The following is a 65,730-nucleotide window of genomic DNA, read 5'->3' on the forward strand; positions in this document are numbered from 1 at the left end:
AGTCACAACAATAGTGATGGCCTTAAGTGCGCCTCTTTTAACAGGACTGAAGCATATTTAATGCATTTGCCCTGCGGAGATGTTGCTGATGGACACCTATGCAAATTGCAGGTCTATTAACTATTATGTGTCCCTAAATACACACTTATTTTCTAAGCTCACCCACATATAGACACAATAAAATACGGCTTTATCAGATCAGATGTTTTGCCTGCACATATTGCTATACAGCTCGTGTTGTGGCTGGGCTGCAGTCAGGACTGAGGTCTCCACTTTCGAGCACTCCCACCTATGATCCCCTGAAGGGCTCTTGAATATTTCGCATCATTACAAGCATTATAAACCTCATTCACACTTAAATCCCAATATAAACTTTGTGATATAATTCAGGTCTTGATTGTCAAGAGGCTAGGCAGCCCTGCACTAGCTATTACTTTAGTTAAATACTGTAATAACAGCATTCTTTCTATTGCAAGCTGTTGAGTGGGAGTTTATGTAGCAATTGCGTGAGTAGGTAGAATGTGCACAAATGAAAATGAAGTAGATAAGCTGTAATATCAAGTGTGGGTGACATGCCTCCTTTATACACCCTTGCAGCTTGCCCACGCAGAATGTACTCACGAAACAAGGCTGAAGCTTACAGATCTTACAGGAACACGGGTTTTCCTGAATGGATCCATTTAGGATGCTTTTTATTTCAGGATGTGGGGTATGTTTGTTGTTGTTGTTGTTGTTGTTGTTGTTTTTTATTTTGTTTCCTAATATCTTCTAGTGTACTATCCAAAATATTTTTCATTTCAACATGAATGAAACTGCCTGAAATGGAATATTTTTTTCTAATGAAACATCTTTTTCTTCATCATGAAGAAAAAAAGAAAAACATATGAATTAGAATCTTAACTAAATAACAGCAGAAATAAAAGGTTAAAATCTGTTTGAGTTTGTTGAGAATTGGAACAAACATTAAAGAACACATTTATTTTTATAAGGGAATATATTTCAACTTCATTTCAGGTTACAGGAGTGTCCCATTCATAGCTAAAACCAGAAAACCCAGCCAGAAATGTGGCAAAACTCACGTACAGATTGATGAGAAGTCAGGCACTGTAGTCAAATTTCTTCCTCAGACAGTTTTTTCTATGATATAAAATACAACATATAAATGCCTGCATTACATACTTGATCCAATGTCACCAAGGCATTTGAACAAGTTGTTTAATAACTCATTCTTTCACATAAATAATTGCAAGATATTTTAACTACTTTATATATTTATATGTATTTGAGGTCAGTATTTACTATCCCCTAGCTGAGCTTTCCTATCTTAAGCCCTCTTAGCACAAATTCAACTGAATTCAACCACAGTTGAGGGAATTAGAGGGCAGTGGAAATCATCTCCAGTATCTCTCCACAGACACAAATGCTGCACAATCCTTATGCCCAAGGAAATGGGGGGACAACCCTTTATGGCCAGAGCAGATATGTATTTGTCACAGAATCACAAGGAAAGGACTAACAGGGATCTCAATAGGTGATCAGGTTCATCCCTTTGCCCGAGGCACTGATTCTGTGTCCTCATAGATGTTTGTCTACCTCAGTCTAAAAATAATCCAGAGGTAAAAATTACCCCTCTACACTACAAGCTGATTATTATTTTGTTATGACTCTTCTGTGAAGCAAACAGGGGTTTCAGAAGATGGGAGCTGGGGAGGGATATGAAAGATGTTGAGTTAAAGCATCTTAGCATTGCATTAAAATTAGAAGCAATCACAGCTGCACATGCATTTTCCTCATTGTAATTTCAGATGTTTAGTTCATGCCACGTGAAAAAAAAATATATGAGCTCTTTGAGAGTATATAAAATGAAGTAATCTTTGCACTAAAACAATAAGAAAGCATACTTTAAAATATAATGCTAAAAAAAGCAATGCTATCACCTGAAAAAAGTCTGAAAAAAAGGGAAGAAATTAAGTATATATTTGAATAAGAAAGTGAATCCAAACCATTGTGCTTCCTTAATTGGACTGATTTAAAACCATTTTTTCTGTCCTGTGTCTCTTTCAGTCCCTACTTCCTTTAAGAAAAAGTACTGAAGTTCTCCTTGAATTAAGGTGTTGCATTTCTTCTGTGTTAATTTTTAGATTTTCAGTGATAAGCCACACTTCATACCTAATCAAAGCCAGGATTTTTGAGGCCTCACTGACTAGTAAGGTATTAAGTTGCTGATTTACATTATAGTGATTTTATTCCTGATGAAGTTTTCTGGTAACTCAGATTATATTTACGGCTGTAATATCCACTAATAAAAACTATTTAAAAATTTAAAAAATAACTCAATACATTTGTAAAACAGGAGTTTCCCATGAAAGAAGTACCATTTTTTTGCACAGTCATGTTTCAGAATAGAGCCTGAATTTAGTAGATATGCTGCAATGTATCAGACTAGAAAACATTTATTTTACTTCATTCACTGTACCAAAGATCTTTCCAACATCAAAGCAGATTCAAGAGAGCAGCATCCCTGATTCTTATTCACATTTGAGGACATTTTATATTTCTCTGGCAGTGTGAATACACTTGAAAATCTGCCTACTATCCGTATATCTCCAGGGCTTCTTTGTAACATTAGAGAAGGGTGTGCAAGAGGAATTCTACAAAAAGATGGAGTATGTATATATAAATTTTATGTAACTACTTTCATTTTTAAAATACATATTGTATTTTCACATGTATTGTTCATTGCTTTGCCCACACTACAAACAGGCCTGTGCTCAGCCACTGAAGCTCAAATAACTTGAATTTTAAAAAGTCCTTTTCATATTTTTTTTTCCCTGGGGATATTTTATAGTAAGGGTTGCTAAGTGATTTCCAGTAAGATATTCATGGATAAGGAGTCTGAGCCACAGACATCAACTAGCATGAGCTAAGGTGGTGTTTCCAGTCTTTGATGTCATTCTGTCTCTCCTGTTGCAGGAAGATATATAAAAGGCAACAATCACTGGCCAGGAGTATTTTCATCACTGATTTCCAGCTTTGTCTTTGAGAAAGTTATGGGATCTTGGCCAATCCAACATATTCTTGCACATTGTTATAAATCATATTTGGTAAAGTAACATGCATATTCCCAAAATTTTTTTCTTGATTCAACAGGAAGAATAATTAAGTAAATATCTGCAAAGTTCATTTGACAAAGTGCACCAGATCTTGATATGTTGTTGAACCTTTCCATCTGCTTAGCTTTTTTAACCATCCTGAACTCTCTATTAGAATTGAAGGAGTCTATTATGTTTTTTAGTTCAATCAAGAACTTAATAATCTGGTAGCTCATATGGTAGCTAACTTAGGCCACTGTGTGGCATTTCAGTTTTTCATTATACCTGCAAATATATATATTTTTCAATATTTTAATATTTCTGTACCCAGATGTATACAACTTTTTAAGGCACTGTTCAATTAGCTGCTATCTGTAGAAGCACATCATTTAGGAAGGGCTGATTTTGACATTCACAAACTTCCTGAATCTATTTTTCAAGCGCCTGGAAATGTGTTTATCATTATATGTATTCAGTAAGGTGTTTTTTCCAATACTAAAAAGTGGGAAAAATTCAAGGACAATGTGGCTTCTTCTTCAAATATAATATTCTTTTGGTTGAGTAATTATGACATAATTAATTCCCAGAAGCAATGCTGAAGTTTAATCTGAGGATTAAATTAACGATTCTGCTTCCTAAACTTCACAACTCTGAGGCAGATATCAAGAGTGCCATCTCTTTTCACCTCCACAGCACTATTTTTTTTCCAGATGATCAGGTAAACTGATTACAGCAGTCAAGAAATCCAGAGGTAGAGCCATCTCCAAATCAAGGAAGTGTTACTACAGAACAGATTGTCAAAAGGCTTATTATGACACTGCTGAAGTGGATGGATCCGTATCCTCTGTCGTCACAGTTCATGACAGTTTAAACTCCATTTGTGACCTCTGTACGAAAGAGATGCATTAAGGTTGGTGGCAGCCTGGGCTGCAGTGACCACACCCTGGTTGAGTTCGTGATCTCGAGGGATGTGGGCCTGGCAAAGAGTGGTGTCAGGACCCTGAACTTCGGAAGAGCAAACTTTAAGCTGTTCAGTGGACTGTTGGCCAAGATCCCCTGGGATGCTGTCTTTAAAAATAAAGACATTGAGGAGAGCTGGCTTCTCTTCAAGGATGCCTTCCTGAGAGCACAAGAGCTCTCTATTCTTCTGAATAAGAAAGCAGGCAGAGGAGGTAGGAAACTGGCTTGGCTTGGCAGTAGCCTGCTGGGCAAGCTGAGGGCAAAGAAAGGTGCGTACAAGCTCTGGAAACAAGGGCATGTCACCTGGGAAGAATAAAGGGATGCTGTCTGGACTTGCAGACGTGAGATCAGGAAGAGCCAAGGCGCAGGCAGAATTGAACTTGGCAAGGTACATGAAAAACAATAGGAAGACATTCTACAGGTACACTGGCCAGAAGAGACAGGCCAAAGCGAGTGTAACTCCTTTGGTAAATGTAAAGGAGAACTTGCTTCAACAGACGAAGAGAAGGCTGATGTACTGAATGAGTTCTTTGCCTCGGTCTTCACTGGCAGCCAGGATTCTAATATTTCTCATAGGGATGCAGGTGGAGCCCTGCATCCCTAAACCTCTAGGTGGGGACTGGGGTGGTAAATCCCCAACACTGTAAGGGCAGAGCAGGTCTGAGACTGCCTCATGAGACTGAATGTATACAAGTCTATGGGGCCGGATGGCGTGCATCCCAGGGTTCTGAAGGAGCCGGCCAAGGTGGTTGCCGAGCCGCTCTCCATCATAATTGAAAAGTTGTGGCTGTCAGGTGAGGTCCCAGATGACTGGAGGAAGGGTCACATCACTCCCATTTACAAGAAAGGGAGCAAGGAGGACCCGGGAAACTACAGGCTGGTGAGTCTCACCTCTGTGCCTGGGAAGATCATGGAACAGATCATCCTGGATGACATGCTTGATCACATGAGGAATGAGCATGTGATCTGAGACAGCCAGCACGGCTTCACCAAGGGAAGGACATGCTTGACCAATCTGGTGGCCTTCTATGATGGAATGACAGCATTGGTGGACAAGGGAAAGGCGACCGATGTCATTTACCTGGACTTGAGCAAGGCCTTTGACATGGTCCCCCACTGCATCCTCATCTCCAAATTGGAGGGATGTGGATTTGATGGGCAGGCCACTCAATGGATAAGAAACTGGTTGAAAGGCCACAGACAGAGGGTAGTCATCAATGGCTCTGTCCAGGTGGAGGCTGGTAATGAGTTTGGCATCCCCCAGGGTCTGTCTTGGGACTGGTGCTCTTTAACATCTTTATCAGTGACATCAATGATGGAATCAAGTGCACCCTCAGCAAGTTTGCTGACAACACCAAGCTGAGTGGTGCGGTTGACACAGTGGAAGGAAGGGATGCCATTCAGAGGGACCTCAACAAGCTGGAAAGGTGGGCCCAGGTGAACCTAATGAGGTTCAGCACAGGAAAGTGCAGAGTTTTGCACTTGGGCTGGAGGAATCCCAGGCATCCATACAGACTGGAGGGAGTGGTCTTTGAGAGCAGCCCTGCAGAGAAGGACCTAGGGGTCTTGATGGATGAAAAGCTTAACATGAGCCAGCAGTGTGCTCTTGCAGCTCGGAAAGCAAATGGTATCCTGGGCTCCTGCAGAAAGGGGTGGCCAGCAGGGACAGGGAGGTGATTGTCCACCTCTGCACTGCTCTTGTGAGGCCCCATCTGGAGTACTGTGTCCAGGTCTGTACAGTACAAAAAAGACAGGGAGCTGTTGGAGAGGGTCCAAATACAAATTCTGGGATTCCAACATTGGGCAAGGGTCTGACTGCTGTGAGACAGTTTTTTGTCTTGGTGTACTTAGGTGTCAGACAGAGACAAGAGAGATCATAACCTACCTCTTTACTGGAAGGCTGAAAATTCTTCTAGCTCTAAAAACACCATAGTGCAAATCTATGTATGGACAGTGTACCTTGAAGAGCTTCAGTTGCTTTGCTAAGGAGAATACCCAGTGCTGGAATAATCTGCCTAGTTCTTAACACAGTAGTATCTTTGATACAGAATACTCAGGGTTCAGAACTGTCTCATGCCAGCAATGGTCCTTGTTTTCTGGTCTAAAACAGACAGGGAGAAGTTTGTTAATCCCTAAGGAATAAAATAATTCTAGATGAATACGACAGAAATATCTATATGTTCTTATATACTCTATTATTACCTGTAATTGTTAGGTAAAGAAAGAGTGGTAAATAGTGCACTCCCTAGTGATTTGGTCACATTATTACAGATTTCATCTTGAATTAACGTCCTCTTTCAGGTGCTTCCCTAGGCCTTGTAACTGCCTGTGTCTCCTTTGACTCAATCCCACAGCTGAGATCATTCTTATTTTCTGGCTATCTGATACTGGTTCTCCACATAACTCCAAACCTAACAATTGAAATTGCAAAGAAAATACCATTGTTTCTTGTATCTTTTCCTACTCCCATCATCCTCAGGCTGCCACATTCCCGAAGGTATAGAAGGCCAAGTTGAATAGAGCCCTGGGCAACCTGATCTAGTGCCTGATTTAGTGTTGGCAACCTGCCTATAGCAGAGGGGTTAGAACTATATGAACTTTGAGGTCCCTTCCAACCCAAGCCTTTCTACGATTCAGGTAGGAAGGAAATTACAGTTTTACCACTTGTATATATAATATACAATGAATCAGTGAGTGAAAAAAATGAATGAAAAAAATGTCTTTTTTAATATCCTGACTCAAGTTAAAAACATTAAAATACCTCTTCTTATGTTCTTACTCATTTTCTTTCTATTCCTTAAAGTGCATTTTGGAGAGTACTCTTAAAAATACAGGGTATTTGCTGAGAAGCATCTACATTTAAGTGCAGCAGTCATTACAATTCACTACAACATCACGAGGTGTAGAGAAATTGATAGATAGACTACTTAGTTAACATAAGTTTCAGAAGTTCTGCTTTATAATAATATAGACCGAAGATCCATAAAAATATCTTTTGTCTGTTATACCCCGTAGGGTTGTCAGAACAGTATCTTTTCTTCTGAGTTATTCACTAAACATTATTCATCATTCTGCTACATTTGCAGCTGTGAGTAGTCAATAAGAAAAAAAGTAAAAGAGTAGATTTTTATTTTCTTCGTTTTCCTGCCTCAGTTATGTGATTCAGTGTCGCGATGCCTCAATGAAAAAGCACCTGCTGACCATCACAAATGTGGCCAGCCTGGGAAGCTGCTTAAAATCACAGACTTCCTCAAGATTCAAGTTCCTTTTGCCTCCTGGTCAGAAATTACCTGGGTCATTAAAGTAAAAGTGGGAGATTTCACATCTGTGGGTCAAGACCATCTTTGAAACTAATAGGATTGCCATTTACCCAAGTGCTCTAAGTTGTAGAGCTGATATTAAAGTAATACTTTGTAAACAGCCTAATCAAAATTATAGCAAATAATTAAGTCCTCTATTAACACCACCCAGGTGTGGAAATAATCTTATTAATCATCAGGGTGAGAACAATGCCTGTAAATAATATTGCATAACAGTTACCATAGAGTAGAGCCTTTTTTTTTTCACCAATATTTGTATTTTTTAAAATGTATTTAAGTATATCTAGTTACAGACTGAACTTCTGGGTTTTGTTACTTTTCTAAAAAGAGTTCCATAAGCTCATCCTACTTCACAATAAAGTTTTAGAGTAGCAACATCAATGTTAAAAGTAAAAGTACTTTTTCATTGGTTTGAATAAATAAACAAATTGTATAGGGATAGCGTATCAAGACTATGTATATTTTTATTGATTTTACTTGTTTGGAGGATGCTTGAATTATTTGGCTTGTTTAAAGTAAACTTAGATGTAGATATATACTGTGATATTTTTTCTCAGTTTTTGAACTGAAGATCTCTTAACATTTCATGTTTCAATGTTAGTTCAGCATAAATTCTTATTAAAAAGTCTTTTGCTTTAAAGTTCACTCAGCACATTTTCTCATTCTGGAACTGACTTCACTCCCTCTCACATCAGGGTCTGAAAGCTCAAATTAGGTTGAAAAGGAGATAAATATTTATAGAGGTGGGTAGAAGAGGACACAAATAGCAAGGTAAATAGTGAGTATGTGCCTTACATGGTGTATCTGCACCAATTTGCACCAACTAATGTATGTGCCAATAGAGGGAAAATTTCGTTGTGTTTATTTATGAAAGAGAGCAGCTAATTTTGCAATAGCTGGACTAAGATTGGTTATTTGTGACATCGCTTTAGCAAATCTTAATGCCATTTCAACTTAATTCTTCTTTGTATAAAATACTTGTAAAAGATAAAAAGCTAAGGTCATAAGAGTCTTACACACATAACATATAAAACAGACTTCTTAGGGCACATAAGTAAGGATGCATGTGTGACATCCTTTGACACCTTAATTATTAACATATATCAGCTGGAGAGCCGTATGACTGATGTGTCTCCCTCCAGGTAATAGTGGGAGTTGCATCATCCATTGGAGTAATCTGTTGATATTCCACAAGACTAGATTTATTTTAATGCAAGGTTACCATTTCAGATTATACTCCTCCTACAGGCTAATGAATATTTTCTTTTCCTTATATTACAAAAAATTATTCCCAGTCATTTGAAAGGGACAATAATTACCTTGTGTTAAAGATCTGACACGTAGAACTGATAGCCTGCCTTGTGTTTAAAGCTGCTGAAAGCAAGATGATTACTCTGAGCGTAAATGGGGACTTTGTGGGAAGTTAGAGACAGTTTCTGATAAAAAATATAATCTGGGTAAACCAACTGAGCATCTGGTAGATTGAATATTCCTGTCCTGTTGACGTGCTAGTATAACTGGGTAAAGGGTAAAGAAGTGCCTCAGGCATTTCCCAGTAATGCCAAAGTATATATATGTGTGTATATATACATATCAGGTTTGGAGTATACAGTGTCTTTTCATCTCCATTGTTGTATGGCAAAAGACAACAAAAGAGTTGTTAACATTTTGAAAAAAAAAAAAAACAAAAAAACTAGGTGTCATGAGAATGATCTGAGATGTATAGAAGCAATGACTACACAGAATTGTAGTCTCCTGGTCTCATAATATCCACCCTATTATCATCCACACAAATTATTTTCTACCATTTCCAAATTCCAAGTAGACCTATGCAACATTCAGTGGAAATCCTGTGAGAAACTGAAATACAGTGTAGAATCATAAGATTACAGTGCAGAGACCCTGAGAGATTATCTTACCCGTCTCGGCTCTAAAGAAAGTTCAGCTACTTCTGCTTATCCCTGACTGACAGATATGTTACCTTCTAAATGAAAAGGTGGGCAGCCTTCTGTCTAGAGAGAACAGAGCTCAGTCCCATAACTTCGCCCCTATAAGATGCAAAGTCTACCACTAAAACCCATTTTCTGGGAATGCTTCCTTCCAATTTCTTGTCTTTCATAATTTCTTGCTTGCAGCATCTTTAGTTCTTCAGGCACCTTCTGCATCTTCCCTGGCAAAATCTTACCTGTCTAAATATATTTACCTTATAATAGTAAAAAGTGCACAGCTATGATTGTTCTTCAGCCTTCACTTCTGTGACAGGTTCACAGATTTTTCTAATAATTGAATTTCAATATATCTCTAATTTCCTAATTAATTGCAAAGCCATAAGTGGGCGTCATATAAAGAGAGGTTTTGCTTTCTTCTCTTTGAACATTATGTCTAAAATCCTCTGACACATGATATATTTTTATTTTCCTTAAGATTTTGGTAGAAACTGAGAAAAGTTATTTGTGTTTTTAGTTTATTTCTAAAATCCGTTCCTCTGGCCGCATGCACATGCATAAGAAACATTTAGTTTCTTTAATAAAGTAAAGAATCTCAGATGCAGATTCCCAGTTTTCACTGGCCTGAAATGTCATTGATTCTTCATTTTCAATGCAGTATTGCAGACACATTTTGGTGTTTGAAACAGCATGCAATTTGCTATGTCGTGTTCTAACTGATGATGTGTCATACTTGCTCTCAGTGCACCACTGTGTTCTGCAACTCTTGGTCACAATGCCTCATACAGTGTTCAGTTCTTGATACATGTGGTAGAGCAGGAACAGGCCTTCAGGCAGCTGCATTAAGTGGCATGACACTGGTCTCAGTCTTTGCATTCCTGGAAAGTAACAATTGTTCTGGAAGATCAGTGGCATTACCCTCTAGAAAAGGGACTTCCTACACCCTTAAAGAGTGTAGATCTCGAGATGTATTTCGAAATGACTATGATTACATTTTTTTGGTCACCTTGAGATCCTATCCACTTCTCAGTTAAGGTTCTTGATAAAGAGCAACCACTGAGCTTATCTTACAGCTTGGCTAAAAATCCTATTGAATAGCCACGCTGTAGAGACATTTATTCTCCAACACATAATTTGTTTGCGTAAGTATGAAAACTCTGTTCCCTCAGTTTTCATATACTGAATCTAAATTGCATCTTTTACTGTTTTTTGATGAAATGCGAGCCCAGAACTTTTATTTAATCTTCTACAAATTCACACCCTCACTGGTCACACTATGATTTTTCTTTAGCAGTTATGGTCAGGAGTAAGACTAACTTACTTTTGTAACTTTGTAATTTGTATTCAAAATATATTTTAAGTTCTGTAATCATAACTTTGAAACAATATTGTCACAACATGAGGTTTTCAAACACAGCTCCACTTTATTTTGCCTTCCTGCTTGACCACTGTTTTGATTTGTAAAATCTCTCCTCTTCGTAATATAATGAATAGAAATATTTGTTATCGTCTTTTTTTCTTCCCAGCAAATGATGTGGAAAATTATTTGCTCAGTAAAAGCAAAAACTGACAATTTACTGAGTACAGATAGGAGACACTTTGTTTGCCAGATGAATGGACCACATCATAGTTTTGAACAAAAAAACCCAACCAGAAAAAAAGCAACAGGAATATTTTTCATTGTAAAAATCTTGTTCGTTTGCTTTTTTAACATTTGTCAGAAAGTTTGATCTCATTGATGATAATTTCTCTTCAGAGATATGTAAAACGAGTTGTGGTTTCTCAGGCGTTTCCTTTTTGTACTTTATAAATACCTCTCTGTGGAGATACCTACAAGAGATAAGAGGCTGCCTGTTGTTTCCTGATTCCTCAATGCTGCTTCAAAGCTCTATGCTTCTAGTTCCTGATGTCCTATGACCACCCTCAGCAGGAAGCACAATGAACCTGAAGTGATGACATTGTCTTACTTGACCCAAGCAACAGGAGGAATGCTTGATTCCTGAGAGTCATATTGAGGTGAGAGAAAAATCTATAGCTAGTCCAGAATGGCTGTTTCTTCAACCGCTCACAATACTAATACTGTACACTAGCTAGTTAAACTCTGAATTTTAGCCAAGCCATGTAAAAACTTTTGGGAATTTCTCAGAATTTTATCTTATGGAGAGTTTAAGTGCTACTGTGGTTAATTATGCACAAAGGTAACACCGTAACTTCATCTTCTCTTACTCTCAAATATTATTTAGTTCAACCTCCTTTTAAAATATATCTATTTCTAGTTACCAACCAAACTAAGTACTCTGCTCCTAATTCTATTTTCAGAAATCTCTTTTGTTTGTTCCAGACATTTGAAGGTCTCAGAATAATGGTTCACAGTCTTTTGGATTCCAGTAACTAATTCAAGCAGGAGATACAGGACATAAGTCAATAACCAACCCCAGGTGGTTCACAAGGTGACATCTTGAGAAAGACAAGTTGTCCAAAACATAGTTTGCATGTCCAAATTAGACTTGATCTGGTGCAACAACTTTTTCTCAAATTCTCCTAATGGTTAATCTCCCTGAACTTCCATTTGTGATATAAAAACATAGAGCTGAAAAGAATAAATGGGGACAAACCAAGCCTCTAGAAGCCTGAGGTATAGCCAGGTGGCTATTGAAGATGCCCACAGAATATTTATTCCACTTGCAATGACACATGGTGCTTCCACATCACCAGTGATAAGAATTTTAATAAGAGGTCAAGAGCCATAGTAATTAAGTGTCACAGATGGAAAACAGGACAGATTAAGGGAGTTGTCTATGACAGAGATACTTGCAACAAGAAGAATTTGGTACAGAAAACTCCCAGATGATAACATAATTCCTGCCCAGTGCTAAGAACAGATGGGAAAAACCTGTTGTCCCTGCAAAACTGACTTAGGGAAAAGGTCACTACTGACTATAAATCTGGCACACATTATGAGCACATAATCAGGACACACCATAAATACATCTTGGCAATATTAATGTCAATAGAAACATGAAGATCTTTTGTCCTGCAAGCCCAGGGTTAGGAAAGAAGTTGAAAAAAGCCTCCTGTCCTCCTCTAAAGATAAACACCAGAAGCAGTAGCACATAGAATCAATGTAATGCTTGGATTATATTATACAAATGTAAATCAAGGTGAGGTACCTTTGGAGATAATAGTACTGCAATATGCAAAAACTTACATTTCTCTCTAAGGACTTTCACCATGATCATTCAAAAAATTTTACAAAGTCACTTTTAAAACCCTTTGTTTTTCACAGTCAGTAATCTATTTAGAACGTTATTTCAGACCTTGGTCTTCAGATATACTCTTAGGTCACTTCTATTTAGTACCAAGACAACCATTTGAAATTGTGCCAGTATTGTCTTTTTACAACTATTCACATTTACTCTGCCTGCAGTTGTGGTTAATTCCCTGTTCCCCTTTCCCCTTGCTTATTAGGTTAAAAAGGACACGTACTTTAAGCAGATTAAATTCAATTCCTCACCCCTTCCTTCTGTTTTGATCTCATCATCTCTGGTAACAACCAACATACTGCAACTGGTTGCAACATTCCCTTCATCCTACATGCCACTGCTATATTCTTATTGTCACTGTCTATATAACTTGGGGCAGATATTGACACAGCTTGTTCTGTATTTTATTAGAATACTTTTCTTGAAAGCAAAATGAAATCTCATCTGATCCCTTCCCAGCAACTCCTCTAGTGCATATATAATCCTATTTGACAATTGTGTGTCCTACCCTACTTCTCCTTCTTTTTCTTCTTCAAAGTCTGTTTTATCCCCTTGTAAAAACCTGAGTAGTAGCTAAAATCATGGGACTGAGAATCCAGTCATGCAAAGCACTAGGTAAAGACAAAATGGTCTTCACCTACTCCAGAGAGGAAGCAAAGGCTTTCTCAGAGAAAGCAATAGGGGGAGTAATAATGGCGACATATCTTTTAGTAAGCCGAAGTATGTATTATATATTAATTTTCTAAGTTAGGCCAAAAAACAACATTAAAGGAAGAAAGCCAAAGGAAATGGCTGTAAAGAAGTGTGGATGTTGTGAACTCAACTCTAGCTGCTAGAATTGACTAGTGGGTGTAACACTACACTGGCTTAGATAAGCACAGAGTTGTAAGAATAAGTTCAGGTTAGATCTGATCACCAAGGCAGAATATGGAGTTTTAGCTGTATCTACCTTCTTACCTTCTTTGCCTTTAACACAGTTTGGTCTCAGTAGTAAGATTATAAAGGGTGGGTGTATCTCCGAGGCACTAACGCCTGGTGCGAAGTATGTGTTTACTGTGACACTCCCACCTAGAGCTGCAATGAGATCTTCACTTTGCACCCTAACGTCTTGAAGTTAGGCAATGTTTGCCCCTAAGACACTGACCTCCTGTATACGTTTCATAATAACACACTGTCTAAACTTTCAGTATAAAGATTCCTATCTGCCCAGTAAATTTTGGAACATAATTAGGGAAATATATTTCTTCATGCATTTGACATCTTTTTATTTCTTCTCTGTATTGTGATCAATATTTTCAATAAAAGTATTTCAAAGTCAGTTCTAGAGCTGGTCCCTTGAATAATTCCCAGAGCCCAATTAACCATACAGCTCATTTTAATGATAAATTGCAATGGTGGAAAGCAGTGGTGTGTAATTAGTTGAAAAGAGGTTTCCGAAGAAAGTGACATTTAAGTTACAACCCTAACAAAAGAAATCCTGGAGTTATCAGTAGTTTGGAACCACTAGCTGAGTATTTAGTGTTGGTCAAAGCACAAGACAATCTATCATCACACAAAAATCTGGTGCATCTGTGTCTTGAGTAATTTGTATAGTCTGGAAAGCCACTTTTCAAAAGGGCACTGTCAAGGTAGAAGTGATATAGAGAATGGCAGCTAACATGATCTAGAGAATCAAATAGATATCTTCTGAGGAGACAGACACAGCCTGAGGGTCCTCCATTTCAAGAGGAGAAGGCTGAGAGGGATATTGTTGGGGTTTATCGTGTCATAAAGGCACAGAAAAGGCTAATGGAGTAAATCTGTCAAACCTCACAGAGCTAGAATGTACATTCTGTGAAACTAATGGGTTTAAATAAAGTCAAAAAGAAATACTTCATTATACAAAGAGTGAACTTCTGAAATTTGCTGCCAAAGATCATAAAGGCAGACAGCATCAACAGGTTCAAAAGGGAATTAGGCAAATTGATGGGAAACTACCTGCTATAAAAGAGCTATGCTATTTTACTTTCCTGAGCAAGACACACAGCTGAAGCCAGAACCCAGTCAGCTTGCTGCCTGATCCAGCCACCTGAATGTACATCACAATGAGACCCCCAGGAACTCTCACCCTACATTTCATCACACATGGTATATTTCATCACTCTGTTAGAGGTTTTGTGACCAGTATGTACACGGCTTAAGAGTACTCAGCATTATTTATTAGCTAATACAAAGAATAGATAGCCAGGATTAATAGGCTACCAAGTCAAGCATCAACATCCTCACCACTGCCTGTTTTTTCTTGCTGTTGTTTCTCTTTGAGTTGCTAACAATTACCACCTCAGAAAACCCATTTTTCCTGTGTTTTTACTTTTCTTATCTTGCGCGATTTTAGCTCATGCTTGAAAAATGCTTTCTGAAGCTGCAGGCTACCAATTCCATGGACCAAACTGGAGCACGGGTCACAGAGATCTGAATCTGAGTCCCCGGACTGAGTCCCCTGTCTGGGCCATTCTCTCAGTATGTTGTCTCTTGACTCTTCTTGCTTCTGCCAAAACCATGCTGTCTCCTTTTTCTTTCACACAGGTCTGTTTGTCTTTTCTGCTTGGCTACAGGGTAATGTGGCATGATTTAATTCCTGTATATGAAATCCAATTGCTAAGCTGATGTAACAAGCTATTTCAAATGGTTCGTACCTTTGCTTGCCACTCTGACATAAATGCTAATAAAAACAATTACGGAATTAATTCTCCAGGCTCACAGTAGCTATGAAGCAAGTATGAAGGAAATACTGAAGAGAAGAATGGAAAATTCATTCTGCATATTGTGGCATGGAGGGCTGTGTCTGAATTTAGATTACACATTTCCATTCTAAACATTTTATTTACCACTGAGGTATTTACCAGGTATCCTGCTGGTAAAGTGATTAGTTGTTGAGTGGCAGAGCCAGCTCATGTTAATACAGAAATCAGCTGTGATCTGTGAGAACAGCACTGTGGTAATAAACAGCCTAGGTTCTTCCAGTGTATCTTCTGAATCACTCTGTTCACAAACAGGCAAGTGCTCAGAATGTAATATGTCCAATACTAGCTTCATGAAAGTCATCCTACAATTTAGCTCCTTACAACATGCTGAGGAGAAACAACAAATGAAAGTACATGAGTCAGTATTCAGTGGACAGCCAAGAAATAAATATTTCAGCACTGGTCATTGAGTCTTGGCAAATATTTCAAAATGCCATTGTGGTCAAATGCTGGGAAGGCAAACCAAGAGCATAGCATATGGCATGTTTACTTGCACTTCATTCATTTTGATTCAGAGATCTAAAATTGGTTAATGATATTGCTTCTGTTGCACTGCTCTAATTATTACAAATCACTTCAAAAACAACTTTTCAGCACCACTTTGTATAACTTTGGAATGTGTGAATGAAGTGTATGGAAGATACTATCATTTGGAATGTAAGTTTATACATAAAAATAACTCCAAAATAAATGAGTATGTGAAGGAAGTTAAAATACTTCTGAAGTTAGAAAACGGACAATAATTAAATTGTTATGATTAATCACAGGAGATTGTCCTAACAATGAAAACTAAACCTTTTTTATGATCATACATTCCATTAGACTTTTCAAAGATGCTGTTTAATAAATCCTCACTGAGATTGTATTGTCACTTAGCACAGGCCAGCAGCAGTGTCCTGTGTTAGAGGCCAGATTTAAGAGATGCTTTGTGTCTGCTGTTAGGGGAAGAGAGTCCTGTTGTTGAGGATATCAGAAGTTGCCTTGCACTCTGAATATCCCCAGTATTTTCAAGCTAATGTAACTGGAGGTATTTGATTAAAGTAGTAAGTATTGTAAATACATTGCATTTTAAAATATTAATATAAATTTTAAATAAATAGTAAATCAATTTTAGTTTTTTTTCAATATTATTTTTTCAGTGATGTTTCTTAGCAACGCATTATTAGTTACTCCTACTAAGGCACTAAGTATGTTACAACAAGTTCTTAAACCAACCGCAAATGTGTTATTTTTCACTTTCGAGTACATATTCTCAAAACCCTTGTACTAGGCAGACTGAGAGAAAGGAAACACATAGCTTGCCTTCTCCATAGTGTTTGCTACAGGCCCTGCTGCCAATCACATCACCCATGAGGAGTCCCTGCATCAGTCCCCAAAGCATAACCTTTTAAATCTTTGATTATCTGGAATTTTTCCTAGTATTGTAGACACCTGCACAGTCCCTCATGCTTACAGTACCTTTTGAAATGTGCAAGGAAGAAATCTGAAGAGATACAGACTTTATATTCTCTTGTATTTGGCAGCACTTCCAGCAAAACTCAGCAGATGCATAGACTTCTTCCAGCTCAAAGAAATATTGTCTCTAGAGGGCTAGGTGACCCTTGGAAGAACATATGACAACTAGATGGTACTGGACAGTTCCTTTTGTATGAAAAATTCTACTGCCAGAGAACATCTCTTCACGCTTAGCTTATGGTTCAAGAGTAAGGATCTAAAAATATTTTTAATTTTGAATAATCAAAACTGCTTCAAAAGAAGTTGTTAGACTGTGAAGAGGAAAGGGATCTGGGGGTGTTGGTTGACATTCAGCTGAACATGAGTCGACAGTGTGCCCAGGTGGTCAAGAGGGCCAATGGCATCCTGGCCTGCATTAGAAATAGTGTGGCCAGCAGGAGCAGGGGCAGGAGCAGGGAGGTGATCACCCCCCCTCTAGTCAGCACTGGTGAGGTCGCACCTCGAGTACTGTGTTCAGTTTTGGGCCCCTCACTACAAGAAAGACATTGAGGCTCTGGAACGTGTCCAGAGAAGGGCGACAAAACCGGTGAGGGGTCTGGAGCACAAGTCTTATGAGGAGCGGCTGAGGGAGCTGGGATTGTTCAGTCTGGAGAAGAGGAGGCTCAGGGGAGACCTCATTGCACTCTACAACTTCCTGAAGGGAGGCTGTGATGAGGAGTGGTTTGGCCTCTTCTCCCAGGCAACAAACAGGACCTGAGAAAATGGCCACAAGTTGTACCAGAGGAGGTTTAGGTCAGACATAAGGAAGAACTTTTTCTCTCAGAGAGTGGTCAGGCACTGGAATGGCTGCCCAGGGAGGTGGTGGAGTCACCGTTCCTGGCAGTGTTCAAGAGGTGTCTGGATGAGGAGCTACGAGATATGGGTTAGTGCTTGTGGTAGCAATGGTAATGGGAGCACAGTTGGACTAGATGATCTTGTAGGTCCTTTCCAACCTTGTGATTCTCTGATTCTATGATTATTCTATGTAGCTTCTCATTCCAAACAACATTTTATACAGAGCTCAAAGGGAAGAACATTTCTGATGCTCCTGTTCAGAAAATACAGTTTCTAACAGAGCATTTTCTTGGAAATGTAAGAGTATTTTAGAAGAAATTGGTCTGGCCTCTGTGTTCCCACCAAGCATTGTTTTGTATACCTTTCAAAAGAGACATACCATAGACTTCTCCTTCAGTAAAATACTTTTAAAATATTTGTGCACACATTACAAGAAAGAAAACATATAGAATAAATGAAACAGAAATAGAAATGAATTGAAATGAGAGGGGAGGTTTCAAAGGAGATTCAGTCTGGATATTAGGAAAAGCTGCTTCTCTGAAAATGATTAGGCATTGAAACAGGCTGACCAGGGAGGTGGTGGAGTCACTGTCTCTGGAAGTGTCCAGTGAACATGCAGATGTTCTTAGAGATGTGGTTTATTGGGCAGTATTGTTGGTAAGTGGACAGTTGAACTAGATGATCTTAACGGTCTTCTCCAATCCTAATGAGTCTATGATTCTGTGAAAGCCTATTTTCTGACCGGGTCTGGTTTAAAACAAACAGCAAAATAAATTTGTAATAATAAACCTGCAAAAAACATTCTTTGGAAAATTTCAGGTCAAAATTACCTAGAAAGCAATGTACAAGCTGAATCAAGGAGATGTGCTGGAGCAGTTTCTCATGGGCACAGATCAGCCAACAGTACTGTACACGCTCAGCAATTTGTTTTTCTGACTTACTAAGTGCAGGTTGAAAGCCTACAGTTCTACAAGTGCTTTTTCAAAATGAGTGAGAATGCAAAGAGCCTGGGAAGGAATCAACAACTTCCAATGGAGATGACAATGAAGCATGTCATCAGTAAATTGTAGGATTTGCCGTGCTAAGGAGTGGGAATGAAGATATGTTAGATGAAAAGAAAAAAAAAAAAGAAAGTAAGAGGTAATAAAAGAGCAAGGCTAAGGCTTTGACAGGTAAAAGAAGTTGAGATAAATGAATCCTAATGGGAACTGATAAGCAGTAGAAACGATAATAATTTCCTGTGAAAAGTGCAGTAAAAACCAGTATTACGTTGCTAACAGCAAAGGTCAGTCACTGACAGAATGTCCTGTACTAGGAGGGACTCATAAGGCACCCCTGCTGCTCCAGAAGTTGGCATGGGGGTACCTGTAGAAATAAAACTGTGATGGGAGTTTTTATAAGGCATGGAAGAGGAAGAAACTTCGTGCACAGGGAAGCTTTAAAGGGAAAAATAAATCTGCGAACTGCTGTGCTGTTCATCAAATGTCTGGCATTATAGTTTCTTATATTCTAGCCAGGACTCTACATAATTTCTTATAAAGTCTCTTGAAATGCCATAAGGAGGTTATAGCAGAATAGTCTGCTCATGTCTGATTTATTTTCAATTTAAATTAAGTCAGTTTGCTAGCCTAATCTCTCATCACTTACATAGGAATCCCTGAAGATCAGCAGTATGTCACTTTCAGGCTTTTATATTAGCTAATGCTACAGCTGACATTTCCCAAGTTCATAAAGATGCCACTCTTTGTATCTGATACCACAGATGATAACTTGCCCAGAGCATCCTATCATACTTGCACACTGTGTAAAGGTCCTGCTTTCATCTCAGATCTTTCCTTTTCTCTGTAGTCCCTTATTAATACCTTTTAAAAGTCTGTTGTGTGAACAAGTGCCACGGCCCCTCTTTTTCCACATACTACTCCTTTACTATTCAACCAACAGAAAATTCACTCATGCTCATCACCATGTTAGAGCTGCCTCATCCTCTCAAATCAAGCTCTAGAAATGAGAGATTGGCCAGAAGGCCTCTGAGCAGTTTGTACGCTCAGCAAGCCCAGCTTTTATATTTTATTGTCCCATCTTCTAAATTCAGATCTTCACTATTTTTTTTTCCTTCCCAGCCATAAACTGAAACATCAGTGCAGCCAATGGATTTCCTTTCATTTCCAGTGCCTTGATGAAGAATGCTCTGATTACCTAAAAATGTACCATCCACTGATTCTTTTGTTTTCCAATATCATCTTCCCTGAAAGAAAGGGGTGCACATTTTTAAACTGATTTTGTTAAGGTGTTGTTGACAAATTGGTTTAAAAGTGAGCAGCCTGTAGTTCCTGGCTTAGTTTCATAACTCTGTATTTAGTATCTCCTACTCATAAACTCTCTGAGTCTCTTCAAAAATGACTTGAAATTTCTCTGAAGATGACTCTCATTCTTTCTTAGTTATGTTCTTTTTCTGTTTTCCTGAGGACTACATTCTGTATTCTACATATCCCACCGAGTACTCCCCAGCCAGCAAAGAGCCCCATTGCAGGTTCTTCCAAAGGTGAGGACCAAGTGGAGCTGCCCAGAGCCCACCACACACCATCCAGGAGCCCCTATCAGGATGCAGCACACATCATCTTGGAGCCTTGGACTTCAAGCTGGAAAGAGATTTAATATAAGCAAGATAAAATCTCTGTAGTTTGGCATACGCCTTTTTTATTGGGTGGCTGGTATTCACATCCGCTACCCACAGAGGTATCAGTACGATAGCAGAGACTGGTTCAATTTGTATTATTCATGGTTATGCTATTTTCTGTATATTTAGCACATCAGAGGTACAAAACTGATTTGTTTACATTGTCACTGTAAACCATCACTAAATTGATTTACGTTCTTCTTTCTTCTTTAATGAGTTTTCCTTCAGAGCTTTCTTCTGATATTTCTTCCCAAGCATGAAGAAAGGAAGGTGTTTCAGATATGTCTTCTCTGATCTGTGACTGTCACCTCCAGATGTCATCTAATACAACTGTCTAATTTCAAGCATTAAAGTACTTCATTTTTCTATATTTATATTTTATTATCAGGAATGGTATTAACATTTGACTGCAAATTCTTTTATCTGCACTCACTGTGCTACTTCTGTTTGTTATTTATCAGTCTTATTTATTCTCCTTTCTTAGGTACTCTGATGACAAAATTGTTTTAGCAAAAAAGGGTTTCACCTTGTAAGGGAAAAAGTAATCCATACTTACAGCTTGTGCTGTTTCCTTTTGAAAATCAATGCCAATATCCATGAATTTCACAAACATATATATGTGTATGTATATATAAATGTTAAACACACACACGTATGGATTTCTTTATCTATTTCAATAAGGCATCTACATGTTCTTCATTACATGTGGGATTGGGATACAGATAGACACCCTGAAAATCAAACCTTTTTTTCCCTTTTCTCAAGCTGTAAGTTCCTACGTGATAAGACTGTTGCTTCCCCTGTCCCCCAGAGCCTCTCCTCCCTCTCCATTCCTCCTATTGGAAACAGTGGCTGGCAAAGGCTGTCCCCAAGGAGCCATCGGAGCATCTTGGGCCAAAACTGTTCCAGGGAATTCACCTATTTAGGCAAAAGTGATGACTGAGTGTAAGCACCTGGCCCTTCTCCATTCTGTTTTCTTTCCCTGTGCCTGAGGCTGTCAGTGAAGATAAATGTCAGTAATGATGTGGATGTTTTGTTGTGCCATGGCTAACCAAGCTAATCCCAAACTTATTGCACATCAAGCAAACAGCTTATATGAGGATGGCAATAGCTTTCTAATGTTAGTCAAAGATCAAGTGGAATATGATGTTACATATTCTGTCATCAGTTTATTAATGTTCTTACTGACACTGGCTCTCTTCTAATCACCTGCAATCACATCTTAGCTACTGTTTTTCAGTTTGTCCTTGTGAAATTGCTGCAAAATCACATGCCTTTCACAAGTTCACATTCAGTGATCCAGTGCTTATATAAGAGCCACAAAGCATTCTTGTGAAGCACTGCTTATGTTCCCCTGCCCCAAACTGTTCACAGAATCATAGAACCATTAAGCTTGGAAAAGACCACCAAGATCATCCTGTCCAATTGCCAACTCATTCCTGTCACGCCCACCATCCTATATCCTTCAGTGCCACGTTTACACAATTCTTGAATACCACTAGGATGCTGACTCCACCACCTCCCCGGGCAGCCTGTTCCAGTGCCTCACCACTCTTTCTGAGAAGAAATTTTTCCTAACATCCAACCTGCAACATTAGGCCATTACTTCTTGTCCTATTGCTATTAAGAGTGATAGTGATAGTGATAGGACCAGAGGGAATGGCTTCAAGCTACGGCAGGGGAGATTCAGGCTGGACATTAGAGTATTACTTTTCAGAAAGGGTGGTCAGGCACTGGAATGGACTGCCCAGGGAGGTGGTGGAGTCACCGAGCCTGGGGGTGTTCAAGGAAAGGCTGGATGTTGTGTTGAGGGACATGGTTTAGTAGGAGCTATTGGGAATAGGTGAACAGTTGGACTGGATGATCTTTTAGGTCTTTTCCAACCTTGGTGATTCTATGATTCTATGATTCTAAGAGGGAGAAGAGGCCAATCGACAAATTAGTACAACCTTCTTTCAAGGAGTTGTAGAGGGCGATAATGTCTCCCCTGAGCCTCCTCCTTTCCAGGCTGAACAATCTCAGCTCCTCAAGTGTTCCCCATGAGACTTGTGCTCCACACCCCTCACAGCTTCACTGCACTTCTCTGGACACTCTGCAGGGCTTCAATGTCTTGTAGTGAGGGGCCGAAAACTGAAGCTGAGAGGAAAATATTTAATTTTGCTGATCCCTATGTAGTAGCTACTTAAAGAGTAATTTCTCTCAATGTAACTTTACTGTATAACTGATTTTTCATAAAAGCTCTGCTAAAAACAAACATGTTATAAAATATAAATGCATATGAAGGTTAAAATGCTGACAAAAAAAAAATGTAATAATAGATATTAAAATACACTAATTGGAAAATACAGGGATGAGAGTAATAGCCTTTCCAAATGCTGTGACACACTCTTTCTAAACCTATTTTTCTTTTTCCTGAAATAGACTGTAAACACAGCTCAGAGATGAACACCTTTGTGATTCAGATTATCTGTTTCTCGTATCACTTGTTTGGAAAAGAGAGGGAATGTCTTTTGATACTTAGCTAAAACAAATGGAAATTGTCTATGCATCAAGCCCATGTAACGTTAAATAGAAAAACAGTTCAACAAAAACTATATTCACAAGCCACGGAAAGGTCATCTCACCTCTTCATCTATCTAGAAGCATCCTAAGACAGAGGTCAAGAAAAAAAAAGAGAGAGCGGCAAATATAATTTCTTAAGACCTAGGCCAAATGTTTGCACCTGCTATTTAACTCCTGTGATAATCAGAGGTCAAGGAAGGCATGAGCTTATCTACAATAGAGAATGTACCTACAGTGTCCTACAGAAAGAACAAAATCAACTATGGGTATAGTTACTTTTCCTTTAAAAGACAGGCATCTTTAAATAAATCCGTTAAAGAATTAAAACTTCTCCCTTAGAATATTACAATTCATTAAGTTCTGAAGACTTCATAGCATAAAATATTTCAGTATATTACAACATATTAATCAACGTTCTGATGTTCAAGAACTCATTCTAATAAAGATTACCGCATGTTTCCTAGTGATTTTTTTGGTGTCTGTCTCTGATAGTCTGGACAGTAATTTTTGCCTGCTAAGAAATTTAAAAAGGAAAAACAAACCCATCTGGTAGTTCAGGAAGTTTAGTCTTTCTATTCATGGCATACACAGGGAAAATACATCACCCAAAAGGTTCCAGGGCTTATTTTTTAATGCATGGAAATGCACTTATATTGGCAAAGGTTGCAGGGAGGAGCCCTGCGCCAAGATCTCAGAAAACTCAGTAGAAGAATTTCACTTCTAGCTAATGACATGTTTTCTTATGTTTGACAACAGCTGAATTCCTCCCACACAGTGCCCAAGTAGAATGGGTGTTTGCACTTAGTTCATTCTCAGTGATAGTTAGGTAGGAGAACAGTTCCCTGTAAAAGCAGCAAGAAGTAACAAATAAAGAATTAAGAGGCACTGTAAATGCAGAGAACATGAAATACTAGGAAGCAGTCTAGAGAAAGAAAACCTAAAGACGGAGGCACACATCCCTGAAGCGTTGTCACCCCCTTCCTGCAAAAGAGGGATGCTCACGTGTGAATGGGCACATAGGGGACTGGAACTTTGGGGCTGGCTATAGAAAGGTTTTTGGGAAGCTGTAGGTGCTTGCCAGCATTCTGCAAATGTCTTGTGGTCTGGTTTGTCTGCTGGACTGCTGATATCAATCCACTGTGTGAAGTTCACCGATTGCCAGATAACTTGTCATTAATAAATCAATAAACCACTTTGATCCTGATCTGAGTCAAAGCGTGAGAGCTGAGCAAGTCTTTGCTGAACTTGCAGTAGGGAAATTTCATGTTTGTAAACAGTATTTCAACATGCAGACTCTCCTCAAATATTTCAGTGCTATTTGACACCAAACTGCTGAATTTGGGGAGCTGTTTCCCAAATGATTAAATCTTCTACAGTCAAAACATATGAGTATGAGAAACTAAGGAAATTAAAAGTACTTGATATGCTATGAGAGTGCAGGAGAGAATGAAACAAAAGTGCCTCACTTGGGTGTAAAAAGAAAAACACAGCTAAAGCTTTTGGGCCCTCAAACAGGAACTGACAAGAAAGATGGTTCAGTGACTCATTCCAAAGAGTTTATCCCCAAAACCTTACTGAAAATACTAATAGTTAAATACAGCAGTTTAAATTCATATAAGACAAACATGGCATGATAGAAATGCACATATATAGAAATAAAATATTAAAATTCCAGGTCATTCAGCTTTCTAATATAAGAAGAAGCTGTAGCAAGTGGCCAACCCATTACAGCTAAATCTTGCCAGGCTTCAGGCACTACACTTTGTGTAAGGGCATCCTTGCATCTGCAAGTCAGGACCTCAGCAGGAACAAGCGTGGTGCCCACACAAAATATCTCCTTTTTATTACTGGATCTCTAACATTAAGTTGCTTAACTGCATATAGGCGAGGGCATGTCCCTAATTTGCCACCCAGTTTCTTGGGAGACTGGATCCGCTAGATTCGTTCTGTTACCCTGCAGTGATTACAACCAGTATCATCTTGTTTTGTGGTCAGTAGTAGTTCTTGAGGTGAAAAATTAATTATTTCTGTAGTTCCTTGCCTCCAGCCACATCCTTTGATTTGTCTCTGACATCCATTTTTGGCCTGTTTTAAATCTTAATAAATCTCCACAGAAATCATGCATTCTTTACACAAAGTTGCTCTCTGTTTTTGAGGTTAGAAGCACTCAGTATGCACACAGTATATAGCGTTCTCTGACTGGGGCTCACATACAATGCCAGAAAGTGCCCAAATTTGAGAGAAAATAATAATAAGGAACAGAGAAAAATAAAGCTATTCTTTTCAGAGCTACCCTGGAGAATAGAACTGTAACAAAACTTCTGTATAGGCAGAGTAACAGAAAGATATGAGAACCATTCAAATTCAAAGAAAAATGTACTTTCTACAGGAAAGAATTAAAGCCACACATCTTTAATTTTTTTAGGTGTCCGCGGAGCGTCCACAGTCTCAGGATGTGGTCTCCTATGACTTCAATTGCATCAGCAGCACTTTCAAAAGTGCAAATGAGCAGTGGCCACTTGTAAAATAAATGGTCTCGTCCATTATTTAGGACTATGGGACTGAATGTGATTTAACTGCATTAAACCGGAGACTAAAACTGGTAACAGAAGTATAAGGCTAACAGAGTCTGGCAGTTCACAAGACCAAGCAGGTACTGCTCTAATTAATTAATGTTCAGCCAGGATTCAGAGTTGCTTTGAAGACAGCAGGCACTGACATTATTCGTTTTGGCACTGTGAAGACATGCGGAATGATGGAACAATCACAACCATGATTCAGGCACTACCAAAGTTATCTGTTATCTCTCTAGTCCTTCAGCTTTTGTCTCTCAGCAGGAGATAAAGGATTCTTTATGTAGGAATTAAAGCTGCTACCGATAACTGATGGGACTCCCTGGTGCTGCAACAAACCAGTTATCTATTCTCTGTGAATTTCTCCTCTCTGGTGAATGTTACACAAGGTTATTTGGCACAGTTTATTTAGGAAAAAAAAAAAAAAGTCAACCACCACCCACTCACCAAAACCTACACCAACACAATCATTCACTGCATAAAAATATTGAGCTATTAGGTTTCACATTTTGACCTAAAATCAAAGTCAAACAGGAGATCAAGAATGCACAATATTATTAGCAGACCTAGGTAACATGCCTGGATATCAAACTCTGTTGATGACCTTTTAAACATTAATTTGGCTCATCAAACCTTTAAAGAAAATACCAAATTTAGGTTCATGCCATAATCTTACATATACAGTCCACAGTTATATTGCTATTTGCTTTCCTCAGTCCCACAATTCACTGGAATAATTCTCCTTTAAGCCACTCTTTTTCTTGCAGATTTGAAGAAAAGACTGAAAACATAGAGAACGCCAGGCAGAAAAACATAAGATACAAACATATAATTGGAATTTAGATCAAGCAGTAAACACAATGCAGCAAGTCTTACAGATACTTCAGCTGAATCCATTCTTTCCGTATATAAACAGAATAGATTAGAGACTCTCATATAAAGGATTTGGGCTACATTCTCACTTCCTGCAAAGAGAGAATACAGCACATCGAATCAAATGCTCACAGATATTTCTCTGAGCTCATGTGCAGTCACTGCAGAAAGATGATAGAACAACTTTTTCTTTTGTGATTCATGACTTAGAAAATTTTGCTCTGCTTAGATCTGCTTATAAACCAAGCCTTTGATACGTGACATGTGGTTTGGTTATGCTCTGCTATGTATATAATCTGATAACTTCCTCCATAAGAAGAGTCAAGGTTCTTTCTTTTCTGTGAGTTCTAATACAACATATAATAAACTCCAGTCTGACTCAAAAATACTTGCTTTATTTCTGCAGCACTTCCCACACATGGAAAGGTACACATGCCTGTAGGGGTCCAGCTCAGAATTACAGGAGCAGTTAAGAGTTACTCTGGGAACATCTTCTGTTTTACACACAGTGCATATATTTGCTTTTGTCTTGTTTTCAAAAGCTAAGACCAGTGTTCTCAGCACTCCTCAACTTATCATTATTTGGTCAGTAGCTCTCAGGGAAGTCAGTCTTGATATGGGATTTCAAAAGAAGGGGAAAAAAATGAACAGCTTTAAAGCCAGTCAGGAGGCAAGGTCATGCTCTGAGAAGCACAGATAAAAGTAACAAAGCCAGGGTCACCAGCTTTTCACTATCACAAGAAAATAACAACAGTGAGGTCCATGAAGGGCTTTGATGCTGAGGCCAAACATGATATGCAAGAGCAGAGAAAGGGAGCAAGAGTCAGGGAACCAGACAAGGGAATGGTCCAGAGCGCGATGTACTACAGTCAGAAGACGGAAGGCAGGAAAAGGTGGGTCACCAAGGTCAAGCACAGACTTAAACCTGCTTCATTACAGACACCAGTTTAAAATCTGTATCAGCAGGCGGGATTTTTAAAGGGTGGCTTAACACCTTTTTGCAGATTAAAGCAAAACATTCAACACCTGTCTGCTAAAAATTGTACTCAGGTTGCATTGCCCTGCCTGGCTCACACATCTGTGCAGTGATGGGCCAAAGGGAATAACTCTGCTAGGACATAGGATTTGTGCATGACTGAGGATACAATCAGCATTATGATTTTTGTTTGCAAGGAGATGAAATTTGTTGTTGGACAGTGGTTGTCCTAATGTCACCTGAACAGTTCTTCTACCTCCAAATTTCCCATTGCACATTTCCTACCTAACACTGAGGATATTTTGCTTTCACATGAGGCCTTATAAACTTATGGCCCAGAATGTACTGATGCAGACAAAAAGGGCAGCAGACAAAGATCAGAGCATGTGCTGACATAAAGCCATGCAGAGGAGCTGAAAATGGAGTATACATGTATGATACACTTGTTTTTAAAACTGCCAGTGTGCAACGTAAGAAAAGAGCACAGATTTGTTACTTTATTGTCTGAGAAATCCTATCACAGTGATGGCGTGGCTTTGTAATAGCTCTCCAAGAGAGTTGAATTTCATGGATTTTACAGACAAGGTTCATCCTGCAGAAAAGATGCTTGAGAGAGGCTCTCGTTAATGTTTATAAATAACTGAAGGGCAGCAGTCAAATGGCTGGGGCGGACTCTTTTGGGTGGTGAGCAACAACAGAACAAGGAGTAACGGGCAGAAACTGGAACACAGACAACTCCCTACTAATACAAGTCCTTCTTTACGATAGGGATGGCATAGCACTGAAACAGGCTGCCAGAAACGTTGTGGATTCTCCTTCTCTGGAGGTATTCAAAGCCTCCTGGACACTCCCGTGCTACCACTGCAGGGAACCTGCTTTAGCAGGGCGGTTGGACTCGATGGTCCATTTCAACCCCCCCAGCTGTGTAATTCTGTAACAACGGCAGCTTTACGGGGGTGCAGGTGCCTCTCTGTCCCACTCCCATTATCTGAATTTTTCCCCTTTCCCAGTCCCTCCCCTACCCCTCCTTTGTGTCGCTTCCAGGCACTCCCAGAACTCCCGTTCGGAAGCACCGCGAGCCCAGCGAGCAGCCCACGCGCAGCCACCACAACCTCCCGCCAGGCGGGGCCATCCCCGTTTCTGCAGCGCCTCAGCGGCCCTGCCCCTCGCTCCCCTCCCCACAAAGACGGCCCTGCGGGCACAGCGGCGCCCTCGCTCGGTGGCCTAAGCCAGCCCAATCCGGCACGGCGCGGCGCTCGGGGCGGGCCCGGCGCTGGCGGCAGTTCCGGCGGAAGGAAGACGGCGGGGCCGTGCCGCGGCGTGGGTTCGGGATGGTGCAGGATCCGCGGGGACAGCTGGTGGCCGAGCTGCTGCTGCGGGCCGGGGCGGCGGGTGGCATCGTGTGCCTCTGCTCCCGCGCCTTCGTGGAGTGAGTGGCCTTGGGTGGCGGGATGGGGGGCTGAGCGTTTCTCCAACGGGTTTTGTAGTGCTGCCGTTCTTTGTTCGGTGACCGTCAGCATCGGTGTTTGTTTTTTTACAGGGATCGGAAGTTGTATAAGCTGGGATTGAAAGGATTTTATATCCGAGATGACGATGAGAGTACGGGTAAGGTAATTGTACAGTATGGTGCGGTGAGGCGCGGAGCGAGCTGTGCGCGGGTATTGCGGTGCGGCAGGACTGCATCGCTTTCACCTGGGTCTGCTTCTAACTTTCCTATGGCGTTTGTCGTTATGCGGCGCGTTTGGTGGTGCTTAAGCAATTGCTAACTGTGCAGGCAGGGATTCCATTTGGTGAGATGGCTGGGGAGTGCAGTAGGGAAAAGAGAGAACGTTGGGCTCTGCTGCTCAGCTACAGCCAAAATACAGCTGTGTTATCAGCACAGCCACCAGTCCAAACTCAGTGCTGTCTGGACTGCTGGGAAGGGAGTTAACTGCCACCCTGTCTGATGTTTGGGCTGTTGAAGCCTTATTTTGATTTCTGCTGTTGTCTTGCACTCCTGTTCTCCACTTGTTTTTACTCCCTCTTTTTGCTTAAGAAGTATGTGTGTAAAAAGAGCCCGACAGCAGAGCCATTCTGCAACTAAGGCCTGATGTGAAAATGTATCCCTGCTGCTTTTGTAGGGTGGTAAATGCAGCATGATCCTGAAAAAGATAGATTAATACAGCTAAAATAATGACGTAGTTACTTGTAATCTTTAAATGGGAAAGGAAGCTGAAGAAGTGTTTGTTACAGGATTTGCATTGAGTTATAGGGGTGTTACAAGAAAGAAGGGGACAGACGCTTTATCTGGTGACAGGACATGGGGAAATGGTTTCAAACTGAAACAGAGGAGAATTAGGTTGGCTATAAGGAAGTCTTTCACTGTGGGGATGCTGAGGCACTGGAGCAGGTTGTCCAGAGATGTGGTGGGTGCCCTGTACTTTGGACGCTCGAGGTCAAGCTGGAGGGGGCTCTGAGCTACCTGATGTAGCTGTAGGTGTCCCTGTTCATTGCAGGGGAGTTGGGCTAGGTGACTTTTAAAGGTCTCTGATTACAGAACCTGGAAGATTGTATTACTCGATGTCATTTGCTCACAGGAGAGGAACAAGCATCTGAGCAGGAGAACAGTTGTCCCAGTGTGACATTGGGAGTGGATGCTGATTGTGCTCTGGACCTGGAAGAAACTGAACTAGACTCGGAGGCCGAGCTTATGAAGAGCATGGGGTTACCTCTTCACTTTGGTGGGCACTCAGCTCACAGGGACTTTGTGGTAAAAATCACTGTGCTTTATTTTTTCTGTTTACTTCCTGTTCCAGAATGTAGGGGCATGCCTATTCCTTAGTTGCTTTTGAGACTGCAGTTTGTGAAAATGTATCTGAGTGGCCTTGTTTTCCAGCGTTATGGGACATCATGGTCCATGCATTCAAATGCATTGCTGTTGCCTGTGCTGCACCTTTTTTTGCTGATTGAAGGGTTTCCTTTTCCAGGGCTGTCAGTCTGGCACTTCACCTGAACAGAAAAGTGGCTATTTATTTAACAGCTTAAAAATGACTGGGACAAAAGGAAGTGGGGAACCAGAAAATTCTGTACAAAATGAGTGTATGTGAAAAGAGGAATGAGTTACTTTGGGCTTGATTGGAAAAGGCAAATGAGTGGAAAACTGAGTTGAACTGGAAAAATACATTGTTCTCTGGCATGCAGCATCTTCAGTGCTGTGACAATTCTGGCTTCTTGGTCCGTGCAGTCTGTAAAAGTTGCTTGCCGTTTGGGCTTGGCAGGGTCAGGCTGTGCTTTATGCTTCCATGTCTGTATTGCTCCTGCTGCTAGGAGGAGCTGGTTTAAAGCACTAATGCTCATGCTGTGCTGCAGGACAAGTAAGATACTGCAAACTGAGCATGTATCTGCTTTAACTGTCTAGGTGTAGGTAGTAATAGAAAAAGTTAGTTCTGTGCATTCCCCTTGTAGCTGATCAAGCCAGGCTGTTCCAAAGGACAGGGCTTGAGCTTCGGTCCTCTGATTCCTGCAGCGAGCAGCTGGGCTTTATGGATAGGCTGAAGTTATGTGTCAGTGGGGAAAAGGCAGTGAGATATTCAGTGCCTGCTTCACAGAATACAGACCTCCCTAGAGGTGAGAGTGCCTTTGTGCAGAGCACTCTGTGATTCTAGCCTGATTAATTTCTCAGTAAATAGGAGGAGCTTGTAAATTGTTTTACATGATGGCATGTAAATAGACCTTCCAGACATCAGAGTTGAAGCTCATAGTATGCGTGTATGATTTGTGCAGCTATATAGTAGTAGTGCAAATAAGTCAAGTGAGAAGATAATGTTTTCTTCTAGATTACTGCTAAGTGTTGTGCTTTGCACCATGTACATTAAGGCAACGTGAGAAATGTGAGTGAAAGTTTAATGCCCATTCTCTTAAGCCAGCTCCTTGACTGGTTGCCTTATGCATTTGTCAGTGCAACAAAACCAAGGGTTGCAGCCATGTGAGTTGTATTCCCTCACCACCACCACACTTTTACGTGTGAAATTTAATTGGACAGTTTATCCAGAAACTTGGCACATTTATCTTATATAGCATTTTGTTGCTCAGGGTGTTTTGCTTACGAGTGCAGGAAAAGATTTTTGTCTTCTGTTGCATTGGACAGCTGTAGTAGTTTGAGTACGTGGTAACAAATGAAATGGATTAATTGCAGAAAGAGACACCTGGTTGGATAGGAATCTTTTTCCTGTGTTTCTCTGAACTCTCTCAGAAATCATTGTGGGATGGGAGGAATATTTCATCAGTCATCTTTAGCCAGGCATAAATTGGTTCTGTAAGCAAGATTTACAGAACTTACAAATAAAAACATGATGTGCTAACTACCCTAATAAATCACTTGAGCAGTGTTTGCTGGACAGGCAGGTGTCAGGCAATGGTAAGGATTCGCCTCTGTGGCACCCCAAAGAAATCTTTGGTGTTACTGAGTGATACTCAAGCTAAACTCAGTGACTCCACAGTTCCTGACTGATCTCCCCATAGCATTTCATGGTGTTTCACACTGATGTCTTTCCTCTTAAATCACTGAACAATTATGAACAACTCCCCTTCCCAACTGGAATTCTACCTTTTCTTGGTCCTTTTTGCAGATATGCTCACAGCTGTTATTCACAGCCTTCTTAGAAGTCTTTGGCAAAATGATAGGGTCCTATCAGACCTGTATAACCCTTGGCCCTTTCTGTGGGGAGAAAGCTGACAGTGGGGTTGCAGAGTGAGAGAGGGTCACAACAAGCAGAAATGTGATTACAGGGAGGGAAAGAAAGGACTGCCTGCATGTTGTGGATTCCTGAATATATTTATCCTTTATATTTTAGGCAAAAGAAAAATATAGAAAGAGAAGTAACATGAAGTTTATGAAAAAGAAAAAGAAGAAGAGAAAAGAATTACAGCAAATACACCAGGATAAAATGGAGCAGGGATGCCAGGATCACACTTGTGGTGATCATAAGCAGCCTATCTCAGATGAGCCAGCCTCAGCTACAGAGCAAAGTGCAAAAAACAGCAAATCTCAGATTGCAGGTGAAGGGAACTGTGGAAGTTCAGAGAGCCTTGTTAATGAGGCCTTACCCATTGAACAGAAATGGGAGAAGTACTGGAACGAGTACGGAGAGGGCCTTCTTTGGCAAAGCTGGCTGGAGAAGCATAAAGATGTCTCATCACCTGAAGCCATGACAGCATCTGAACCTTGGAACAGTCCAGACACCAAGGAGGAGTGGGAGCAGCATTATAGTGAACTGTACTGGTATTACTGGGAACAGTTTCAGTACTGGACAAATCAGGGATGGACTATGGAGAGCTCACACACTGACAGTGTTCAGCTGAATGGGGTTATGCAGGAGACTGATCTTTTGCAAGAAATGGACCTGGTCAGCCCAGAGGCTGAAGGCAGCAAAGTGCTGATCTTGGAGCTGTCTCCTTCTCACACCAGAAGTGAGGAAACACTCACTTCAGGTGCTGAACCCCATCATGAGATAATCTCTGGGATTTGTAATTTAAACCTAAATTTGGACGCATTGGAGCAGAGCAGTGCACCTCTAACAGTAACTAATGAAGAGCACAGTTCACGTAACAGTGAAAGCCAGAGTCCCTGTGTTTCAAGCCAAAAGGAACCATGTGATGGAGGAACCAGGAAAAGGAGAGCATCTTGTGAAAATAGAAGTATTAACCAGTCAGGTAATACACAATTAGCTAACATTAATTCTACTGCTATAACTCTAAGTGGTTATGTATAAAAACCAAGACCCTATCTTTATCACACTGTTTTTAAACATAGACTGAGTATTTTGTGGAAAGATAGCATAATTCCTTTTTCTTCCCTCTGATTCTCTGGAACATCTCTCCCGTTTAGGTTGTATATTGAGTGTATTCATCTTCAAGTGATTTTAACACAATATCACAATATGCACTTTATACATCTCTCAAATGTACCACGAAAAGTGATAAAAGGGCACAGTTGGTGCTTTACTGGTTTATTAATTAGCTTTAGTATTGCAGCTGTGTCATGCAGCCTGTGTTTCTTTTTTCACTGATAGTCTAAAATTAATGAGAACTCAGTTTGATGTTTTCATGAATCTGACAAATGTAAGGACAGGATTTTTTAGAAATATCCCCAAAAAAGCATTTTCGCAGTTTGGTTTTGTTTGTGGTTCTCTTTTGTTCTTCTATTTAATAATGTAATACTTAAAATTAAACTTTTCTCCTGCTTATGGTATTATTGTGGACCAGCTGACTTCCGGAGGTCCTTTTCAACATTACATTGTCAAGTAGGTAGTGAGCTGCAGTTATCTTTAGAACCCCAAACTAGTGTGCCCACATCAAGTAAAAATGCCAGTTCACAAAGGAGTGAGTATGTTGAGAGGCAGTGTTGTGCCTTATGGTGGTGGAAGGGCTTTTATGAAGGAGATTAAAAAAAAAAAAAAAAAAACTGGATGTTTTTTTGCTACCAGTTCTGTGTGCAGGGAAAGGAGGTGGCTATCCTGTTTGACCACAGATTTTTCCTGCCAGAATTGCCAATAATAAACTGTGTGACAGCCTTCCTGGCAGATGTATGGTTTCTCCTGTTAAAGATGAAAGACGATATGAAATATGAGTGAAGAGTCAGCAGCTTGGGAATTCAGTTTGATAAGGAAACCTCTGAGTCCATTGCTTGTGACCTGTTAAGGAAGGAAGAAGCAGGTGTGCCCCCATATTGATCTTACAGTAGAGTTCAAATGAGAGGGACGAGAGGAAAATCTTGCACTGGAGACAAAGCTTAAGAAGAAAGAAGAAACTGTTTGGAATTTGTATCCCACAAGCATTTTATTTTTCTTGGAGAGCTGAGTTATTTTGAAATTAGTCCTGCTTAAAATTAACGCTGCAGTGTAACTAATACTGGAAGCTTGTGTTGGCACGTTGTCCCCCAAAGGCAGTTGAAGAAATGTGTGGTTTGACACCTTTGCCTTATTTATCAGATAAGGATATGTGAAACAACTGAGCTGTTGCTGCAGATGCACTTTAAGGATGGGAAGTTCTGAAATTTAACATGTAGAAAGATTTAAAATAAGTTTATCTTTTTAGGTTCCCAGGAGTCTGGTAACTCATGTAGCTCAAATGACAAAGAACAGTTGCTGCTTTGTGATCAAAATGAAGATGAAGGAGAAGAGCCCCCTGAAAACAGGAGTGCCAAAGTCAAGAGAAGGTAAGTAGTGAAATCTTTTTCTTTTTTCCTCAAATTGTTATTTATAACATCTGTTTGAGATTGAGTTAAAAGATTTTCACCCAGAGGGTGATGTCACATTTGAACAGGTTGCCCAAGGAGGTTGTGGATGCCCCATACCTGGAGGCATTCAAGGCCAGGCTGGATGTGGCTCTGGGCAGCCTGGTTTGGTGGTTGGTGACCCTGCACATAGCAAGAGGTTGAAACTAGGTGATCATTGTGGTCCTTTTCAACCCAGGCCATTCTGTGATTCTATGATAGTCTTCCATTGCTGCCTATCACTTTACCTGGCCGTAAGTGAAGGGTATGTCTTTGCTTTATAAAGAATATATGGTCTGGATGCCAAGATGTGCAAGGTGACAATACCTTGTGCCACTGAAATATATGAGATTATTAAATTGGAAGTGATTACTCATTTATTCTGGTTTAGTTAGTGTAAAACGTAGGAGATATTACTTAATAACTTGTATTGCTTAGCTAATGTGTTGCTAATAAAGTGCTCAGTACTGTGACATTCACAGAATAGTTAATCTCTGCCTTGTCACAGTCTTTTTCCTTCCTTGTAGTAAATCTGCAACCACAGAGTGGATGGGAGGCATTTCGTTCCCTCTCTAATAAATCCAAAAGCAAACAGACGAAGGGATGAATGCAATTATCTGCTAATGATTCTGCTTTTGCTGTAACATTTTGATGCTGCTGTAGCACTAATGATGGATAACATAGATAGTTTCATAGATGATGAAGGTAATTTAGAAATAGGGTGAACGGGCATTTTGTCTTCATCAGTTCTGCATAGGGCTTGGTGTTAAATGTTTTGAGAAATCATTACAAATATTTGGAATATTGTAACTCCCATGGAGGGGCATACTGAGTTGGGTAAGAATGTGCTCATGCATATGAATAGGTTAGTGTTATCTGCCTTGTTTGATATCAGCAGTGTGTGGGGGAGTTATTGAAATGCACTTCTAAATGGCTTCAGTGCAGGAGTTTTAATAGCATTTCTTTAAGAGTGGGTAGGTTTTGTGTTTGTTTTGTGTTTGTTTTGTGTTTTTTTTTTTTTTTTTTAATTTATTATATGATTATTTGGAGGGGAAAAAAAAATAACCTCCAACTTAACTTAACTTGTTGTCATCTGTGTTTTCTCCTAGCCATGAACTGGATGTGGATGAGAATCCAGTGGAAGATCCTGAGGAAACCTGTTCTGTTTTGGGCTTCAAGTGTGGTGCAGGACAAAAGTAATTGCTTATGAGGAACTCAGGGTTCTTCTCAGCAAGTCAGCTCTGTTGATATTATTTTAGTATGCCATTCATTTCCATTCCAATTTTGTTGAACTTCTGGAAGATAATTGGTGAAGTTAATTTTTCTGCAGTAGCTTTAGCAGTAGAAATGCAGAGTTAGGCAGCAAAAAAGTGCTTTGAAAGATAAGCATAACTCATAGGGTACTTGCAGTTATATAACTGCAAACAACTGAGTAGAGAACTGAAATGCCTGCTCAGCTAGTTAAATTTGGGATGCTTAAGGGCTCAAAACGTTAATGGACTTCTCAGTTTAGAGTTCTCTGAGTTTAGATTGTAATTTGTAGATGTTTCATGTTGAAATGAGGTTGCTTTACATTAACTGTGTTAATGAAGTATTGCCAGGTTATTCAGGTTCAGTGAAATTTCCATTTTCAGTAGCATATCCTAAATATTGGTTATCAGTGCCTTAGAAGCAACATCATAGGGCACAGATGGACTGTAGCTTAGGTATAGGGCTCAAGTGACACATTTAGTACATATATAAGATTCAAAGAGGAGTATGTCTTGTAGCTGACTCTGTCACTACATGTATGTTAATTTTAAATCATCAAAATTGTAAATTTCCCAACTAATTTTTTTTACTTTTGTTTATTTCAGGTATGGTGGAATTCCAGATTTCACTCACCGAAGTGTTCAGTACCTGGAGAAAAAAGCAAAACTCAAGTCCAAATTTTTGGATATGCGTAAACCAAGGAAGAGCAAAAATACACACATCTTCTTTACAGAAGAGCCAGAAACATCTTGCAAAAAAAATAAAACTCTAAAGAAGGTGGGTATACTTGTTAGTGTTGGTGAATTGCATAGATGTCTGTGCTCCCTTAGCTGTTGTTACATTATGCAGAAGAAATTTTGCACAGACAAGTGATTTTTTTTTTTTCATTTTCAGTCTGATGCTAACGTTCTTTTTTTCCCCTTCCTCTCCTCCTCCTCCTGTTTAGGTGAAGAATAGTTATTGTTAGGGTGGGTGTAAAAAGGCATTGGTGGATGCTTAGCAGTCTAGTAAAAGAAATGTGAGCTTAATGGTGAAGTTACATGGAACCATGTACAATATAGGTGCATCATTCCTTTAAAGATGTGTGTAGGTTTCTGTGCTTACTAAAAGTCTTTCTGATCTTAAAATGAGTTTATGATTACATTTGTTAGTGCTGGAATTCTGTGGTGAGGGGGAAGAAAAAAGTGTATGTAATCAACATATACTGGGATGCTAGGCATTCCCTAATACTTCCCTGTGTATTCTATACATTCCCTAATACTTCCCTTTCCATAGTACTTCACCCTAAAACACTGTTTTCTTGTGACGATGAAGAATGTTGTATTGAGCTCTCATCCCATTGCTATAATTTAGGATCAAAAACTTGGCCATTGCTTCCTTGTACCTGATGCCAGTGAGGAGAGCTGTGATTATGTGAAGGAGAAAACAAGTTACAAATTTCCTCAGTCTTTCTGGCAAACAACTGTGCTAGGCCTAGTGCCACCCAGAGTAACTGTAATGTTAAAACTAGGCACCTGCAGATATCTTTGAAGAGGGAAACTGACACCTGTCCATTGATCGGGATGCAGTGTGGAGTTACAAACTGTACAGCAGATTTGATGCATGTACCATTTGGTACATCCTGGAGGTGAGGCAACTCACTCTCTTCTTTGCACCCAGGTTGTATCTGCTTCCCAAGACAACTTGTTTTAAAAAAAAAAATGTGCAAAGGGAGCAGAGCTAATGACTCATGTTATAACTGGATGGTTTTTTATGTGCTTATCTGTGGATATTTTCCTTTTTTCAAAATACACATGGTAGAGAATGTATCCATGGCAAGTGTTTTTTAACTGCAATGCTTTTAAACTGTCCTGTTTGCACCTGGTTACCACTTCATCTCACAGTCTGTGATATATTTCCATTCCAGGTGGAAGCGTTCCTGAAGCAGGTTAATGAACCTGCAGAGGAAATGGTGTACCAGAAAGCCTCTCCTCTGGGTAAAGTTGAGGAGTCATCAACAAGCAGTGACTCGGAGGATCAGGAAAGTGTCACCACTGCACGGAGTGTGAGATTCAGTATGGAAACCCCTGAGCTGCTGCCTTCCAGTGTGGTTGATGGTGAACCTGGGACAAGTAAGCTGGAAGAGGCAATGGATGCAACAGCAAACAGTGTTGGATGCCAGGGAAAGGGAAAGCCCAAGTATGGCTCTGGAAGGGTGCTGGTCCCTCTGGACATACCAGATTATCTCCAGGCAGAAATGGAGGACGTGAGCCCAGGTACTCCTGTTTCCTACAAACTGGACATGACTTGGTAGTGGCCTGCTGCTCCTCTCCCAAATTATGGTGTTGTGTGGCATTTACCTGTGGTTTACCACTTGGACCAAGAAGGTCTCTTTGAATAATTTATAGCTGTACTAGTGAAAGTAGTTTGTTCCTGCAGCACCAAAATCCCAGGCCTTGCCTTTACTTTAGACAGCATTTCTGTATGGATGAACAGTGTTGATCTAACGTGTGGCCTAGTAGGTCATGTCTCTGGTTCACTCCTCTTTTTCCCCTGTGAGAGCTATTCACGTCAGCTAGAGGCAAGGAATGCTCACTTTTGGATTCATATATGCACACAGATTTAGGAAATGTGTGTTGTTTAAAAAAAAAAATAAAAATTTATAGTGTGAACGTGCTTATTTAACCCTTGGAAAAACAGAAAATAAGATTATTTAGCTTTCTGCATAGTTTAATCCTTCCCACAGAAATCCAATTGTGTTATAACTATTTAAAACGCTGATATAGATTGATTCTTATTCCTATTTAGTACATAGGCATTAAATTGGTGTCTGATCCACGTTTGCTCACCATTTACAGCTTATTTCTATCAGCTGAAAGTCATGTCTAGCCTGCTAAGACTCCTAAATAATGGGTAAAATATTATCATTTTATAACTGTGACAGATGTTTGATAGATTACTTTATTCCTTTGCTATATAGAATGCCCTTTTTTAACTTAAACTACTGATCTGCATAATCTGGCAGACAGTATTAAAGGTCATTTAGCAGTGTTGCTTAACTCGAGCATCTTGACTCTTATCTAGCTGCCAGTTATATTCATAGCCTACGAAGACAGTTAGTTAACTTTTACAGTGTCTTCCAGTTGTAGATGAAAAAAATACTGCAAAGAAGAAGGAGAGAAAAAGGAGGAGAAAGCATAAGATTGCACTGGGAGAGATACCTCCTGAGATTGCTGCGGATCCTGAGCTGATCAAGTACTGGGCTCAACGCTACAGGCTGTTCTCTCGCTTTGATGAGGGGATTAAACTTGATAGAGGTAGGTGTGTGTAGTATACAGGGTTTTGACTTGGGTGGCCTAAGGGGTACTCAAGCCTGTGACCTTTCTTACAGCTTATTACTAATTCTTTTGTTGAAACGAGCAATACTGAGTGCACAGTCAACACACTGACAAACAAAAAAGCTTTGGGACTTCTGTTCCCCAGTTTCTAGGGTGGCACAGCCCTCTTTGTGCTAGTCGTGATGCTTGCTGAAGATCGTAGTGTACCCAAACAGTGCCTGCTCAGGACTTTCTCAGAACCTCAGTGACTCTTTTTTTCTCCTTTTTTTTTTTTTTTTTTTTTTTCTTTTTTTACTTTTTAACTTTGAAGTGCAATAATGAATGTAATTTTGTTCTCTTAACATACACCGTCTTTCAGCAGTCATTTTCAAGGTTACATTTTTCCATGTTATGTGGAAGCCACTTCCAGATCATAAGTTCATAGATAAATAAGGAGTTTTTAAAAAAGGGTACTACCACCCTTTTTAGTGAGGTTTTTGTAAGGCTTTCATTTCTAGTACTTCCCCATATAAACACATAGATTGTTTGGCAGGCCAAGCATGGCTGTAAGGAAAATAACGTGTAGGATGTGAGAGGATATATTTCTGTTTTATTTGTGGCAGAGCATAGTTATGACATGTATGAGGTTTTTTGCAGCTGTATTTATGTACTTGTCCTTCATAAGCACCAAGTTCAACAAAGCCTTCACTGAGAATCAGGTATATCTATTCACATCAGTGAGACTTTGTTTGCTTAGCAAATCACTGGACTTACCAGAGTTTATAATCTTGAAAGCCTGTATTTCCTGGTCAAATGTGTTAAGCCAGAGTTGCTGGGATTAATGCTAAACCTTCAGTTGTTTATTTTTAATTTAGATGAAATAAGTGGCAAAAAATACTTTTCTTCTCTTCCCTTGTAGAGGGCTGGTTTTCTGTTACTCCTGAGAAGATAGCAGAGCATATTGCAGTCCGTGTGGCTCAGTCATTCAACTGTAATACAATAGTGGATGCCTTCTGTGGGGTTGGAGGAAATGCTATTCAGTTTGCTTTGACCTCAAAAAGGGGTAAGTGGGCATTGTATGCAGCACATTGTTTCATTTCTTCAACCTTTTTCCCTAAAATTAGAGAAGGAAGTTAGGAGGAAGTTTTTTAGGAGGAAGTTTTTCACACAGGGTGGTGACGCACAGGAACAGGTTGCCCAAGGAGGTTGCGGATGCTCCATCTGTGGAGGCATTCAGAGCCAGGCTGGATGTGGCTCTGGGCAGCCTGGTCTGGTGGTTGGTGACCCTGCACATAGCAGGGGGCTTGAAGCTAGAGGATCGTTGTGGTCCGTTTCAACCTATTCTATGATTCTATGAAAATTGGAGGAAAAACTGCTTTCCAATTTAAAGTCAAAGTTGGATTTACGTTGTGTATAATCAGTGTTAGTTTTACTTGGCATAGTAGCTAGTCCATAAGATGCTCTGAAGATTGCTGTTAAAGGTTAAATTCTGTTTGCAGTGACACCAAAAAGCTGCTGCTTTTCTCAATAGTATGTTAAGGCTAAGTACTCAAAAACATATTTCATGTGAAATCTACTTAAAATATTGGAATAGGATCACCTGTGGGTGCAGCAGGACCTAATACAGAAAAGCAGTGATAACTTGATATTAGTGTAAGTTCTTGTTTCTAGGTAATGAAATTGCAGTGAATCATGAGAGTGCTTTCTGTAAAAACATAGACTACTTAATCCTCCTCTAGTCTTGAAACACTCTGGTAAAATACCAGCTCATCGAACACTTCCAAGTAATTTCTGAGCAAGAAAAATGGTAGTTGTGCTGTGTTAAATTTGGTAGGCTATGATGCATTCTATAAATATTTCCTAAATTTCACGTTAGTTTATGTGATTATGTACTGCTGTTGTATCATAATTCTTGTACAGCACTGGGTGTTTTTCCAACTCAATTTTCAGTGTAATGTGATCAGCCACGAGGTAAACATTAATCTTTGACAGAGGAGAAGAACAGGTTTCCAGTTTGACTCTGTGTAAGCTGTTGGGCTCCTGCCAGGAGAGAAGATCTGGCTCTGGTGTTGCTGTGACTTTGGTGTGAATGCATGGAGCTTCTGCTGTAAAGTAAAGGACTTTCCTTTCCCTCTGAGGAGCTGGAGCTTCATGTTTTCTGCTACCTAGAAAATGAAGTCATTGCTTAGCACTTAAAATGAAATTATGGATGTGATGTGTATCTGGTTGCTACAAGCATTGTACATTGTGAAATACATTGTGAAACTTTTTGTTTGGTAACTGGGTGGCATCCATGTGACAGTCAGATGCTCTGTGCACTTTGCAGCCCACATTACCTGTTCATTTCCTCCCTTGTTCCTTTGCAGTGATTGCTGTTGATATAGATCCCGAGAAACTCAGCCTTGCACGCAGCAATGCCGAGGTGTACGGCGTGGCCAACCAGATTGAATTTGTGTGTGGAGACTTCATGGTGCTGGCTGCTGACCTGAAAGCAGATGTTGTGTTCCTCAGCCCTCCTTGGGGCGGGCCTGACTATGCCACTGCTGAAATCTTTGACATCCAAACTATGATTTGCCCGGATGGATATCCTTTCAAAGCTGTGTGTCATCATGGGTGTGATTTTCAGTGTTTTATGTCTTTTTTTCTTCCCTCTTCTCTTGAGGTGGGCTTTGCCATGTCCAGCTGGCAGACCGAAAGTGATGGTATCTGGATGAGGTGCTACAAGATATGGTTTGATAACATAGTGATAGTAATGGGGATAGGAGAACAGTTGGACTAGATGATCTGGTATGTTCATATCTTCTAATTTAAAGTATTCATTATTTTTGTTATATGATTTTATTTAAAGAAACAACCCTGAAGTAATCAAATACACATGTGGCATATGCATAGGCAATCATTAGTTATGTGAGTTATAATTTTTTTTTTAATGAGAGCTAGCCTTGCTTAAAATATTTATATCATTATTATAACACCTCATGATGTGGGAAAACAGAAGAATGCAAGCAAAATATTAACTCAATTAATGTATAAAATTTAATGTTAGTTTATTTACATTGGTAGTGAGCAGCCATTCATTTAGGAAGGCATGAGCATAACAGTCTCATCAACTACAAAACTGTGTTTTTCTTTGTCAAATAATCTCTTTTTATTCTTTTTTAGCTAAATTGTAGCTATACCTCTAAGGGTAAAGAAATCTATGCCTATGTGAGAGGCAATATTATGCAAAGTGATTTAGAAAGCAGGTATCAAACCAATGTACTGACTGTAAACTGCTTCTCAAATTCTTTTTTTGCAATTCAGTTAAATTTTCTAGGTAAAATGAGTGAATTGGTTGGGTTCTCTGAGGTTTTTTTTGTTTGTTTGTTTGTTTGTTTAAAAAAAGGACAGTAATGGTGAAATAATGGTATTTCTACATTTAGTACTAATTTCTGCATTTCAGAACAATATCTAATTACACAGCCATTACGTTATTGCATAACAAGCTTTCAAAATGAAAAATACGTAATAGTTTCTCCCTCCCTCTACATTTATTTATTTATTTTTTTCCTTTACTGGCTTCTACATTTGAAATTTTCAGGCTCTCCAAGAAGATTACAAACAACATTGTTTATTTTCTACCTCGGAACGCTGACATTAACCAGGTACGTTACTGGAAAATGGCTTGCTAACTACCAAAACCTCAACTTGGTAAAACAAAGATAGTATAAGCACAGAGTTAAGGTTTTTTAGTCTGTTCAGCTGAACGTGTTTGTTTTGTTTAAAATTTGAACCTTACATTAAGTGGTTTCTGTGTTTCTAGCACTTCTGGCATATTTAGAAATGGGAGTAGTAGATGATTTTCATTATTTTGATACTATTCCTTCATAGAGCAGCAGACTGGAGATACTTACAGACAATCCAAATACAGTATATTTGCGTGCCAGATGGATACATTCATATAAAAGAAAGAAGGTATTTTAACCAGCTCATACCATCTCATATATTCTGAGTCCTAAACCTTTCTGGTTTTCCATTCATGAAGGAGTTGCAGGAGATCACTGTACAGCCTGGTATCATTAATGCCATTACTGTCGTTCTCATTAGCGCGTTAGTACAGTCTCAAGCAAGAGTCATCTGTCATGCTGCCCATACAGGTGTGTAGTTACCTAGGGGCTGCTTGCAGAGCAGTGATTGGATTACTTAGATGTAGCACTGACTTGTTAAACACAGTTTATTTTACCAGTTCAGGGTGGTGCTTTTTTTTGTTTGTTTGTTTTGGTGGTAGAAATGTTCATTAGAAAAGTACTGTGCCTGTTTGGTTGTTCAGATTGTTGATGTGGAATGTCAAATACAGTTTGTTCTTCAGTGTTTGAAATTGAATATGTCAGTCAAGTACTTTTTTTATTTTGGAAGTAATTAGATGACTGTAGCACTTCCCCTGAGTGTCTGGTTTAGTTTCCTCTGTATATTTTCTATGCTAATTATGTCTTGTAGATTTTAAGCTAAGATGGAGCAGTGAGATGTTCTCTTCACTTGCCTTATGCCACAGAACTTCACAGGTTTATTTCCAGCTTTTCCAAAAGCTTTGTCTAATGTAGAGCAGATGAGGACTTCAGCCAGTGCCTGCAGACGTGGTTTATGGCAAACAGACAGTATGAGAAATTCTCATGGCCTAGCTGTTAGCATGCTCTGCCTGTGTAGCACCTGTGTGTGGTCGCATTAGATGTTTTGCTGCCCCTACGTCTTGGTCCAGTTGGTTCTGAGTCTTGTTGGAATGCTCTGAATGTTCCTTGATGTACATCCACAGGTTCTCCTCTACACAAATTGCTGAAGATAAGTGCTGTCGCTCAGAATTGTGGCTATGTGGTCACAGCTTAGTTGTAAAAGGAGATGCTTGGATTCAGCTCGGTTTTCCCATCTATAGGCTGTTCTCAGGGAAAGAAAGCAATTCCTTATGCTTTCTCTAGATACTGTGCCAGTATACAGAAATCCTGGGGGTGTTCAAGGAAAGGCTGGATGTTGTGTTGAGGGACATGGTTTAGTAGGAGCTATTGGGAATAGGTGAACGGTTGGACTGGGTGATCTTTTAGGTCTTTTCCAACCTTGGTGATTCTATGATTCTATGATTTTCTAAAAAAAAAAAAAGATCTAAAGGTTGATTATCTGACAGTGTGGAGAGAGGATATGCATCTAGCTTAGTGTTGAGGGAAATTTAGTGTTAGTACTTGCTTGGACAGTGGTGGGTTGTACTTGACCTTCCTAACTATGATTGTAGTGGATTCTCTAGTCCACAGAAGACTATGCAGAGGTTACAGCCTTGGCCGTCGTAATCTTTGGTTGTATTGGAGTGACATTTCTGAATTTACCACTACTGAAATTTCAGGACTGTGAATTTCTAGAGGAAAGGAAGATATATCTTCAAGGTTCCTTAAGGGTAGGCATGAGCAGTTTTTCTTCTTAGTTTCTATATGGTTTTGCCCATTTTATTGATCCATTTTATTTATCTGATGGATCAAATAGAGTAGCTCCTGTCCTGACAACCTTGGCAAGGGTGCAGAACCCCACTGCTAGTGTATCATCATATGGCTGTGCTTGTAAATGTAATCCGTAAGCACCAGGGGCCTAGAAAGGTCTGATGAAGAAAATATTTAACATTTTTTTGCAGGAGATTAAAACCTGAAATCTAAATAACTTCGATAAGGCAGTATTTGCTGAGAGATTACCTGATGCCTTAGATTTGAAAATTACAAGGTTCTTAAGTTCATTTATGATAGCACTGCACAGGCTTATCAGAATTGCCTCTTCAGTGTCCTTAAAAGTTCTCTTTTTGTATACGTGCAAATATTTCAGGCTTTCATGTATCCCTGAGCTCCTAGAAGAGGCAGTCTGGAATGTTTAGCACGGAAGGTGGCAGTTGTTAAATCTTCAGTACTCTGCCTCTTGCTTTTTACTGACTGAATCGGCAACCAGAGTGTGCTTTGCTAGTTAAAATTAATTTGGAAGCTGATTTAATTTCTGTTGCAGAACTCCATGCAGATGTTAATACCGATTGTAAGCCAGTGTAGCAGTGCATGTTGGCCTGTCTGATAGTAGATCTCAGGTTTGTAGAAATAGATGCCCAGCTACTGGAATCGACCTTAAAACTAAAATCCTGCTTTTCCTTTAATTAGGAGGGTGCAAATTTACTGGAAAACATATCCTTTTGTTTTTTGGTTTTCTTTTTTTTTTTTTTCAGCATTAGATATGTTGGGTAGTGTGAATTCTTGCTGTGAAAGCAGGTGGTTGTTGACCTCAACTGTGCTGTTTCTGAGGGCACTGCATTCACTGCCTTCTTGGTAGATCAGACCTGCAACCTTGTTCTGTATGGCTGTATTCCAAAAGTGATGTGAACTATGCCTGCATAGTACTATGATTTTTCTGAGTCAATTTGGTCTTGCAGAGTGGAGAGAGGATTCCTTTGGCTGAATCCTCGTAGAAAATTCAGTGAATTTATGTGCAAGAGCAAACTTCTGTACTTCTGCCTCAAGAGGGAGCATCGAACCAGTGAAACACACTTGGTGTGCTCACAAGAAATAGGAAACATTTATCTCGGTTACATCCAATCTTCTGGTTTATAAGCATGTGCTTGATTCAAAATGTATGTCCATTTTTAGGTTGAACTAATCTTTCAGAAATGTTCTTTCTGATTAGGGGATATTCAGGAACCATTATATATGTGTGTGTGCATAAAAGCATAGTTGATATTTGCAGCTCATCCTTGCTGATACCTGTTTCTTTGCAGCATCTTTACCTCTAAGTCTTTTTTTTTTTTTTAACTTAATTTGTATCCCTTAAAAAAAAAAAAAAAAAAAAAGTTTGAGAGGGAATTGGGTTGAAGGGCAGAATTGTGAGATTTATAGATATTACCAACCGAGATCATGTTTTAATACTACTTCAGTTGTGGGTGGGACTAAGCTTTTATTTGGCTGCCAGCAGTATTTTTTGAAAACAGAATAAAAAGTTTGATCAACTAAGAGTTCTTTCAAGGTAGGAAAAAACTTGAAATCACTGTCTCAAATAAACATGTGCATTCAAATCAAGATTATGCTGTAGCAAATTTGCTGTAGCAAATACAAGTGAAAATGTTTGGTAAACATTTGGGTATTTGAAAGCTGTTTTTACCTTCTATGAGAAGAATTAATGATACTAATTTAAGCTGATAGTAGTTAAAAATAAATAAATTAGGATATCTGTGCCTTGGCAAAATTCTGATGAAGACACATTTCCTGCCCTTGCTCCGTGGTTAATAGGCTTCATGAGCGGCAGGGAACCTGAAATCAGGGAATGTTCAACCTTTCCCAACATCCTTGTTCTCAGCTGGTTCATTTCTATCACATCAAGGGAAAGAAAGGAGATACCTGCAGGTGATACTATGTTTGGATCTTCAAACCTCAGCTAAGCCTAATCAAGACCTGCATGAGTGATTGGAGAAGCAAGCTGGTTGAGACTGATTAAATAATGTCTACATTGAGCAAGCTGTGCTAAGCCTCATTGTGTACTCACCTCAGGGACTGGCATTTATCCGTGATTGGTTGCACCGCCTCTTTTCTTCTCTTTATCTTAATATTTGCAGCAAAGAGGGAAGAATCTGGGGTTTACTGTAGGAGTTTCTTTGTAGTGCTTTCACCTCATTAGAGAAGGGCACCAAAGCATATAGAATCCTCCTAGGTGTTCACACACTAATGCAGTGATGCAGCAGACTGTTCTGCATGACATAGGTCCTGTTGCTGAGGTGTTTGTCCTGCCACTGGTTGTCAGGACAGGGTCAGGGTGGGTGATGCCCTCTCCTGAAAAACTGGTGAGACTTATATGCTGATGGTATAAGGCATTAGCACATCAGCATCTCTACCAACCTAGCCAAGCACAGCAACTGGAGCAGTGGTGAACATGTGGTTGGTTGCTCACCCTGCCCATTATCAATTATTGCTCAGCTCGAGCTATCTTTTTGGGATAGAAGATATGTTTTGGTCTATCTGAAGTCCGGCCTGTGACATAAGAAAAGCACTGTAGTTCTGTAAAGAGATTTGGCAGTGTTAGAAAGCCTTTCTCCATGGGGTAAATTGGTTGAAATGATCTATCCAGGAGGGAGATAGATAGTAGTGTTGGCTCTGTGCTGTGGGTTACAGCAGTAGTGTTGTGAAGTCATGTTCCAGACCTTGCTAGCGTGCTACACGAGCTTTGTACTAACAGGCTTCGTGTCAGTATGGGGTGGGGTAGAAGAAAAGATCTAATAAATTAAAAATAAATAAATAAAGGAAGCATCAGGAATTTTTCTAAAGTGGGATAACTTAAAAACAAACAATCAAAAAACAAAAAACAAAACACCAGACCTTCAAAATTCAAGTCTATTTCACATTCAAATTTGAGTATAGTTGCAATTTCATAAACAGGAACTGTTGTATTTATTGAAAATATATTTTCCTCTTAGAGTTGCTATTAAACTTCTGAAAAATTTCCCCGTTTTCAGCCAGCAATATTTGGATGTAAAAGTAGCATGGCATAACAGAGGAAGAATACTGCTTTTTTGGTAATATATTTCCTTTAAAGGTCATCTGGTTCAGCTCCCCTGCAATTACAGGCAGCTACATCAAGGACAGCTACATCAGGTCGCTCAGAATCCTCTCTAGCCAGACTTTGAGTGTCTCCAGGGACAGGGGCATCCACCACATCTCTGGGCAAACCTATTCCAGTGCCTTACTACCATTACTGTAAAAAGAACTTTTTCCTTTTTCCTTTTATGCAATTTAAGTCTCTCCTATTCTAATTTGAAACCATTTCCCCTTGTCCTTTCACAACATACCCTGCTAAAGAGTTTGTCCCCTTCCTTCTAATGGCCCCCATTTAGATACTGAAAGGTTGCTATCAGCTCTTCCTGGAGCCTTTTCTTCTCCAGACTGAACGGCCCCAGCTCTCTCAGCTTGTTCTCATAGGGAAGAAGCAGGAGGAGTTCTTCCCTGTCATCAGAATTAGAGAATACCTCCAGGGTTTCAGCCTGTGCAAGATTAAAACTAGGTTCTGTCTCTTAACTTTCAGTAAAGGCTGTTTGTTGTTTTTTTTTCCAAATGTGATGCTCACATCACAGTCAAGGCTGTGATGCTTCAACCAGCATCCTTTATGGCCTCATCCATCCCTCTGGTGGATGTCTGCCTTCTTTGAACCTTGCTAGAAGGAGAGGTCATGCATCCCTGAGGAGAGAGTGGAACATGAAACAGTGGAGATGATGTGTCTGGATGCAGTACTGGCATTTCTGGGAAGATGCACATCTGGGAAGATGTGTGAGGGCAGCTGGGTTGGGCATGGTGCTGCGTTTTGTAGTTGAGCAGGAGAGAGACCTGGTGGGAATTGATAAACACAGTGCCGTAGCAAGGTGTTCATAGGTACATACTCTTCCATCTGTGCTGTTTATCATGTTCTCCCACGGTTACTACTAGTTAATGGGAAGTATATATGTTGGCATTGTAACAGTGATCGGCAACTTCTTTCTGCTTAAGCTGTTAGTGAATTAATTGTTAGCAGCTTGTTGTGACTCCATCAATCATGAGCTGACCTGCCAGCAGTCTGCCTGATTTTTGTATTGATGTGTAACATAGTCCTGCTGGGAAAGTCTTACAGACTGCATTTATTCCCTGTGTACAGTGCTTTCAAAAAATAGGTGGTGTAGGAGACAAGCAAAAGGTTACATTTGTCGTTATATAGAGTTGTGTTGTGTGTTTGTTTTTTAATGTGGTCACTTTTCAGACTTCTTCCTATTTCTGTATTGGAAACTGACGCCTAGGTTTGGGACTTCAGCTATACCTAATTAAATGAAATCACTTCTCAATCGCAGGACATTTTGCTATCCTAAATGGTGGTTTCACATGTCTGGTTATGTTTCAGACGTTATTACTGTTTGGTCTATATCTAGTGCTTAGAATGATTTGCTGGTACTAAAATCAAGCAAAATGCTGTTGACTCTGATAGTGAAGAAAAGAATGCACATTGTGCAGATCCTTTTTCTTTTCTTGCCTTTGTTTCCTCAATGTAATGATACTCCATTTTTGGAAAATCAAGATTGAAAATGAAACTTTGATTTTGTCTGCGTATCTTGTGCCTAGATGGTAAGATGTTTATTGTGCTTCACGTTTTGAAAGACCACCTGGAACTGTGTAGTCTTTTTAGGGTCCTTCCAACCCGAGCCATTCTATGATTCCATAATAATACGTTTTAGAGCTTTTTGTCTGGCAGTTTGTCCTTGTTAATCTGTCAGGCTTCACTGAGCCGTTCCAAGGAAAGCTTGCAGCTAGCAGCTTGCACATAATTAAATTTGCAACCTCCAGCAGTTTATAAACAAGCATGGTGATGGAGCATTTGTGTTTTCCTCTGAATGTTGGTGGTTCCATCTGAGCAGTCAGTGCCTCCTCGCTGGGCTCCCTTTGCTTCCCTGCACCTCCCATTCACATGAGAAGCTGCGATGTTGACAGATGTATTCTGAGGAGTGCAGTCATGGATTTTTGCAATCTGGAGATTTCTGTCCTGACTCTGCCTCTGCAGTTTATGCCTATGTGCCCATTAGAGTTTTGTCACCTTTGAGTTTTCGAATATATATATTTTAGGAGGCAATTGAAATTACTCTTATTAATCCTGGATTTAATGCTTTAAAGTTGTATATATATTTATACATGCAGCATGTGGATATTGTGCTCTCAGGTATCCTTCAGCAAATGCCACCTGTTAGCAGAGGGAGTGACAGCTACCTGCATTACTGAATAAGTATTCTGTTTGGACTTCTAAGAGGAATACTTAGTAAAGACTTGTTTGATATGAATGAGCAAGTAGTACTTATATGTGCTTAATTATATAAATTGTGCTCCGAACTTGGGACTGGGTAATCAATCCCAGGTAGTATCAGTGTTCGTATATTAAGTTGACCAATCCAGTCAATATTCCTGAAGAGTTAAGCAGCTATAGCTTCAGAAGGCATTCTCTTACACTTTTTGCAAGAGTCATTTACAATAAAATAGGACAAAATTAACATCTTCCTGGGAAAAAAAATAAATGGGTTGCCTTGCAGTATTCACGGCTTTTAGAATGTCAAGAAGGAAAAGGTAAGTCATAAAATTAACATTCTTGATCACTTGCCAGTTCAGACTCTCGTGCTATTTATAAATTGGCCTGCTTCTGCTTTTTTACTTAAGTGGCGGGTTCCTCTTTGACAAGAATGTGGAATTTTTTTTTCCTATCACCATTATACTGAAGGATGAATAAAACTGCTCAGACTTATGTTTTTATCTACAGACAGAGAAAGAAAAAGAAAAAAGGGGGGAGGAGGGAGAGGAAAGGAGAGTAAATGTCTGTTTTAGGTAAGTGTGATCTTTCTGGGCAAGTCAATAAAGGTTCAAGGTATAATTCAGATTAATTTGTTATTTCCTCTTGATGGTAGGCTGCTTTTTTACTTGCAGTAAAATAGAGGAAGCTCAGCATGTTTATATTTAAACCTGTGCTACAGAGTGAAGTCTCGGAGGAGTTCAGAAGTGGCAATAACGCAAGCCGAACTTCACATTTTAGCTGGCAATGTCACAGACATCTTGGTTTAAAGACCAGTGCAAGCCTACTGCGGGCCTGCAGACCTTCTGTTTTTTATTTTGTTGATGTGGAAAGTTTTCCAGCGTCAGACCCACTGGGGAGCAGCACAGCATGGCAGCCACCTCCCACTGTGCGGCCTGCAGCAGGGAGCAGTCAGTCATCTACCGTCTGCCACAGCGCTGCTGGGCGTGGTAAACATGAGCGGAAGGGGACGGAGGGTTGTGTGCTCGGGTCCAAAAGACAAAGTCCACAACAGTGTTTCCTTTGCAGTTGTCAGTTGTAATCATTAAGCACCAAAGGTGCTCACTGGGCTCGGTCAACAGAGCGTGAGCGGTCTCGCTCGGGTGGCTGCAGACAGGCCCTGCGCTGCCCCACAGGCTCTCTACCTCATTCTTCAGCGGTTGCTCAGCTGCCGGCTGCCTTACCATCAACAGTGTCTGAGATTCACCTGCACGCAGCAACAGCTTTTTTTTTGTTGTTGTTGCAACAGGAAAAAAAAAAACAAAAAAGATAGTATATTTGAAAGCTGTTTGGTTTGGGAGCTGCATATCTTCTTGTTATGATGTTTTTGTTTTGGTTGGTTGCTTTATTTCCTTCCCCAGCTCTTCGGCACAACTTCTATGCTTCCCAGTTTCAGGATTTGTTTTTACTCTGCCCACGAAACTTTGCATTTTGACATGTAAATTTGTTTTTTTTTTTTAACGTTTTGACACTCAGGATTTTGGCTTGGTTTTTGCTGTCACCGTTACCAGGCAAGCATCAGGGATGCTTGTGCTCCTGATGCTCTGCAAACCAGGCTGTAGTATGTCTCAGCATAGTGTGAGAAGTAGTGATTCTTTATCTTTAGTTCTCAAGTTCTCCTGGTTTTTTTGGCTGAGTGGATAGGAACGAATTCTAGGTCCCCAGAAAGCCACAGACTCACTTCTGTGATAAAATAGGAAACACACGGAGGACCGGAGGCGTTAGGCACCAGTGATATCAGAATAAAGATGTTTTACATGACACGAGCAGAAGTTTGGGGATTTTCCTCTTTACCTGCACATTGATTGACCTATTTCTTGTTCTTTTGTTTTTCAGATTGCTTCCTTGGCAGGGCCAGGAGGGAAAGTTGAAATAGAACAAAATTTTCTCAATAACAAACTGAAGACAATAACAGCTTATTTTGGGGATCTAATAAGGCCTGACCTCTCCTGAATTTCATGTGCATTCTTCTAGGTGCAACCTCCTTGACTACTTTACTGCATAAACCTTTGTACAACTGGCTTGTCCAAAATGACGTAAAGCTGTTTCCTGCTTTAATTTTTATTCTGAAAAACGTTTTGTTCATTGCTACTGCCAATAAATGTTTTATAAGAATTTTGGCAAATTTCTAAAACTAGAGTAGCTGTGAACGGAGGAGAAACTCTTTTTGACACAGTCTTGCAAGATCAGTCAGTTGAAGGAGGACCTGGGGACTTCTTTGCAGCTCTGATGCGTGCTGCAGTACTTACTCCATTGTGGATGTTCAGGGTGTTGAACAGTTTGAAAAACACCAAGTGTCAAGAACTGCTGTCAGTGCTGACAAAACATGAGCACCTGAATGTAACGTGGACCTACATGGTGTGATACACGGCACCAGATGCAGCTGTCACCTAGCTTCACAGGCTCCCTGCTCGCCTGGAAACCTTCTCAGGTTTCTTTATGGTATGATGGCCTACACATTTGTTATAGTGAGTTCTGCAGCTTGCTGCAGCTTACAGAGAGAATAGGGTGTGTGGCCGGCAGCAGGGCTGTACCCTCTCCTTTGTTATTTATTCTTTTTCCCCCTCCTACAGATAATGAGGAGAAACCTGACAGGAGGTCGGTCCCAGTAGCTTTACTGGAAGTTACACACAGGTTTCATCCTCTTTTGGACACCTGCTCCTCAGGCAGGCAGCATGGAGCAGCAGAGGGAGCACTAATCCCCAGTGGGAGTAATTCACTCCCAGTCTGGGTTTTGAGGGAGAGCAGTTGCCTTTGGACATTTCTTTGGGCAGAAAAGGACTCAGGCAAGAGGAGAAGTGTCTGTAGGGCACAGACATGAAATTCTCACTGAAACACGGTTACAGAAAGTATACAAGATTAATGTTGATCGTGTTTATGAGGTAAGAGCGTAGGAATACCATTTTGAAGATGAGAAGTGTTGATTCTCCTCTACTTGGAGTGCAGCAAATCATGGTGTTGAAGGCAGCAAAGACTAAGCACTGAACCATGGATCTGTGCTGATGAAGAAGGTTTTGTAGAGTAACAGTGTGGAACAAACAAATGAAGGGAATTTTTTTTTAAAGATAATAAAGACATACTTAAAGATTTTATTAAATCTTCAAATCAGGTAAGAGACTAGTGGGTTTGTATATGCAGGTTGTTAAAAATATATGTGCAACTTGACTCATTGCAAGTGCAGTAAAGAAGCACCTAGGAAAGAATTTTCCAAAATTTATTGTCCTTCCAGTACCAGGCAATTGCTAAAGTGTTAAATGAGCGTTTCCTACCTTCACATGTTTCAACTATTTAATTTGCATCACTGCGTTTTTTCCACTGTGCTGAAGAACTGCTGTGATGGTGCAGGCCCCCATGCCAGTATTTAAAAGGAGTTGGAAAGGAGAGAAACTACCTGCTCTGCAGTGTTTCCTAAAGAATGGCAAGGGAGATCCTGTACTGTACACCTGCCTCTTCCTCAGAAATGTGTTGGATTTGCAGGCAATCCTTTTGCTACAAAGAGGAGAGTGGCAAGTGCTGATATTACAGGTCCAAGCCTACTGCAGCAGTAGCATATAAGTGTAGTGATGTTATTAAAATTCCACTCTGACCTAAATTGGGGGAAAAAAAAAAAAAAAAAAAAAAGGGAGCCATAAAATCATAAGACCAAATGAAAAATAAATGTTTACTCAGTATGTTAATAGTTCTCTGTACACTGAAATTTAACTATGTTGGCCCTGCAGCTGCTTACAGAAAAGTTGTCATCTTATTTTTTAGTCCTTCTTCTTTCCTATAGTTAAGAATGACTTCAGAAGCATTTTGAGATCTCACTAACACCACTCATTTTACCTCGTTTTACCACTTGTTTTATCAGAAAAGTGGTCTGATTTTGTTCATCGTTCCCAGTTTTCAGGAAGTAGAAGCTGAAACATGACATACAAAGTGCAACATTTACTGTTCCAATGTTTGCTTCCAGTTTGGTGAACTTAATGGTAAAAATGGAAGGCTAGTTAAAGGCTTTTACTGCTTTTACCTGGCAAGCGTGTTAAGAGTCAAAAATGGAAGAATACCCTTGTTCATGCCTGTTCTTCTGTGTTAACCAACAAGTGCAAAAGATGTGTTAGCTGGTTGGTTGATTTGTTTTGCATACCACTTGAAGTCAGAATGGATTCTGCTGGGTTGGTTGCTGCCAGTTTTGTGCTCGGTGCAGTTTCCCATAGTGGAGAGCCACTCAATTAAACCTAATGGACTGACTCTAATAAAACCTTAAGCCTTACGTACTAAGAGCAATCACTTTGTGGTAGTAGTAGTTTCAACCACCAAGCTCTTCACAGGGGACAGCATCAGTCGTTATGTGAGTTTCTGTAGGGTGTTGTTCTGCTTTGTATTTTGGAAAAAAAATGTGATGAAACAGAATTAAATTTCCGGAGTTTTAATACTGTGCTGAGTCCAGTAATGTTTTGCATATCGCATGCAGCAAATTGGTGTTAGGCTACCAAGTTACAATGCCAGTGCAAAGTAAATATTCATAGAGGTTTAGGCTTGTACTTTAATCTGCCGAAGAAGCTATGAGAAAAATGCGGAGTATTTTTTGGAGGCAGACTACTATTTGTACTAATTACCATAAAATGTGTACTCTTTCGCTTTCTGCCGTGCTCCCAAGGTTCTGATTTCTCAAGTTTATCTTAATTAAATCAGTCATTATACCAAGCCCACTGATTCCTTTGTTTCTGCTGCCATGAAGTGATGAAAAACAGCTCCAGCAATCAGACTGCAAGGTGCAGAGCAGTGGTGGATCTAATGGGGTGGGAGCAGTGCATTGGGGCAGCCCAACCCTCCCTTCATGGCAAGAAGCTCAGTGCCACTGAGGCAGCCGTGTTAGTGTTATGGCAAGAATCACTGTGCCGTGACGTTTTAACGTACGGGTTTTAGAAAACCTTCCCCAAGTGTAGTTTCTGAAATAACATCTGGCTCTGTATGCATTGCTCAGGGGTTACACAAACAAATTAGTGTTTTACACCACAGTGACCTTGGTAACATTTAGAAGAGGGAAACCCCATAAATAGCGCAAGGAAAACTTACTTGCAGTAACTCACTGAGCAAATCAATAAAAATTGTGTCATATTCATTTGGTTGGCTTTCTGCACCTGAATCTGCCCACCCTCAATAACAAGGGCAATCCTAACCCAGCATATGGATGGATTGCTTGATTGGCTGCAGCCTTTTCAGCGCTGGAAATAGCATCCCTGTCCCTGGAATGTCTTGTTGGGGTTCAGAGCACTAAAAGTTGATTTTCAATGTCAAGGAAGTTATGGGTTGCTGTATGAAACCAGAACAAAGTTATTTGGGCAAGTGTATTCGATTGAGGAAAGCCTACAGTACATTGGTTTTGTTTGTTTTTTATTTCATTACCAAAACGAAGGTGGGGAGGAGGAAGCAGAAGAAGAATAAATGCTGCAAAACCAGACTTGAAACTGATGCAGAACTAACTTTCCTGTTACAGCTGCCAGAAGGAGAAGCTGCTGAACACTCCAGCCCACTGGGTCAGTAAGGAGTGTTTCCCAGGCACATGCCCTGTGGAGATGCTTTGCTGGTTCCATTCACTGAAGTCCCAAAAATGCCCCCAAAGTCATACCAAATAATAATTACACCAGCAACCACTACCACAGTAATAATAAGGATGATAATACAAGATTTGTTACTCGGGAGACTGTGAAAGGAACTGCTGGCTGGAAAGAAGCTAGAGGAATGGCCAGAACCAGATGGGCTGTTAAATGCTGCATGCTGGAGATATGCCCAAGCAGTGAGCACACTCACTGCAGCCCATGGGAAGCAGGCGGAAGGACTGACTGCAAACAGGGCTCATGCTCTGCAGGGCTGGGTTCCCATCTCCAGTCAGCACAGCCTCTGAGCATGAAGTCTGGCCCTGTGGTGTCCCCTGAAGGTATGTGAGATGCAGTTAGCACCTGACCATATGAGCAGCATCTGCTCACTGCACAAGGGTTTCCCTGTGTGGGGAATTCCCCATCAGAATGTGCACGAAGCTGTGCAGTGCACCCCTGCAGTCTACAGCACAGATTCATCGTGTACTCGGGCTGTTCCTGCCAAGCCCTGGATTTCTGCATGGTAAGACCCAGGGGTCACCGTCCCCTTAGAATATGTCCCTGCAAGAGCACCTCAGGGTTTTGGGGCGTAGTGTTGACACTGTCCATTCCCGGGCCCCTCCTCAAGTCTCAAGCAAATGGCTTATCTGAAGTCTCCCCGTGGAGTTTTGGCCCATCCCTTTCCTTGTTCCAAAACCAAAGAGTCTCATACTTCTCAGTAGCACAGGCTTCATTGAAAACCTGCTGAAATTGCTCTGGTTTTGTGGTTCCTCAAACTTAGGAGAAGTGCTGCTGAAGGCAGCCTGCCTTGATGACAGCGCAGTCCTTCCTGTCTCTGTATGGCTCCAGCTATTTTCTTCCTCCTTCACAAAACTGCACTGCAACCTTCTTGTGAAACTACTGTGGTTTGGTAGGGCAGTGCAATGGCTTCACCAGAGTCATTAATACCACACGGACATGAGAAAAGGCTCATTCTTTGTTGTATGGGAAATAACAAAATACCTTTTCCTGGTCCTTTATCCTAAAAATGCATCTGAGAAATAAGAATGTCAGAGAGGATATTTCTCTGTGTGGTTACTGCAGGTTGGTGCAGCTTGAATAAATACATTTATGATATCAGGACACCTGATATCATACCTGTCTGGAGCTCAGGAGGTTCTTCACAGTGTCACAACCAGCAATAGCAACAGTGGTGAGAGCTTTTGTGAAAGGTGGTATTGTGATCTGACAGCAGCATAGGTCCCAAGGTATTCATTAAATTGTTCCAGGCACGGGGACAGCCTATGATTATGCTGAATAGGAGCAAATTGTACACTTTGCTTGACTGGCATACAGGAGCTTAATCTGAAAGGCTGCATAGGAGGGCTGAGCTTGTACAGGTACAGCCCAAGAGCACAAACAAGCTCAGCCTCATGGCTGATTTCCTAAAGACACCAAGTTTCTTTGTGGGCTGGGGTTTCTCCAGCTCCAGTCTTTGCTTGTATCAGAAACAGTGCAGCCAGCAGGAGCAGGAAGATGACCATTCCTCTGTATTCAGCACTGGTGAGGCCACACTTTGAGTACTGTGTTCAGTTTTGGGGCACTCACTACAAGAAAGATATTGAGGCCATGGAGTGTGTCCAGAGAAAGTCAGTGAAGCTGTGAGGGGTCTGGAGCACAAGTACTATGGGGAGCAGCTGAGGAAGATGGGACTGTACAGTCTGGAGGAGGCTCGGGGGAGACTTTAGCGCTCTCCACAACGCACTGAAAGGAGTTTGTGGTGAGGTGAGGGTTGGTCTCTTCTTCAGGTAACAGCAATAGGATGAGGGAATGGCCTTAAGTTGCACCAGGGGAGGTTCAGGCTGGATATTAGGAAAAAAATTCTTCTCAGAAGGTGGCGAGGCTTTGGAGCAGGCTGCCTAGGAACATAGAGATTCACAGTCCCTGGAGGTGTTCAAGAAAAGAACATTCATTTCACTATTAATATGAACAATCACCTAATCCAAAATTATTGCTGTTATAAACACTCAAAGTGGAGAAATCATTTCATCTATTTGTGAATAGAAATGCGGTTCACAAGTGGATGCAGTAGCTGCAGAATCAAGGTCTGCCAAGAAGAAATCCAGTTTAGCTGATTTGACAGCCCAGTTAGCTGAAAAACAAGCTGTGCTGGTACAGAAGGCTCAGGGTACTCTTAAAGATTCATAATCTCTATGGAGCCCAGAGGAGGAACCAGTGGTGAGCAGCTGTTAGACATCCAGTAACCTAAAAAGAAATAAATCCAAGGGTTTGGGTTGCTCACAGACATGATCAGTGGTGAGGAATTAGGGAAATTGCAAAAATGCCTTGAGAAGGAATTCCAAGGAACTACAGACAACAGCTTAACAGTGAGAAGGGACCCAGCTTTGGAGAGAAACAAAAGAAGCCAGAATTTGTAGATCACAGCTTATAGGTACCTGTTTTTCCAGATAGTCTGAAGAGGGAAGAACGTGGTGCCCAGCCCTGTGCTGGTGTTTGGTAGTATGGCTGTCAGCAGCCATGAATCTGCTGGTGCTGAAGAAGCTGCAGCCTTGCACAGCAGGACTACAGTGAGCAATGATGGAGTGATGTCCATGGCAGCTTGTAGAGACTTACACGAAGTATTATTAAGAAAAGATCAAATTCCTGCTGGAGTCCAGGTCAGGCAAACACTGCCTTTTTCTTTCTGCTCTTCTTCTGCAGTGTGACTTTTGCAATGCCTTTTGGTCAACACAGGGAGGTTTATTTGTCATTTTCACTGAAAGTGTGGCTAGATGACCTTGATGACAGTGCCTGGTTGCGTTTTTGAGAGCACACGCTAAGTGGCTGGGCCAGGATCACCACCAGCAGATTGTTTCCCACAGCCTACTGTGAAGGCAGTAAATACAATAACTGCTCTGTGCCAGCCACAGTAGGGCTCTGAAGCACAGGAGCACACCAGAAAAACTACAGTTAGAGAAAAATACCAGAGCTGATTCAGTGGATAGGCCTAGGATCCTGTGACAGGGGTAAGAAATAACTAATGTGTTCTGAATGGGCAGGGGGATGCCAGGATCCCTCCTCACAGCCCCTGAAATGCTTTGAGTGCTGTATGACTGTCTGAAGAGAGCTGTGGGAAAGAGGCAAAGCAACAAGCAGCCAACATCTATCTATTCAGGCCACCACTGTCCTTTCCTGTTCAGTTTTTCATTAAAAGCAGAACAAAACCAGAACCTCAGTGGCCAGAGGTGTGATAACTGTTAGCTTTCTGGTCATGAGAGAAGATCAGAATACTGCAGTTTGCTGCTTGTACCATAAAATGTATTTGCTGACACTCTCATGGTTTAACACAAAGCACTGAAGAAGTAATGTTTCTAAAAGATAGTTTTGAAAGTCTTGAAGTTTCTGGTTATAACCCGTAGCTTCTTGCTTATCCCTCTTCATTCTAGTTGAGCATTTGCTTCATGCTGTGGATGGAGTGAGCCTCAGATCTTTTCCTCTTTGCCAAGGAGAGATTCCTAGTTTTCTTTCTGTCTTGTTGCATTCCTACCACAACAAGCCAGATTCCAACCCTCAAATCAGTCCATGAAGGAGAGTTTGCTGCAGCTTTGTCTGGAAGGACAAGCATTGCAAAGCTATAAGAAGGGTGATAGAGGCAGAGCCAATGCCCCTATGGAGTACCCATCACTGGGGCTTTTATGAGTGCATATCAGTGGCTGTGGAGACCCCCTTGGTAAGTGTCACATGGCAGGATCCCACCTTGCACACTCCAAGCCTATGCTGCAATCTGAGGGGTGCAACCACAAAATATGTTAAAAAAAAATGTATTCTTGATCCTAATTGAACCCAGTTTAGAGATACCCAGAGAGAATAGGGCTGATGTTTGCAGCTTGGAAAAGCCATTGTGGAACTCAGCCAAATAAATTAATGAAGTGGTAGCAAGAAGGGCAAGATTGTTTTGAAATAGGAAGGAATTATTATTGTATATTAAGTTGATTATGCATCAGGGTTGAAATGTACAGAATGGGTGGGCTATGCTATAGCTGGGAGAAGCCAGGCACACAGCCAGAGGCACACAGGCACACAATGTGTGCGTTTGTGTGGCTGGTGGCAAGCAAATCCGTCACCCTCATTGGAGAGGACTGCAAATGGGAGTAGGGCCTGCCAGATGGCAGACATCCGGAAAGACACAAGGAGAGAGCAAAGCGTAACCACATTGTGCATGGCCTGGCCACAGATGGGAATCTGCAAATCGCAGTCCCAGTGCGAGCTCACAGGAAAACGCTGACAAAGTCAGAACCAAGCTCCAGAGCCTCCTCTGAGCAACTGAAAGATTGGGGCGAGGGTCCAGGTGGATCTCATCCATGGTGCACAAAGCCAGAGGAAACTGCAGGCCTCAATGTGGCTGAGCTGCTGGCTGTGTAGGGCACACAAGAGGGATGAGGGATGTCAAAACTAACTTCACACTACTACTACTGCTCATTAGCTCTGGGGCTAGCTAGGCACTGGATCACCCTGTACATTATACTGGATGGGAATTTCAACATCATAAGGAATGCAAATATGTTCCCAGTTACCTTCTCCTTTGGTTGCCACCTTCCATGGGCAGCCACAGGATAAGGTGTCCTGGAGCTGCTGAATGCCGATGTGGGCTGGGGACAGGGCATTTCTGTGTAGTTCTTTTTGTGGTTGCATTGTGCAAACAAAAATTATTCTAGGCTTGAATTCCATAAAGTGAAGACTAGAATAGTTGGAAGAAAATAAAGGCTTTTTTTTTTTTCCTCCAGCATCCAGGCTGCATTTGACTGCTTCTTGCATCTTTGCAAAACTATTTGTCTTTTTCCCTTTCAAGGAAGTCTGCAACACAGCAACATGAGACTCATGGCCATGTCCATTTCTATGTCCTCATCTGCCTTTGCTCAGGACACAAGAGGGCAAGGATAAGCAAGGCAGAAGTTGCTCTTCAGTCACTTTGGGCTCAAGGATTGTGGCACACAAGGGCAGGATTCTCTTCTCTGACATCTTGAAGTTTTATTCTTAACCCATATGAGCCCAAATAAGAGAGGTATGAGGGGCCTGGATATCAATTTTCAAGATACGTAGAATAACAGAATCATCAAAGTTGAAAAATACCTCTAAGATCTTCTAGTCCAACAGTCAACCCATCACCACCATGCCCACCAAATCGTGTGCCTCAGTGCCACACCTACATATTCCTTTAGGATATCCAGAGATGGTGACTCCAGCACCTCCCTGGGCAGCCTGTTCCAACACCTCAGCATTCTTTCCAAGAATATTTTTTTCCTAATATCCAAACTGAAATTAACATTAAATAATCCAACATTAAGACAGGGACTGGCATCTAATTAGGGTACTGGCACAGGACAGTGGGAGCATTCCTGGAAGCCAGGCAGACAAAAGCCTCTTCCTCTTATCTGATGAAGTCTTCCTCAGCTTCTTGCAAATCCAAATGAAAGCAGGTAGCTCAGAACAGCTGACTGGATTTACACTGAAGGACACACCTGTTTGGACAAATCAGTGTTTCTGAAGCCAACTACTGGTATGGGCTTTGAGTTCTACCCTATCCCAAAAATAAGACCTAAGAGAAGCACTATGATTTGGGTCCCATGTCTACGGTATATCTTCTGTGCAGTAGCTCTTCAGACCTCCTTTGTGTGTGTGTATTTGTTGGGAGGCTGGGTTGATAAGAAGGGGGCTTTGTAAAGGTATGAGCTTTTCCACTCTGCTGCGATATAATGAGCTGCAAATGACTTGTCAGTTCATGTTTCCAATTACTGTTATTACTATTATTTAAAAAATGTGGGTGTTTCTGAAATTGCTTTATATCAGATGATAAGTATACTCGTTCTTTAGTTACAGTAATTAACATTCTGAGCTTGATTCTGCCACCGCAATTGGTTTAAGAGCTGGGGCTGGTTACCACATTTTCTATAAATAGATTACAACCTCCTCATTTTAATTCCTGATGTCTCAGAGATCCCCCCTACCTGCCTCCATGTTTTCTGTTCCTTATCCCTGTCATTCCTTTAGTTTTTCTCACACCAAATTATATCTCTTGAAAAGCAATGCTCCAGGTTTTCTTGATTTTTTTCTTCTTTTTTTAACAACTGAAATAAAAATGCCATTTCTAAGCAATTACCATCTCTTGGCAAGTTGTTGTGGAGCACATTTGTTCTCACCAGCTCTTATGAACAGCTTCTGTGTTAGCCTCTTTCGGGCCACTGTTGAGTTTCCTACGATGGTGCAAGCATCCCACTGCCCTGGGAGGGGACATTGTATAACTGCCCTGTGGAGCAGCCTGAATCATAAAATCATAGAACATCCTGAACTGGAAGGGTGCACAAGAATCATTGAGTTCAACTCCTATCTCCTGCATGGGCAGGACCACTCAAAAACCAAACCCTATGTCTGTGAGCAGTATTCACTTGTTCTTTATGTTCTAGGGACACCTGTTTTAGGGTGCCAGAGGTTCCACAAATGCCATTTCCATCTTCCAACGAAGGCTTTATCCCAGACCAAACCACAACATTCAGAAGAACTGTACCAGCCCCTTGTACACCACTGTTAAAAGAGAGATTGCACCTCATTAAGATACGATGAGTAACATGTTTGAAAATGAAATTAAAATGTTTTTCAGTCATTCATGAACCCTTTTTAAATACAGTATGAAGCTTGACAATATCAGTGGTTGTACTTTGATCTGATGAAATCTCTGAATGGGAGCACATTTAGTAGGTAGTATTTATTCTGGCAGTGAACCAGTAGGTAAAATCTGCTTTCATTGCTCTGTGGAATAAAAGTTTTGAATTTTGCACTGTACTAAACTGCTTATTGCCTTGAAATAAGCAGCAGTAACACCCAACTAGATGTCTGTATATATTGTTCTTGCGAATGGACTGATCCATGATTTTAGTGCTAGTGGTGGCAATGGTGATGAGGAGACGGTTGGACTAGATGATCTTGTAGGTCGTTTCCAACCTTGTGATTCTATGATTCCATGGGAAACAATCTAGCAGACAAATCAGCCCCTTCATGAATTAAACCAAATCTTTATTTGGATATGAGGCATTTGTGCCTGAGAGAGCTATTATTTTGGAAAAGGCCCATAAATGGGCTTTCTAAAATCTGGGCTTTGTGTGTCTTACGTATGCAATTCTCACATAGCCATGAGTTATGCCTTGCTCTGCAGAAACCAGCAGTCTTCTGTGAAAATGCTGTTGAGACCTAAAGCTCCAATTGAAAGGCAAAAAAGAGTTCGGTATCTGGCCAAGCCACTGAGCTGCTTAAATAGTTCCTCTGCTTCCCACCTTCTTTCAGCCTTGCCCTTGGGGCAGGAATTACCATTTCTGATCTGTTTCCATATTGCACAACACTGAAAAACTTCTTATAACCAAAAGAGAGAGGGAGAAAGTTTACCCAGAAACAGCTGACCACTCTCTGCCAAAAATAAGCATTAGCATATCAAGATAATTATGCGTGCTTTCAGTCAGCCCTATCAAAACTCACAATCTCATGAATGTCATGGGATTCAATGTTTTCTTCATTCTCCAGCCGATAACAATCAAGGAACCACATGAAAATCTTGATTTCTTTAGCAAACTTACAAAGTCACACATGAATTTCTAGATCTGTGGTTGCTGAGAAAACATGATGAAAGAAAACTTCTGAAGGTAAACAAAATCATCTCGCCATCATTTCGACCCTTTGTTCACTCCTCCTGGGTTAAAATGTGTAATGCTTTTGGGTTTTGTTGTTTTTTTTTTTCTGTTTCTTATACGTGACCACACAAAACATGGTTTGTAGTGAAACATCCTGTAACAGTCTCTGCTCTTTTGGATAGATTGTTTCTCATACAAGGCCATAACACAAACAGAGGCTTTATAGCTGATCTCTACTCATCGTATATGGCCCTGAGAGCAGGGAATGGGGCTCAGGCTCCCCCCTCTCCCATGCAGATTAGGAAGAAATGCGGCAAAGGAAGAAGCAGGCAGCAGGCATCCCTACCCCCATGTTCTGGACACGTGCTGGCTACCCACAGCCTGGCTGCTGAGGGATGGGAGCCTTGCATGGCTTCCGCACAGCGCTGGCTGTGGAACAGCCCACAGCTGTTAATGCTGTGGTGATAGGGATGGTGTGAACTGCGGTTGAGTAGCCACTGATGGACAGCTCTTTATTGGAAAAAAAGAAAAAAAAGAAAAAAAAAGTATCAGGATAATAAATGCAGTATATAATCCACACCAAAGAATATGGTTTGGGCAGGATTCTTCCCAGTGATCTGGATGATGCTGTTTGCTACTGCGTCACATAGCTTTCAAATGTGGACAGATGTATTTTTGTCACATGATATTTTTTCTGGCCTCCGATAAGCTTTCAGAGACAGACTTAGTTTCCTTAGCGTTTCTTTGTATTCACACAGCTTTGAAACATCTACCATTAAGCATGTTGCAGGGTTGAAATGCTTGCCTCAGGAAGAAATGTGAAAAAGAAAGAAAAACATAATAGTTTCCGATCATCAAATATTTTGAGTGAGTCATTTGCCTGCATAGCTAGATAAATGCAACAGGACATCCTGTAGCCGTTGTGCAGTTACTTTAACTTCTATTTTTTTCCCTATGACATAAATTGTGAAGTAGGGAAGAAAGTGCAGTGAAGTCCTGTGCGGGAAGCTTTACTCTCCTCTACGTTTGGATTCTCTCCCGTGACATGAAGGGGAATTTCTGGGGCAACTACCCACCCGGGTGTGAAAATACAGACATGGGCCATGGTCTCTTGTGGGACAAGCAGCAGGGAATTCAAGGGTAAAGCTTCCTGAGGGAGGTTAGAAAAGCTGATGTTATTTTTCTGAGGTTTTTGTCTCATGAAAAGTTTCAGGTATTGCCAGCATCAGAGGGAGAGAATAGCACTGAGCCTTCACCAGAGCCTTCCTGTAAACAGAGCTGAATTCGTTTAGCTCTTGCATGGCACGAGAAGAATTTCTAGGAGATTTCTATTCTTTCTTTTGGATGCTGATAAACGGCCACAGCAGAATACCAGTAAAAATGCCACGACTGAAGTCAAATTCTTCTCCCAGAAAAACAAAATATAATTCTGGCCATACACTTGATTTATTTAAAATCAACAGAGAGAGAAGGAAAACCCTGGTAGAAAAGAAAATAAATAAGATGTTTTCCTCATTCCATTCTATCTGCAAGAGCTTTGAACTTCAGATCCACCAAATGTCAGTCTGTTCTTACCCAAAGGCCTTGGAAAAAGATATCTTCTGTCAGGTAGATAAACATGTAGTCAGTAATCTTGGAGTGGGTGGTTTATGTGTACGTGTTTGTATATACATATATAATCACCAAAAATTAACAGCTTTAAACTACAGGTTAAGTGAAAGGGAATTAGTGAGGAGGCTGCAAATGAGTAAAGCCTAGCATTCTGCCATATTTCTGATAGAATTTTGGAGGCATGACTCCACACCTAAAATAACTGTAATCTCTTGACATTCACCTTTCTCCTTGAAATCCCTTTCCAGGACTTATCTCTGCTGTAACACTTAAAAGTAGCTAGCTGATGAAACTGGAATGGTGATGTGTCACTGAGACACAGAGGATTTTATTCCAGTCATTATAAATCTCTTTACTTAGTATCAGGAAATGCCTTTGTTCACACAGTACGTAGCACTGTGGTATCCAGTTGTAATCATAATAAACCCCGTTAATAATTACCTTGAATCAAATCTGTCAAGAAATATGTCTCACAACTTTATGAACTGATAGTGAGACGAGGACAAGCCAGAGTCTAACTACTATTATTATGTACATTTGATTCTGGCATTGTTATTCCTCTTCCATATGTGCCCAAACTCAGTAGGCAGAACAATAATGATGTGGCTCTTTCTTTACTTTTATTTACTATTCACCTCAACAGAAGCTCTCTATAGCTCTCTTATACAAATCTGACTTGCACTTCTTCCACTCCCTTATTCTTTTTACTCTGTTCCTGATCTGGTCACAGGTACATGGGAAGCAAACATTTTGTTCTTTATGTTGGCAAACTTTTTTTTTCCACTTTTCAATCACCAGTCCTCCTGTCATGGTGCTATCTATTTCACAACTTATTTTGTCAATAAAATTTCTGCCACTCACTGTCTGCATTCCAGCTCTGGTTTCTTGCCCTAAGTGTAGACCGGGAAGTCTCTGGGGCAGACACTGGCTCTGGATCTATGTGTGAAT

The 65,730-nt window shown here is 40.5% G+C and overlaps 1 protein-coding gene across 1 annotated transcript; it reads left to right on the forward strand.

Moving 5' to 3' along the window:
* Nucleotides 1-28,632: 28,632 nt before the first annotated feature.
* TGS1 (trimethylguanosine synthase 1) lies at nt 28,633-54,349 on the forward strand. Its single transcript, XM_042869595.1, has 13 exons — nt 28,633-28,743; nt 28,855-28,919; nt 29,891-30,063; nt 32,147-33,005; nt 34,389-34,509; nt 35,676-35,762; nt 36,423-36,594; nt 37,724-38,072; nt 38,940-39,113; nt 40,033-40,176; nt 41,480-41,696; nt 42,679-42,757; nt 51,774-54,349. The coding sequence occupies exons 1-13, from the start codon at nt 28,646-28,648 to the stop codon at nt 51,888-51,890; spliced, it is 2,655 nt and encodes an 884-aa protein (XP_042725529.1). The 5' UTR covers nt 28,633-28,645; the 3' UTR covers nt 51,891-54,349.
* The last annotated feature ends 11,381 nt before the right edge of the window (nt 54,350-65,730 follow it).

Source organism: Lagopus leucura, unplaced genomic scaffold, assembly GCF_019238085.1.
Source record: "Lagopus leucura isolate 7727_CA_CO unplaced genomic scaffold, USGS_WTPT01 Super-Scaffold_100002, whole genome shotgun sequence".
In the NCBI taxonomy this organism is placed as follows: Eukaryota; Metazoa; Chordata; class Aves; order Galliformes; family Phasianidae; genus Lagopus; species Lagopus leucura.

Bases quoted from the DNA above. Each gene is read 5' to 3' on its own strand.
- TGS1 (XM_042869595.1), top strand. From the start codon at position 28,646: ATGGTGCAGGATCCGCGGGGACAGCTGGTGGCCGAGCTGCTGCTGCGG. The intron at 36,595-37,723 runs GTGGGTATACTT...TTTCCATTCCAG, and splicing joins AAAATAAAACTCTAAAGAAG to GTGGAAGCGTTCCTGAAGCA. The intron at 38,073-38,939 runs GTACTCCTGTTT...AGTGTCTTCCAG, and splicing joins AATGGAGGACGTGAGCCCAG to TTGTAGATGAAAAAAATACT.